A 72,089-nucleotide genomic window follows, 5' to 3' on the forward strand; every position below is an offset into this window, starting at 1 on the left:
TATGTGCAAACGTGTTCCCATAACATACTGTAAGCCTTTCCTGACCTCTGCCTGTAGTTACATAGTTACCTTGGCTGAAGAGAGACACGTGTCCATCAAGTTCAGCCTTCCTCACATTTGTTTTTTGCTGTTGATCCAAAAGTAGTGTGTCTTTCTCTGTCTAACTCTTTTCCGGTCTCTGTCAATTCCTGCTTTCTGTCACTATCCTCTGCTCCTGACTCCTAAGCGCCAGTTTACACAGCACAGAACACAGTGATGAGTAACTGTTTCACAGGATTTCTTTGAGTATCATAATGTTACATATGCTGCTATTTTATTAGCTAAGAATTGACCATTACATGCTTTCCATGAGGTCAGCCACTTATATGAAGTTTAATTGAATCTCAGAAATTGTGATTCACTATCTATCAAGAATGGGCATTCGCAACTTTTTTTTATGCAGAAAATATTATATTTCACTCTAAATAAGAAAATTCTAATCTAAAGAAACTTTTATCAGTGCAGTTAACAAAGAATGCAGTGACTTCATTTTGAAGGATAATTTCCCATTTATGTATACAGCTCAATTTGCTGCTGTGTATCTAGGATTGATCTTCATGGGAGTATGAGTGCACAGCACCGTGAATAGGAGGGGTAGTCGTCCCCTAACCTAAACTCTGGTATCAACTTCCAAACATAGACAGCATCTCTTGTCTCATACTTTCCTGTCAACAGAAAAGCTCGTTCAGTCTGTCCCTAAGGAGCTTTTGTTGCCATAGAAACTGAATTAACCATAAAAAGCACTTTGCAAATGAAATTGAATTCCTTGCACACAGTCATCCGCACACTGCCATCTCGTACAAATCCCATGCCAGGTCCTTCCGAGCTTCCAAAAGGCAAACAGCTTGTAAAGGAAAATATCCCAATCTGTGCACATTCAAAACAGATGCAACCATGCTCAGACGAGGAGCACAAAGCGTAGGGATGGTGTCTTTGTCATGTGCATCGACAACATGAGAAGCTTGGTCATGAAATGGTTACCAATGCATGACACTGTTGCCACTTAAACAAGCAGCACATCCCATTATACAAAAGCAAAAACACACTGTATTCGCTGTGTCTTGGTCATTGCTAGGCAGCTTCTACGCCCTAGAAAGAAAGCTGCTTCTGATCGTAGAGTGAGTGCACAGATTGGGTAGCATGGATTAAAAGGGGTCCTTTCACTCCTATCACATACAAAGCAGACACAGGGAGAATGCTGAATTCAAGTAGGGTCCCCAGACCTTTTTCGCCTATCTATTCCTGTATCTAGGTCACTAGCAAATACAAGCATCATGGATCTTTCGTTTATGGCAGCTCAGGTAAGAAATCTTTGCTATTTGCTATTTTTCATGTTTTATATCAGACCTTCTTCCTGCGATACTTATTGCTGAATTGAATTGTGCTGGCAAAAATGTATCTGAGAAATCAACAAGTTTGTCTAAACCGTCACTGTCTAATTTCCCCTGGGTCACGTCTTCTTGTGATTTACGATACGGTTTGAAGAATGGTGAAATCTCCACTTTTACATTTCAAAACACATTTTCTACAAAAAATAATTATTGATATATTTTGGAAATTGCGATGGAAATTCTGTCTTCTTCTTGTCATTTTATAATTACTCACTCCTCCAAATTGTTGACCCTCGATTCATCTTTTTTGTAGCTACGTACCTTCTCTAAAACATAGGAGGGAAGCAGTCCATCAGGCGTTGTGACCTCACTTATATAAACAGAGACAACACCCTCCTCATGTTCCTCCATTAGACAAATATGCTACTTATATGTTCGAATTTAGGTAGGAAGAATCTTAATGGGATAAAAACATTTTAACTATTGTATATGTTTTGTTACCTGAAGAATGTTATTTTAAATTTGTTGTTGATGTATATATACCTGAATGCTTCTAATCTTTTAGTGACCTCTTTCCAGTAACTGATTGGGTATGAAGTTACAGATAAAGAAAACATATATATATAAAAAAAAAAATATATCATAAGGCAAAATATTTTTCTTTGCAAACAAAATATGTTTTACATATGTAATTTTGTTTATCCCCCATCCCACTTTTCTGCAGGGAACTTTACAGCCAGGTAATTTTAGGTCATCGTTTCATTTGTAATTTAAGTAATTTTAATTCTTTGATTTATATACTTATTGGCTGTATTGATTCTATATGGAATAGGTGTAATTTTTCTTGATTATTAAGATATGTTAAAAAAACAAACACACACAAAAAAAACATACAGTGAATACTGGAGTATTAACTTATAGGCTGCCCAGCATATAATGTAATGATCTAGTTTATATTTGCCTAATTAAATATGTAAATCTCATTTATTATTATTTGACAACCTGTAAGAATATGGGCTTGCCCATGGAGACAACCCAGAGCATTCTTCTGTAAAAAATATGCAGACAAAAACAATAAACACCATTTTTGAAAGTGCTGAAAATCAGAGATAATTGTTACTGTATTCACAGTGAGAGAATGCCTCGCCAACAATGTTGTTCTGTAACTACTCATAAACTGGGCCAGCTAGATGTCTAACCACAAATGTATTTTTATTGTAATGCAATTAAGATGCATGAAACAAGGTCTAAAGAGGAAATGCAATTCATTAAATGCACCTATCAAAATCTACCTGCACCATAGTACTCACTGAAACTTTACTGAATTGCTGGCAAATGTATTAATTCAAAGATATACTTCATCTATACTGCACCTCAACATAACATAGGTACATGTGTGGCATCCTGTACATATAATACTGGCAAATTGTAGAATGGCATTACTTTATTGGGGCCACCAGTAGATATAGCGGTCTGTACTCTGCATTTGTGTCCTATAGAGGCATAGTAGTAAAGGCTAATAATAGATGAATAGATAGATACATAGATAGATAGATAGATAGATAGATACATAGATAGATAGATAGATTGATAGATAGAACTATATATGGGGTGAAGTACAGGCAAACACTATGCCTACAAAATTAACTGTCTGACAATAAAACAATTAGACCAGTGCAGAAGAAGCTCCACACTGTAGTCCCAACAGTAAATTACAACAAACAAAAAACGAACAAGAGTCCTGCGCATCCAGTATAAGTGTGCACACCCAGGTGCTACCGCAGTTTATTTGAGGACAAAATCCAAAGAGCAAACATTTCGGGCAACAGCCCAGGACATTAGCATTGAGAAAGGGCTGTTGCCCGGAACGTTTGCGGTTTGGATTTTGTCCTTAAATAAACTGCGGTAGCACCTGGGTGTGCACACTTATACTGGATGCCCAGGGCTCTTGTTCGTTTAGATCGATAGATAGATCTGGACATTTTTATGAAAGGTGTCTAATGAATGCGCAGAAATGTGACAGATATTGAGCTATAAATCTAGCCATTCAGCCTTGTATTCTCACCATTGTATTCAGGAAAAATATTATTCATGATAAATTGGACCATGGCCCAAGGAGGTTACAATTTAACAATGTATAAGTGAGTAGAAGAGTGGGCATTAGTACCTGAGAGTCATGTACTGGTTGTGATTTATGTGCTTCATATTTTTTGTAGTAGATTACAGGGTCATTTTGGACCCTAAAGCACTTTAAAGGGACACAATAGCCACCAGAACAACTACAGCTTATTGTATTTGTTCTGGTGAGTAGAATCATTCCCTTCAGGGTTTTTGCAGTAAATACAGTTTTTTACATTACAGCCTAGGGATACCTCCAGTGGCCTCAGATGGCTGCTAGAGGTGCTTCCTGGGGCAGTGATGCACATTGTGACTCACATTCAGTGTCTTCACTCTCTGCATGCAGACACTGACGTTTGCTCATAAAGATTACTGTATTTATCGGCGTATAACACGCACCTCATTTTCAGAAGGAAATTCCAGGAAATTTCTACCCCTCCCATAGTATTCCCCCCCCTCATCCCATAGTGTCCCCCCCCTTTCCATAGTATTCTCCACCCCCTCCCATAGTATTCTCCCCCCCTCCCATAGTATTCTCCCCCCTCCCATAGTATTCTCCCCCCTCCCATAGTATTCTCCCCCCCATAGTATTCTCCCCCCCTCATCCATAGTATTCTTCCCCCTCCTCCCATAGTATTGTTCACCCCCTCCCATAGTGTTCCCCCCCCTTTCCATAGTATTCTCCCCCCCCCTCCCATAGTGTCCCCTAGTGCACTTTCCCTCTTGTCCCATAATTACTTACCTGTCTTGAAGCGTGGGCCGGCTTCACAGCGCGCACCGCGGTACTGGAACTTAAATTTCAGGTTCCAGTTTCCGGCGGGACTGAAAGGAAGTGTGCACACAATAGTGTGCACACTTCCTTTCAGTCCCGCCGGAAACTGGAACCTGAAATTTAAGTTCCAGTACCGGCGGGACTGAAAGGAAGTGTGCACACAATAGTGTGCACACTTCCTTTCAGTCCCGCCGGAAACCGGAACCTGAAATTTAAGTTCCAGTACCGGAGGGGACTGAAAGGAAGTGTGCACAGTATAGTGTGCACACTTCCTTTCAGTCCCGCCGGAAACCGGAACCTGACATTTAAGTTCCAGTACCGCGGTGCGCGCTGAACACCGGCCCACGCTTCAAGACAGGTAAGTAAATATGGGATATCGGTGTACAACACGCACCCATCCTTTCCCCCCTATTTTCAGGGAGAAAAAGTGCGTGTTATACGCCGATAAATACGGTAATTGATTCAATGAATCTCTGTGAGGAGATGCTGATTGGCCAGGGCTGTATTTGGCTTGTGCTGGCAGGCCCCTTATCTGCCTCTGTGACAGTCTCAGCCAATCCTATGGGAAACCATTGTTATTTGCTCAGAGGATGACTTCTGAGGATATCAGCCAAGCAAGCAGATCAGAGGCAGATCCAGCAGCTGCAGACTTGAATAATATTTAGGGGGGGGGGTGGTAGGGAGGAAGGGCAGGGGGTACAGATGGTGGTTTTAACCCTATAGGGTCAGGAATACATGTTTATGTTCCTGTCCTTATAGTGTTCTTTTAACTTACTGAAAAGCTTTATGTGTGAAGAGTGTTTCCTCTTTTTTCATTTTACAAAACATACAGGTTTTAATAGAAAGTTACACTTTTAGAAATTAACCTGGTTACACCCCATGGCTGTCAAGGAAACAACTGGTTCAGTTACTTTTTGGTTTGGTTAAATCAGTGGAGCTAAACTCGAGAGGTAGCAATTGTTCAGAGGACCAACCTTGCAAAGAGTTCTCATTCAGCTGTATTAGACAGATCCTGAAAGTCTGGGCTGGTTAGACTGGGATGGCTTGCGAAGGCAGTTTTTGCAAACTGTTTTTAGATATACCTGCAATAAAAATAATCATAATCATATGCATGCATGTTTTCATTTGGGATATGTCTACTAAACATTGATTTTTATTTTATTTTATTTTGTATTTGGGCGGTGAGTGCTCCTTTTAAGTGCAATAAAATAGTTTTTCATGGTATTATAGTGCCCTGCCCTATTACTTGTATATCACATATACCCATGACAAAGTCCACCAGTGATGGTGAATGACATAAGATGAAGTTGAAGACAGTTAAGGAAATTATGAAGGGTTATCCAATATTTATTGACATGACAGTGGCTACTGATGGACACAATCACAATCTCATAGTTATCATAATATTACTTTCTATAATCAATTTCATTGGCAAAAATGGGAACAATATCTTATATTAAACAAGTTTCATAAATCACTATTTTCCCAAAAAAGAAATTCGCCTAATTTTAATGGGACCATTGAAAACCTTACAATATTAGCACCTTAAAAGACTTGAAAATGCCATAAAAACTGCCCGTTCACGATGACTCACACCTATGAGGACGGGGAGGGCCGGTACGTGGTCCTTTCGGGCACACTTCACTCCAATACTTACCACCTCGTAAATGTATATGCCCCCAATGCTTCCAATAGGGAATTCTGGACTGAATTAGAGACCCTGATTATGGGCCTCCCTAGGGGACTTCTGATACTGGGGGGTGACTTGAATGCCACGCCATGCCCAGCACTAGATAGGGGGGGGGGGGGCTTTGTTTGCCTAGGTCCCAGAATAGGGGAGGTCAGGACAAACTCTTGCACACATTTCTCCAACGCACGGGCCTACTTGACCCGTGGAGGCTCCAACACCCAAGCGTGCGGGATTACACCTTCCATTCGGCAGTGCATACAACGTACTCCCGTATAGATATGTTCCTGGTCAACCCTTTAGCCATGTCGTGGATCACAACCTCTAACATAAACCTCATATCATGGTCTGACCATGCTGACATTGCCATAACCGTCAAACTACCAGGCCCACACGCCCCATGGAAATGGAGGTTAAATGCCACATTACTCAGACACCCCCAAACCAAAGAGACAATACTTACAGAGCTCACACGTTATTTCCAGGAAAATGATACCCCAGACATCTCCCCCACTACACTATGGGCGGCCCATAAACCAGTAATCAGGGGTTTGCTAATTAAGACGGCCACACACTTAAAAAAATAGAAACTTGGGAAGTTAGCGGACTTACAAGGCCTCTTACGCAGGGCCGAACTGAAAAACAAACAGGGAGCCACCCCGCACACGATTAGAGAATTAACAGACATCAGGCGCCAACTCCGAGAGCTTATGCTTGATGATGTTAGCAGAGACATGGTCCGCACTAGGCGTTTTTTCTACGAAAAAGCAAATAAAATGGACACATTATTAGCGCGAGCCCTTAGACCTAAGCGCACGACGTCTAGTATCACAGTCATTAAAGACACGCAGGGACGTATCCTCAACAGCCCTAAGGACATTAGCGAAGAATTCACCAAATTTTACGCCCAAGTGTACAACCACTCCCCAGCCCTTACCTTTGAGAACAGAACACACATAGCTCAAATTACAGAATTTCTGCGGAAAGCCAACCTACCACTCCTACCGACGCATGACACCGCGCCCTTAGGAGCGCCGATAGAAAATGATGAAATAGACAGGGCAATTACAGCCCTTAAAGGAGGGAAGGCCCCAGGCCCAGATGGGTTCGACGGCTCCTACTATAAAACCTTCAGGGAGCTATTAGTCCCCCGCCTAGCTGCGATGTACAAGACCTGGACGGAAGACGACCAGCCCAACGCCGACCTAGCCACAGCAGATATTGTCCTGATCCCCAAGCCCGATAGAGATGCCACGAATGTGGCAAACTACCGCCCCATCTCCCTCATCAATTTTGACCTTAAAGTCTATGCGAAGATCTTGGCGACTAGACTTAACCTCGTTCTCCCCAAACTGGTCCACACGGACCAAGTGGGGTTTGTCCCCAACAGACAACTCTATGGTAACACTAGACGGGCGGTGGACATAATGTGGTGGGCGGGCAAGACGCGAGCGCCTTCTCTGGTCCTTTCCCTGGATGCAGAGAAGGCGTTCGACAGGATTCAATGGCCCTATATGTTTGCCCTACTAGAGGCAATGCACCTCTTTCATCACGGCGACAAAGGCACTTTACACCTCCCCGAGAGCGCAAATATCAATCCCAGGGGTCCACTCGCCCCCCTTCGAATTGAGAAATGGCACCCGTCAAGGCTGCCCCCTCTCCCCCCTCCTCTTTATCTTAGCCCTGGAGCCCCTATTACACCTCATACGCACAAACCCGGAGGTTCGGGGAGTGCGGGTGGCCACCAAAGAATTTAAAATATCGGCTTATGCCGACGACATCTTGCTCACTGTCACAAGCCCTCGAACCACCATCCCCCACGTACTAGGGATCCTAGACAGTTATCACCAGGTATCTGGATACAAAATCAATATTGACAAATCCGTCGGCATGCCGATAGGGCTGACCGAGGCGGATATTCAATGGCTGCAGCAGACGACAGCCCTGAAGATTAGCACACAACCCATTAAATACCTGGGGGTTAGGCTAACGCCAACTTACGAGGACCTGTATAAGGAAAATCACCAGAGGATGATCGCGGCGCTACGGCGGGATTTGGATAGATGGCATGATAGGCCCATCTCATGGCTGGGTAGGCTGCATGCCGTAAAAATGAATCTCCTCCCACGCCTCCCTTTCATCTTCCAGGCATTGCCGGTCGCCGTGACTAAATCTGACCTTACACCCCTACAAACCGCAATAGACAACTTCATCTGGGCGGGAAAGAGACACAGAGTAGCACGACACACACTATACACCCCGAAGAGCAGGGGGGGACTGGGGCTCCCACACCTCCACCTATACTACTTGGCAGCCCACTTAGCGCAAATTATAGAATGGCACTCACCACCTGACACACATCGATGGGTTGACCTAGAAACGCACCTCATGAGGACTGATCTCCCCCAGTTCTGGATGTGGGTCCCGAAGCCCGACCGCCCGGAAATCCGCACCTCCTGCCCCGCCATCCTTAACTCGATTCGGATCTGGAATGCAACCGCACACAAATATGCACTTACGCACTCTGTCTCGCCATTGACACCCTATCTCCGCAACAAAGCGTTTCCACCAGGTATGACCCCTAGAGACTTTCGAGGCCTTGAGAATACGGGAGTACAGCGCTACTGTCATTTGTTCCATGACGGTTCCTTTCACACCTTTGACAACCTCAAAACGAGGGCCCCACTAACCAATAAAGACTATTTCCGCTATCTCCAACTCAGGGACTTTGCCAAGAAACCTGAAATAGCGATAGCGGCCAAGGCAAAGCCCACATTCTATGAGGCGTTATGTATGTCTGACGGACCACGTGACGGCCTCATCACCCGCCTCTACGAGCAATTAAGTGCACCCACCAAAGACTCCCACACACCCTCCTATATACTACAATGGGAGACTGAACTCCAACAAACCCTTGACAGTGGGGACTGGCAAGATATTTGGGAGGCAGCGGCCAAATCCTCAATCTGTGTCATTCACCAGGAACAGTGCTATAAAACACTGATGAGGTGGTACACCACCCCAGTGAAGCTACACAGAATGGGGAAAACACCCTCAGATGTCTGCTGGAGAGGCTGTGGAGCCAAGGGTACTTACCTCCACATGTGGTGAATGTGCCCTAAGGCTTCCCTATACTGGGAACAAGTAACTAAACTCCTGACTGACGTACTCCACCAACCGATTAGACCGGACCCCTGGACGTGTCTCCTAGCCAAACCCATTGACAATCTCCCACCCAGGGAACAGAAGCTAGTAAACAAAATCAACTTGGCGGCCAGACGCGCTTTGGCGCAAACGTGGCTCCAGGTAGACACGCCACCACTGGACAGAGTTATAGGTAACATCAAGGAAGCATTCCTCATGGACAAGCTCACTGCTCAGGTGAGAGACACATACACGCAATTTCTCAGGGTCTGGGAACCATGGGAGGCATACACAGACCCGTGAGCCTACACTCCACATCCCCGCACGGGGACGGAGACTACCCCCCCTTTTTCTCTTTTCCTGCTGGCCCCTGCCGTCTCCCGACAGGGCCCCCCCCCCTTCTTCCCTTCCCCCTCCTCCCCCCCCCCCATCCGGGGCCACTGCCCCCTCCCTTATTGGTAGGTCTCGGCCTGTAGGCCGTACCGGCTGCAACACCCGACAGAAGTACCCCACCGAGGAAGAGGTTGACCGAACTGACATGCACGGGGTAACTGAGTGCATAAGCAGGCTGAGCCGGGGGCTCAAGGGCCATGGTTGAGGCCCTAGTAAGAACCTCACTACCAACTAGCGCGGCCCCTTACTTTGCCTGGAGTTGAATAGGAGGAGACTGGCACAGGCATCTTCCTGGCCCCCTTCCCTCTCCTCCGCATTTCAGGTTAGGTGTTTCAACTTCTCCACACAGTTTTGCAGTTTTTAAAGTATTAAAATCTAACAGTGACCGTACAGTATGTTGCAGTGAACACTGGAAACACCACAGAAACTCTATGTACCATGAGGTCGGTGGAATACGTCATAACTGAATCCATATGCAGCGCAGGGGTGTGGGAATGGAGCAGCGGGCTTCCGCACAGGCCCTCACGGGGCTGCCGACCGGGAGGCCTTCGGGTGTCACGGCCGACACAGCCGTCCCCCCCCTTTTGACACACAGAGCGAACCAAGTATGCACCCGTAACTATGATAGAATGAGCCTGTTCAACTGTGTACACGTTTTGGCTTCTGCGTAAGCCATGTTGCAAAATACCTGACAACCTGTATTCTTTTTGTTCCTTTGCTACTAGGGGCTTCTGCGTAAGCCGTGTCACTGTAACGTCTAATGATCGTTTTTCTGCAGGTCACGACCAAAAATAAAGAATTAAAAAAAAAAAAAAAGACTTGAAAATGGTTTGTTAAAGAATAACCAATTCACCTAAATAACATATAAGCAAAATTAACGCCACAATTCAAACACCTTCACTAAATTGATGATGTGTACAAGCGACTTGAACCAAAAGCTCCTTCTTAATTAGTCATGCCAATTAAAGGACACAACCAAATAATTTTTAATTAAAACACAATGCAGCAGGGGCCTGGGCCTGGCAGCCGTTCAAGTAGAACACAGCATGACTGAGCCAATGGAGGAAACCTCTATCACTCGGCCCACTATCTGAGGGGGTCCTACATACACAGTTTGTGTGCCCTGTGGAACTCACCTTGACTCACAGCGCCTGAAGTGGTCAGATATGTGAGCAAAATGCATCGGCTTGGATAACAGCCATCGGCTTGGATAACAGCCATGGGCTGGAGGAGCAATACATCAGAAGACCTCCCCTACTCAAAGAGCAGCAGTGGGACTTGACTTTTCCTTGTGAGCACTATGCTGGAACTAGGGGTGGGATGGATAGCTGGAGATGTAAAGAAGTCTTAAAATCATTGTGCAGCGCTTATGGCATTCTGTGTCTTTGCAAGCGCTATGATATTATCAGTAGGCTAAAGTTTTATAGTGATTTTGTGAGTCTCTCTATATGTCCCGGTTGGTTGTCCCCACATTGCCGCCCAGTGGTTTCACTAAAAGCCTTTGTTCTAGTTCAATCCTATGTTATTAAATTGTACCACATATTATATGCCTTAGCTATCTTATTGCCAAATCATATTTGTTCTTACTGCATATTGTATGTTATGGAACAAGCTATAACAAATATATGTATGCTACATTACTTGAATAAAAATTCCCACATTGAAATTTTATAAATATATACCATATATATTCTGTGTTAATACTGTGATTATGGCTGTACTTACTTGTGCACTAAAAAGGAATTAGCAAAATAAAATACAATGCAGACAAATGAAAGACTTCATAATTACACATATGTATAGAAACTCACAAATCCATTCTTAACACGCTAAAGCAGTGATGGCGAACCTTTTTGAGCCCGAGTGCCCAAACCGCAATACATGCCAACTTTTTTCCCCTCAAAGTGCCAACACGGCAATTAAATCTGAATACTGAGATTTAAGTTTAGAAAAAACAACTCGTACAGTTGTCCAAACTAGTTAACATCTTTTGTTTTAAAAGAAGAACACAACAGAGAGTTTAACCCCTTAAGGACTGAGCCGAATGTACAAGTTGTGAACAAAACAAAACGTAAACAAAACCTGGCATTTGCGCTATATGTCTGTCCAACCGTAATTCACCTCTTTCATATTAAATGCTTTCCTTATTATATATCATTTTCAGGGGAAACAGGGCTTTCATTTAATATCAAATATTTAGCTATGAAACATAATTTAATCTGAAAACAATGGGAGAAAATAAGAATTTTTTTTTTTTTTTTTTAGTTCTACATGACATTTTAACTGTCAATGTCATAATACTGTTTGCTTTTACTGCAATAAAATACACAAATACACATATTTGTATTCAGCAAAGTCTCACGTGTAAAACAGCACCCCCTATGTACAGGTTTTATGGTGTTTTGGGAAGTTACAGGGTCAAATATTACATAAATATATGTGTAGAATGAATATATGTATATATATATATACATATGTGTATATATACGTATATATATATATATATAATTTTTTAAAATATTTTTATTTATATATAGGTATATATATAGTGATATATACGTATATATTTATGTATATAGATATATATTATTACGTTCTACGTGTATTTTGATATAAATATATATATATTAATATCACAATACAGTTAGAACGAAATAACACACATCTATATATTTTTTAATTATTTATTTTTTATTATTTTTTTAATTTTGTTTTTTTACGTATTTACATATTTATTTTTTTATATTATATATAAATATATATATATAACAATAATTATATATATATATATATATATATATATATTTAATCAGTATCAGGGGCGGACTGAGAACCCTCAGGGCCCCCGGGCAAAATAAATCAAGGGCCCCCTTACAGGCCCCACCTATACTCCGCAGCAAGCGCCACCCATGTCCCGCCTCCATGCACCGCCTCCAGCCACACCCTACACAATCTTTAGACACAAGGAACAAAAGTGCAATAATCCCTTCAAGGCCCCAGTAGAGACTACAATTGAGGGCTAATGGGCCATGGAGGGGGGTCTTTCTAGCAGAGGCTATCTCAGTGTCCTTTAGAGAGTGTGTTAGAAAGAATCCCCTCCAGGCCCTATTAGAGACTACAATGGAGTCTAATAGGCTTGGAAGGGGGTCTTTCTAACAGAAGCCATCTCAGTGTCCCTGCTGGAAACAGTCGCCTCCAGGCCCCAGTAGAGACTACAATTGAGGGCTAATGGGCCATGGAGGGGGGGGGGAGCATTCTAGCAGAGGCTATCTCAGTGTCCTTTAGAGAGTGTGTTAGAAAGAATTTCCTCCAGGTCCCATTAGAGACTACAATGGAGTCTAATGGGGCCTGGAGGGGGGTCTCCAACACTCTGGTTCCTATTCACAATATAGCAACACAACATAGCTCGCTGATACCTAGGCCAAGTTGGCTCCTCTTACCTTAATTACTGTTGCTGGCTGGCAGTCTGTGGGCTTGCTGGAAGGCTGTGGGCTTACTGGCTGCGACTGGCAGGCTGTGGGCTTGCTGGCTGTGGCTTGCTGGCTGTGGCTTGCTGGCTGGCAGGCTGTGGCTTGCTGGCTGCGGTTGGCAGGCTGTGGGCTTGCTGGCTGTAAGCCTAACTGGTGGCCTGTGGGCTGGCTGGCTACTGGTCAGCCTGTGGGCTGGCTGGCTGGCTGGCCGGCCTGTGGGCTGGCTGGCTTGCTGGCTACTGGGGCACTTGTAGATTATTTAAAGAAATAATCCATGCACAATAACCACTACTGCTCTGTGTAGTCGTTATGGTGCCAGGAGGGCCGGGCCCCCCTCCCAGAGTAAGTAGTCAAACCGTTTAAGAACAGTTTGACAACTTACCTGGGGTCTGCTGGGATATGAGGCTGTAGTAGGGTATAGGAGCAGTGGTGCAATGTGTAAGGGGTGCAGTGTGTGTGAAAGGTTCAGTGTGTGTGAGTGGGTGTAGTGTGTGAATGTGTAGGGTGTGTGGGGCAATGTGTGTATGAGGGGGCTGTGTATGTGTGTGGCAATGTTAGTATGGGGGGCTGTGTGTGTATGGGTGGGCAGTGTATGTGTGTGTGAGGCAATGTGTGTAAATGTGTATGGTGTGTGTGGGGGCAGTGTGTGTGTGTATGGGGGGCAGTGTGTGAATGTGTATGGTGTGTGGGGGCAGTGTGTTTATGGGGCTAGAGTTCACTCTCACCACTGCGACCACTAGGAATCCCTGGTGGTCACAGTGTTGAGAGTGAACTCTAGCCCGTAGCTCCAGGGCTAGAGTTTACTCTCGCAAGAGCCGTAACGTTGCCGTGGTAACCGCGGCAACGATCTGTGCTCGTGCAAGAAGGACCCAGAGGAGCTGCAGGCTAAACTCCCGGGTCCTCTCTTCCTCCCTCCCCTGCCGGCTGCCCGCACGGTGCCTGCGGACAGGGGAGGGGGCAATTGCCCTCCTCTTACTCCCCCCTCCCCCTCTTCTTACCCCCCTCCCCCTCTTCTTACTCACTCTCTTCTTACCCCCTTCTTACTCTCCCCCTCTTCTTACTCCCCCTCCCCCTCTTCTTACTCCCCCTCCCTCTCTTCTTACCCACCCTCCCTCTCTTCTTACCCCTCCCTCTCTCTTCTTACCCCCCTCCCTCTCTATTTTTACCCCCCCTCCCTCTCTTTTTACCCCCTCCCTCTCTCTTTTTACCCCCTTCCCTCTCTCTTTTTACCCCCCCTCCCTCTTTACCCCCTTCCCTCTCTCTTTTTACACCCCCTCTCTCTTTTTACACCCCCCCTCCCACTCTCTTTTTAACCCCCCTCCCACTCTCTTTTTATCCCCCCCTCCCACTCTCTTTTTAACCCCCCCTCCCACTCTCTTTTTAACCCCCCCTCCCACTCTTTTTAACCCCCCTCCCACTCTCTTTTTAATCCCCCCCACTCTCTTTTAACCCCCCACCCCACTCTCTTTTTAACCACCCCACCCCACTCGTTTTAACCCCCCACTCTTTTTAACCCCCCCTCCCACTCTCTTTTTAACCCCCCCACTCTCTTTTTAACACCCCCCACTCTCTTTTTAACCCCCCCACTCTCTTTTTAACCCCCCCACCCCACTCTTTTTAACCCCCCCCTCCCACTCTCTTTTTAACCCCCCCTCCCACTCTCTTTTTAACCCCCCCACCCCACTCTCTTTTTAACCCCCCCACTCTCTTTTTAACCCCCCCACTCTTTTTTTAACCCCCCCACTCTCTTTTTAACCCCCCCTTTTTAAACCCGCCCCCACTCTCTTTTTAACACCCCCCCCCCTCCCACTCTCTTTTTACCCCCTCCCCTGTAGCGTGGCCGAGCTGCTGTGCGGTCCGCGGTGCCCGGCCGGAGTGATAGGAAGGTGCACACTGAGTGTGCACCTTCCTGTCAGTCCGGCCGGGTACAGGAAACAGAAACTCCTGTTCCGCGCGGAACAGAAGTTTCTGTTTCCTGTACCCGGCCGGACTGACAGGAAGGTGCACACTGAGCACCTTCCTATCACTCCGGCCGGGCACCGCGGACCGCACAGCTACAGCGGAGGGGAGGTGAGAAGCTGCAGCCGCCTGAGGCTCTTAAGAGAGCGCTCAGGCGGCTGCAGCATTTAAAGGGGCGGCCGGGCCCATGTCCGAAGTGCCCGACCGGTCAGTCCGCCCCTGATCAGTATCAGTCTACGTGTAATTTGATATTAATATATATATATATAATTACATATATATATTAATAGTAAAATACACCTAGACGGTGTATGTGTGTGTGTGTATATGTGTATATATATACTTAGATCATACATATATAATATATATATATATATATGATCTAAGTATATATATATTTTTTTTTTTACACTTATTTAATATATTTAATTTCCAGCCAGCAGGGGGACTAACTGTCATTACAGTTAGTCCCCCTGCTGGCATTGCTGCAGCCAGCTATCCCGGCCATGTGATTGTGAGGTCCTCGCAAGGACCTCACTCTCACATGGCCCAGGGGGGCTGAAGAGGACAGAGGTGCCGCGGGGGGCTCCCTGGGAGTCCCCCCAACCGCGATCGCCGGCGACCGGGTAAGTAAAAAAAAACGGAGGGCGTACAATTACGCCCGGCGGCGTTTAGAGCCGCTTAAAAAAGGACGTAATTGTACGCCCTCCGGTCTTAAGGGGTTAATGATACAAATTTTAAATAATGATATAAATAGATAAAATTACGCTTATATTTATTAGTATCTCCAACAAATGCAATGCATACACACAGCTGAACACATTCACACACCGACTGCTTAATACATACACACACAGACAGACTGCTAAATACACACACAGTCCGCTAAATACACACACACACACACAAACATACACACAGTCCGCTGAATACACAAACACACAGTCCGCTGAATACACACACACTGCTGAATACATACATACAGTCAGCTGAATACACACACATATACTGCATTGAGGGGTGCAGTGTATGTGTTTGTGTGTAAGGGTTGCTGTGTGTGTGAGGGGTGCTGTGTGTGAGAGGGGTACTGTGTGTGGGGGGTAGGGGTGCTGTGTGGGGGGGGGCAGGGGTGCTGTGTTGGGGGAGGTAGGGGTGCTGTGTTGGTGGGGGTTTAAGATACATACATTTTTTTTAAAGCATTTTGAATCTGTATCCCCCCCCCTCCCTTCTTCTTACCTTTGGTGAAGGGAAGGGGGGGGGGACACAGCCATCCCTGGTGGTCCGGTGGTGGTAAGTATGTAGGACAGGAGGACAGGTCCTGCAGATCTCCTGTCCTCCTGCGCGATGCTGTGTGGCAGTGGGGGTTTATCCTGGTCCCCATTGGAGAGAATCCGTTTCCTTTATATGAAACATTCTGAGAATTAATACTTGATTGAACCAGAGGCCACATTTCCAAAATGACTGCCGTAGCCAAGCCGACCTGCCAGCATCCATCTGCTTTTCAACCCTCATCAAGGGAAACACTTCTACAAGATTTTAATAACATATGCACTAGATTTTGGGCATCTTTGGACTAGTGGGCTATCCAGAATGGTTCGCATCTGACCCGGACCATTAGCTCCAAGCAACTTTACAAATTCACCACATCCAGGGCTTTCCCTCCTGACTCCCACTTACCTTGGCCATGGGCCTTTCAGAGAAGATACCACGTGTAGTATAATGTGTTTATTTATGGTTTTATTATTTAATGGAAAGCAACAACATATACCACAGTGCTGTACAATAGGTTGCCGGTCTAATGAATCACAGAGTCTTTGAGATCAGGTGCCTGTGCGTTGTTTACCTAGCGAAGAGATGTCAGTAGGTTGTACTATGGGAAGTAGGCCGGCCAGGGAAGGTAGAAAAGCCTGACACTCATGTGAATAATACTTTGGTATGTACTACCTATCTAGAGATTGTTGCAGACAACATACCCCCCTTCATGGCAATGGTGTTCCTTGATGGCAGTGGCCTTTTCCAACAGGATAATGCACCCTGCCACACTGCAAAATTGTTCAGGAATGGTTTAAGGGAACATAACAGAGAGTTCACGGTGTTGCCTTGGCCTCCAAATTCCCCAGATCTCAAAACAATTGAGCATCTGTGGGGTGTGCTGGAAGAACAAATTGGAGCATTTCGTAACATGCAGGACTTAAAGGATCTGCTGCTAATGTCTTGCCAGTGCCAGATAGCACAGGACACGTTCAGAGGTTTTGCGGAGTCCATGCCTAAACGAATCAGAGCTGTTTTGGCAGCATGAGGGGGTCCCTTAGGACATAAGGCAGGTGGTTTTAATGTTGTGGCTGATCTGCAATATTCTTTAATATGAGTGTTAGGAGTAGAGTGTTAGACATTGCCAACAGTAAGGCAGTAATAAATTTTTACGTATAATCAATTTTTTACACAATTCATTTGGTAACCAGATCAAACCAGTCTAACCCCTTGTCTACCTGATTTTAACAAACTGCAAGATTCTAGTAGGTTTCTCAGTCGGACACATCATTCATTTGCAGAGTACTCAATTCAGTAACCAGATCAGACACGGTTTAAGTAGGTTCACAGTTAGACACATCTAGCTTTTTCTGGGGCAAGCCACTAGGTCAATCTAGTTAATATATATATATATCTGTGTCCAAATAGTAAGGAGGGCTATAAGAGGGCATTTTGGCAGGGCCTTTCTCTCTCAGGGCTCTGTGAGTGAGTAGAGGCCAGATTGTCTTCAGTGGAACCAGATTATCACCAGGAGCTGAATTTTTACAGAAGTGTCACCAGTGCCCAGAGGGAACCTTATTGTCAGGAGCCTGCAGTTAGTTTGAATGAACTGATGTGAGCTGAATTACTGGTAATAAATATTGCAAGTGAACAAAATCTACAGTTTTTGTATGATCTGTCCTGGGCATTTTTCTGAATAAAAGTTGCTCTCTGTGAGAATTGATTCATGGTGAGAAAAGAAGACAGAAGGACAGTATAATTACGATCACTGTTATTATAACTATTTTTGTACAACACTGTGTGCATTGCTCACACTCGAATAGGGTTCCCGATGGTCGTCAGTACGGACAAGCTGCAGAATCGTCCCGGAATCCTGGTTTGGGTGCCAGGGGTCACCGGACCAGTGAGCAACTAGTGCATGCTCATGTTCAGGCCTTGGGCTACTGGCAGGCTTTATTTCTCACAAGATTATGTTTCATCTGTATTCCAGGGACTCTACCTGCTAGTGTCTTTCCCGGCATAGACTGATTACATCAGGTTAACTGTAGCCAGGGCCGGTGCAAGGATTTTTAGTTACACAGGCGAAGATGTATGTGTGTCTCGTAGGCCCCCCTTTTGAATTTCTTACACTCTTTAGCGTATTTTATCCCCCCTTTATTATGTCTTAAAGGTGTCTTCATCTGTGTGTCTCTTATAACCCTCAGCTCCTTTGTGTGTCTCTTTCTTTCCCCCAAACACCATTATGTGGCTCTCTCCCCTCAGCCAGTTTTTTGTCCCTCCACCCCAGGGTCCATTGTGTGTCTTTTTCCTCCCATGCCACATAGACATAGATATATAGCAACACACAACCATACAGGCATACATAATTATTCAGCCACACAGTCACAGAGATATGCAGGCACACAACAAACACAGTCATACAGGCACACAGTCATACAATCTACACATAAAGGTACAATGTCATACAAAGTCATAGAGACACACAAAGAGACATTCACACATTACACACTGCCATATACACATACAGACACAGTCATGCAAAGACATACATATCCAGGGGCGGATCCAGAACCTAATCTTGGGAAGGGCACTGGTAGTGGGTTGTAGTGGCTGTAGTTAGTTGAAAAGTTAGGGGCTGTAGTGGGGTGACAGGGGCTGTAGTGGGGGGTATGGGCTGTAATTGGGGGGTTAGGAAATGTAGTGGGGGGATAGGGGCTGAAGTAGGTTGATGGCTGCAATTGGGGGAGAGGGGCTGTAGTTGGAGGTAAGGATTGTAGTGGGAGGTAAGGACTGTAGTAAGGAAATAGGGGTTGTGGTGGAGGTATGGGGTGTAAAAGTGGGGTTAGGGCTGAACGTGGGGGGATAGAGGCTGTAGGTGGAGTGATGTGTAGTCAAGGAGTTAGAGCTATGGTGGAGGGCACAGGGGTTGTGGTGTTGGGCACAAAGGCTGTGGTGCAGGGACAGGGGCTGTGGTGCGGGGGACAGGTGTTGAGAGAGGGCACAGGGGCTGTGGTGGGGGACACAGGAGCTGAGAGAGGGGACGGGCTGTAGAGGTGGCACAGGTGCTGTAGAGGGGGTGGGGGCATAGCTGCTGTAGAGAGGTGAACGTGGGCTATAGGGGGGCACATGGGCTGTGGTGGGGGCATAGAGGTTTTGGTGGGGCGTACAGGGGCTGAGAGGGGGCATAGAAGCTTTGGTGGGGGGGCACGAGAGCTGCAAGAGGGGGTGTGGTGGGGGGACAGGGACTGAAAGAGGGGGGGCAGGGGCTGTGGTGGTGGGCATAGGGGCTGATTGAGCGGGGACAGGGGCTGAGTGAGGGGGCACAGGAGCTGAGAGAGAGGACATGGGCTGTGGGGGTGGGGTGGGACAGGGGTTGAGATAGGGGGCACATGGGCATTGGTGGGGGCCCAGGGGCTGAGAGGGGGCACATGGGCATTGGTGGGGGACTCAGTGGCTGTGGTGGGGAGCACAGGGCCTGAGAGAGAGAACAGGGGCTGTGGGGAGGGCATATGTGCTGTAGAGGGGTACACAATAGGGAGACAGGGGCTGCTGTAATAAAAATGGATTTAAAACAAAAAAAAACTAAGTGTATTCCTTACCTTGGGCCAAGGAGGAGTAGAACAGGAGCTGGAGGCAGCATACAGCAGCCTGGGAAGTCGGCCAGCCTATTCTGATGATGCCAGGAATAGGGGGTGTGACTTACACTGCTCTTCTCCCAGACTCCCCAGCGAGAAGAGCAGTGGAAGTCATGCCCCCTCACCCTGACATCATAAGGAGGGGCTGGCTGACTCCACTGGCTGCTGGCAGCAGGGAGAGAGAGGTAAGTTAAAAAAATCAGAGTCCCCAGTCAGAGGCAAGGGATTCTGATTTTTGTGCCCCCCTGCTCTTGCGCCCTAAGGCAGCCGCCTGTGCCGCCTAATGGACGGGCCGGCCCTGACTGTAGCCATATTTCTGTGCATGTTTTATTTTCTTTAACATTTTATTTTGAGAGGCCTTTTCATGCAGTTCCTGCTAATGCTGACATGACTGATCTTCCTGTGCATTTGTAATTTTGCATACACATGCTTGTCATTACCCAATACCATCTAGTGGCGCATGTCATATACTGCTATGTCTTATATTCTATGTGCCCACCTTAATTCAACGTTTATTTGTGACATATGCAGCATAGATTAAGCTTGGCTAAAATTATATATTGCTCACCTAGTACGCCAGTGATCCAACTCTTGATTTTGATGCTACACCTTTGTACAAAACTATACGCTTTTAAATCTTTACAAAAATATAAGATACACTACGGCTACACTAGCACTTGTGTGTTATACAATTTCATGTCTTCTTTATTTAAGTTTAATAAGGAAGACATCAAATCATGTGTGGCACATGTCAGCACAGTTAAAGAGCGGATTGACGTGTGAGCATTAAAAAGAAACAAGCTATCGGAGTGTAAGTAATAATTGAAAGTAATCTTTCACCACAGGAGGTAAACTAGAAGATTTAAACTGCAAGGTAAACAGATACTAGCTACCTACCGGAAGAAAACGAGGGAATAGCAATTTAATAGTAAAGAGAGGTGAAGAATCAAAATAAGTCAGAAAAAAAATCAAATAAGAGAAAGAAGGAGAAAGACAGAGAATAATGTGGGGAAAGAATGGTTAAGGACAATAAACTTCACTATAGAAGGAAAAACAGAGAGACTAATGTGGGAGTGAAAAAGGTTTGGAGCAATAAACCCCACCAAAGAAGGAGAAAGAGACATAGTAGTGTGGGGAAAGAATAAGGTTTAGCTCAATAAACCCAACTATAGAAAACTTAGATATCCCCTTCCAAAGAAAAATACGACCAGGTCAGTGCCAATGTCCTTTCAAATAATGTTGGAGTAATCAGAGAATTGTGAAAGAACTGCTATTCAATTAACACTGCATTAGGCAAGAGAGAACTCCGTAGGATAGCATTGCCTCAATGCTAAAGTGCATGCGCGGTGAGCGCCGCAAGTACAAAGGGGAAAGCCTAATGCATGTGCAACACTCACTGCATATGCACTTTAGTTTCCCTCATCGGCTGACATCGGCGGAGGCGGAGCACAACCCAGCACCGAAGGACATCGGCACTGGAATCTAGTAAGGGAATAAAGAGTTATTTAACCTTTTACATTGCTGGGGGGAGCTGCGGTAGCTGAGGAACACCTTAGTCTTTGTTTTCCTAACCCTAAAGTGTTCCTTTAAAGACACAAGCTATTTTTTCCATTTTGTTGCTGTTTGTGTTTAACTGCAATTTGAATTATTATAGCAGGTTGCTAATTGGCACTAACCCACAAAGGCCTACCATTAAAGAAGACATGCCAGGGTATTTCAAAAGGCAAATTTTTTACCTTCGCATGGGATAATTTTTTCCGCTAGTTTGAACCATATTGTCAGGATGTTGAGACCCAACATGGAGAGTGTATACTGGTTTGCAATAAATAAGGTATATTGGTCCTTATGGAGGTTGGCCTTTAAGTAAGTAAACCAAGAATAGTCAGGAACAAGTCAGACAAAGGGAAACCATAATTCAGAAATCGCGAATGATAAAACCCCACTCAGGGATTACATGAAGGAGAATAGTCAATGAAAGTCTAGATCAGAACCAGAAATATGTAATACAGAAATATAACTCACTCTATAACGAGGAACTATAAAGAACCCAATAAGACATAGAGCCAAGCCCGAACAAAATATTTATAGTGTGACTCCTTAATTACCGTATATACTCGAGTATAAGCCGACCCGAATATAAGCCGAGGCCCCTAATTTTACCCCAAAAAACTGGGAAAACTTATTGACTCGAGTATAAGACTAGGGTGGGAAATGCAGCAGCTACTGGTAAATTTCTAAATAAAATTAGATCCTAAAAAAATTATATTAATTGAATATTTATTTACAGTGTGTGTATATAATGAATGCAGTGTGTGCGTATGAATGCAGTGTGTGCGTATGAGTGCAGTGTGTGTATGAATGCAGTGTGTGTGTATGAGTGCAGTGTGAGTGCAGTGTGTGTGTGTATGAGTGCAGTGTGTGTGTGTATATATTAATTGAATATGTATTTCCAGTGTGTGTATATAATGAATGCAGTGTGCGTGTATGAGTGCAGTGTGCGTGTATGAGTGCAGTGTGTGTGTGTGTATATATTAATTGAATATTTATTTCCAGTGTGTGTATATAATGAATGCAGTGTGTGTGTATGAGTGCAGTGCGTGTATGAGTGCAGTGTGCGTGTATGAGTGCAGTGTGCGTGTATGAGTGCAGTGTGCGTGTATGAGTGCAGTGTGTGTGTGTATGAGTGCAGTGTGTGTGTATGAGTGCAGTGTGTGTGTGAGTGCAGTGTGTGTATATGAATGAAGTGTGAGTGTGTGTGATGCAGTGTGTGTTTGTGTATGTGTTGGTGGGGGTGGGCATTTTGATATATTATTAATTATTTTATTAATTATTTTATTTTTTATTTTTAATATTATTATATATTTTTTTATTATTATTATTTATTATTTAATGGAATTATTATAATTTTTTTTTTATTATATTTTTTTTTCGTCCCCCCTCCCCTGCTTGATACATAGCAGGGAGGGGGCTCCTTCCCTGGTGGTCCAGTGTCATTGGCAGTTCAGTGGGGGGAGAGGGGGGCTGGCAGAGCTGTACTTACCTGTCCTGCAGCTCCTGTCAGCTCTCTCCTCCTCCGCGCGGTCTGTGCAGCTACCTCTGTCAGCTCCCAGTGTAAGTCTCGCGAGAGCCGCGGCTCTCGCGAGACTTACACTGGGAGCTGACCGAGGTGCTGAACGGACGGCGCGGAGGAGGAGAGAGCTGACAGGAGCTGCAGGACAGGTAAGTACAGCTCTGCCAGCCCCCCTCTCCCCCGGTTTGTATTATGGCAATGCAAATTGCCATAATACAGACTCTGACTCGAGTATAAGCCGAGTTGTGGTTTTTCAGCACAAAAAATGTGCTGAAAAACTCGGCTTATACTCGAGTACCGTGTTTCCCCGAAAATAGGACCTACCCCGAAAATAAGCCCTAGCCGAATTTTCGGGGTGGGCTGCAATATAAGCCCTACCCCGAAAATAAGACCTAGGCAGGGCCGGCACCTGCCGGCCCTTTAAATGCCTCAGCCGCCTGAGCGCTCTATAGAGAGCGCTCAGACGGCTGCCGCACTGCCTCACCTCCCCTTCCCTGTAGCGTCGCCGAGCTCCTCTCCAGTCCGCGACCTGCCCGGACTGACAGGAAGTGCACACTGAGTGTGCACTTCCAGGTCAGTCCGGCCGGGTCGCAGACCGGAGAGGAGCTCGGCCACGCTACAGGGGAGGTGAGGAGAAGATGGAGGAGGGGGGATGGGGAGTATTACAGGGAGGGAGGGGGAGTATTACAAGGAGGGGGGAGTATTACAGGGAGGGAGGGGGGAGAGCATTACAGGGAGGGAGGGAGGGGGGATAATATTACAGGGAGGGAGGAGAATATTACAGGGAGGGAGGGGGTGTGTATTACAGGGAGGGGGGGGAGTATTACAGGGAGGGAGGGGGGAGTATTACAAGGGGGGAGAGTATTACAGGGAGGGAGGATAATATTACAGGGAGGGGGGAGAATATTACAGGGAGGGAGGGGGGAGAATATTACAGGGAGGGAGGGGGAGTATTACAGGGAGGGAGGGGGCAGTATTACAGGGAGGGGGTGGGGAGTATTACAGGGAGGGAGGGGGGAGTATTACAAGGAGGGAGGGGGGAGTATTACAGGGAGGGAGGGGGCGTATTACAGGGAGGGAGGGAGGGGAGAATATTACAGGGAGGGGGAGGTGAGGGTCTCTGGGGGGGTTACACAGCGCGGACACCGGTTAACAGACTGGCTCTAAGCCCTACCCTGAAAATAAGCCCTAGTGTGTTTTTTGTGATTAAAATTAATATAAGACCCGGTCTTATTTTCGGAGAAACACGGTATATACGGTAAGTAGCAATGCTCCCAAAAGGTGCAGGGATGCCCAAATTGAAGTTGTGTGACGTAATTTGTGTCATGACTTTGGCATACAAGCAGCACGTCATAAAATGAGGCAAAGTGTCACGGGTGGTGGTACGTAGACCGGGACCCCTGAGTGCCTGATGATGATGATGGGAGTCTCAGCATAGGAATGGACATTCAGGGCCTGGTGCAGGGTAACCACATGCCCCCTGGTGTTGAGCACCAGCGTTTGTGTGGCCACATACCAGGACCCTGATTCAGCTTCTACGGATCCTAAGTGCTTGAGGATATGCAGTCTTCCCAGGAACTGGATAGGGAGGTTCTGCAGCAGAAATGTATGCAGTACTAGAAACAAGGCAAGACTAGAACAGGCACCAAACAAGATAACAAGACAAGACTAGAAGAACCCAGAACTGGAGCAGGACAGAAAGCAGAACCCAGAACATGTACACAAGACATTAGGGAAACATGAACAGGGCAGGACAGGACTGTACATGAAATGGGAATACAAGACAAAATAAAACAAGACAAGAGATACAAGGCAAAACAAGAGGAGACATAACTAAGTACTATATATGTAAAACATTGGACATTTCGACATACATACATTGCCAAGATGTATGCAGCCCACCATGCACCAAAGTACTCCAATTACGGTGGGTCCTAACTGCTTAGATATGCATGACCAAATAAACAATAATAAAACACACACAGTACTTACCTGCAAAGAAAGGAGCAGAGCTAATGAAACCACTGCCTGCAGGACCAGACTGAAACAAAAAAGGATTAAATGACAAAGGAAAGGGCGTGGCAACAAAAAACAAACATTTAAAGAAAACCAGGAGACTGGGAATTCCAGGAACGGATTAAAGGAATGAACCCAAAAAAACAAGCATAAAGAAAACCAGAAAAACTAAACAAGAATTGTCAAAAGAGTACTGGATATCAGAAGTCAAGGCCACACATCTCCACAGAACAGGATGTGACACAAAGTAGCAGCCAACGTTTAGAACTATGGAGAAATTGTCAGAGACCTGAGAGAGGTTATAGATGTATATAAGACCTCAGAGGGGCTTGGCTGAAACCAGGGAACTCATAACACAAGTGTAGAAGTAATAAGTATTTTTGTCTGACCTTTCTGACACACACTTAGATTTTACTGTATCTTTTACCTTATGTGTGCTACGGCAGTATAATGCTTCATATGTTGCTCAGCTTTGTTGTCTGAAAGAGCAACACCCCCGTGTGTATGTTTGCCAGGTATATATGCAAATGTTGAAGGTGCTAATTTGAGACACAGCCATTTCAGTTTTTTTTTTCAAACTTTGAATTTTTAAGCTGAATCCATGTCCGGTTTTGGAGCATTTTAGCTGGTTGCTAATTCAAACTACCCACAACTGCCTACAATTTCTAGTAGATACCCTGGATACATGCGGATGTTGGAAGGGAAAGTTTCAGACACACTAATTTCATTTTTTTTCCAAAAGTTGATGCTTTGCCTAGGTCTCATTTTAGAGTATTTAAGCAGCTTGTGATTGCAAATTACCACTCAAAGGACGCATCTATTAAGTATCTATTAAGTATAAGTAGCTAACTAAATCCCAATGTAAACATAGTAACTCCTGAGAGTAAAAAAAAAAAAAGAAGGGTAGAATAAATCAGTGCCCTTTGAGGTGTTTAATTTGCTAAGTTTTCAAAGCATCAATAACTCCTCATCAGTAGGATTGTGATCATTAAAGCATGAATATTTAACATAACTTCCTTTTATATAGATACGATAATGGTAAAATTGTTGTCAAAAAGTGTTAAAATGGTGGAACTCAGATCGCATCAACATCATTAATGGCTCATCAGCAGCAATATTAACATGTCACTAAATATTGGATATGAGATTGTTTTACAGTAAGAATACATGAACATATTCTTGTTTCTGAGCATTCCCACAGAAATAGGACCTGGAGATTAATTTTGTGCCGAACTACAGTTCGACAAAATTTGGGCCATTTGACTCATTAATCAAATTCCGAGCTGAGGTGTATCGGAATCACAAACCACCTGAAACATGAAATGCCAAGCATTTTTGGTTCAGTATCATGGGTCTGGATTCATCCCACAGTGCCAAAAAAAAAAGAGATGATTGATTTAGACAAACAAAGAAAATAAGAAAATAATTGATGGCTATGTTGATTTTATTGACAGATCAAGCAAAAGCAGTAAATAAATAAATATATAGTTATATATTATATACTTAAATGGACACTATAGTCGCCAGAACCACTACAGCATAATTTAGTGGTTCTGGTATCTATAGCCTCTTCCTGCAGGCTTTTCAATGTAAACACTGTCTTTTGAGAGAAAAGGCACTAGTTACATTGCTGGCTAGTAACACCTCTAGTGGCCTCACTCAGACGGCCACTAGAGGTGCTTCCTATCTCAGTGCTGTACAGTGTGCAGCACCTACATTCAGAGTCTCCACATTCTGCATGGAGGTGCTGAACATGCTCCATAGAGAGACAGTGATTCAGTCCGCGCAACGTGGTGTTTTGTCGCACATGCACAATAGCCTTCCAATGATTCCCTAGGGGAAAGAATTCGATTGAATAGGATCGTCAAAATTGATGATCAAAGCCAAGGAGGTGAAGCCAGACAGGGCCTGTCGTGGCATGGGAGAAAAGGTGAGCAAAATTACATTTTCAGCATGACTGCATCAGGGTCACCTAAACAGCCAAACCAGCACTATACTGTCAGGAATACATGTTTTTGTTCGTGACACTATAGTGTTCCTTTAATAAATATATAATATATCAATATAGGGTTTTTTTTTTTACTGCTCCTCCTGATTTCTCCTCTATTGGTTACTTTTTATTAATTGTGAACCAAATGGTGGGAAAAATGTTCCCACCATTGTGCTTCAAAATATATGCATAACATTATATTCTGTATATGTTTTGTATCACACTGATTGGCCCGTTTTCGGGGTCTATTTTGTTCTTCTGATTTGGTTTCCGAAATTCTCCTTAACTGAACCGACATTCAACCAAAATTCCATTTTATTATAGAATTTTATATTTAACATGAAATATTTTCATTTGACATTATTAAAGCCCAAGGGGATGTATTTCCTCTTTAAATTTGTATGGAATATTTATTACTGGAAATACAATCCATTTGCTCTCAGCAACGTCCATGTTGGTAAGGATTATTGAAAAATAGGCCTCCTTATTTTTAGTGCAAACGGAAAGGATGCAGAAGTCATGCTAATTTGTAGCTTTCTTGACCGAGGGACATCCATGAAATCAGTGACAGATGTGTGGCCTTAATGCTAAAATCAGCTATGCATACCATAGTTGGTGAAAATGTCAACCTTTCATCTAAAATCAAACTACATGAATTTTGGATGAATGGGTTCATTAATAAGTGATTATACAACTTACCATAAAAGCAAATGGCAAACATTGATACTACAGGCGCTGTAAATAATTCCCTGCCACATTGCCAGGAACTGAATTAGCTTCTAATGCAGTGACTGTCCTTCCCGGTTTCTGACAAAATGCATTAATTTTTAATAAGCAACTCTCATTCTTAGAAAGAAAAAAGCCACTGACCCAACCAGAGGTATACTGATTAATGTGACGGCCATAAAACAGCACTTATGGGCAAGAGGAACAGTCATCAAATAGTCGTCTGGTGAAGCTAAACTTGAGAGTACTTCAATTCCCATACTGCTTGTGGCAAGTTTGTCCTAATAACAGATTTATGAAGGGAGAGTGAAAGCCCTATTTTCATGACCATTCCCCTTTAACTATATCACAAAATCCAGTAAACGTGTAACAGCATTAAGATGCTCCTGAAGTGCTCTACTCTATAACACACTGAAGGGTTCACTTGTATGCTGGCATACAAACGTGACTATGATGTGATAAACAATCCTGCTAGTTTATGTTTGATAAAGGTCTCTATTAGCTTCCCTAAGAATCAATGATGGACCATGCATGGTTTTGCCCTTTAAGGAATTACATTCTGAAATGCAATGTTGTGCATATATAATATAGTCCTTTAACCCCTTAAGGACCAAACTTCTGGAATAAAAGGGAATCATGACATGTCGCACATGTCATGTGTCCTTAAGGGGTTAAAGAGCTTCCATTGCTCGATACTAAGGAGATGCCATGCTAGCCTTTAGTCACTTGGAACAGATAGGTATAAAATAAAGAATGTGATTATTCAATAAGCTGAAGTTTCAGATTGTCAGGGGTCCGCGGGCGGCTATGAGGGGAGGCTGCACGCAACTTGCAGCACTCACCCTCAGTCCATCGCCGCCCGCGGTCTCTCCTCCTCCTACCTGTCGGCAAGCGGCGTCTCCCCTCCGCCGCTCGCATCCTCCACGCCTCCCAGCGGCAGCATGTATAACGCTGCACGCTGGAAGGTCCTTAATTTATGCAAACGCCGGGGTCACGTGAGTGACCCGGCGTTAAAGCAACAGTACCACAATCACAGTGGGAGGCGTAAATATCTCCCACGTGTGATTGTTAATTCTGATTGGAAGTTATCAAATCAGAATTAAACCTAGGGTATTTATACTTACCTTTCCTGTCTCTCAGTGCCCTGTTGTGGTCTTGTGATACCTGTAGTGCAATTTTCTCGTGTTGCTCTCTGGTTACCGATTGTTTTGCTCGTTGTTCCAATTATCCTGTCTTCTCCTCTCCTTTGACCTCGGCTTGTTTCTCGTTCTCCTGTTTTCTGGCTCCCTTTAGTTGGCTTGTCTCCTGACCATTCTTAGTGTGCTTAGCCCGGCCATTCTAACGACCGGTATAGCACCCTTCCTCTCTGTGACCTGTTAGCGTGTTTGGTTCCCAGAATCGTGACACAGATTCTGTGGTCAGAAATTCTTGGGAAAAGTACATTGTGATCCAGAGCTAAAGAACAACCCGCAGCAGGGTTCTTCTGCTCTGTCATCACTCAATCTGCAGCATCAGCATCTATGCCACTGGAATCTATGTCAAAGATTGATTGACATGTGAGGATTGGCCAAAATGTTTAAAGTACATCAATTAAAATCTAGAAAAAGGCAAAGATTAAACCTGAATGTAATGATTTTAGAACATAGGCCATGTATGTGTCACGGTGCCGCGGGATTCTGTTGGCGTGGCCGCACAGAAACACAGCGGTCACGCCGACAGAAATAATAAATACTTACCTTTCCCCACCTCCTATAGAATGTAAGCTCGTTTGAGCAGGGTCCTCTTCAACCTATTGTTCCTGTAAGTTTATTTGTAACTGTCCTATTTATAGTTAAATCCCCCTCTCATAATATTGTAAAGCGCTACGGAATCTGTTGGCGCTATATAAATGGCAATAATAAATAAATAAATAAATACCCACGGCACACCACTACCCGACCTCCCTCCGTTCAGGTCCCCAGCGTGTGCAGCGTTCCTAGAGACGCCGACCACTGCGGTTCTAGTTTTAATGGGGATATAGCCTTTGCCCACATTAAAGATGGCACTTACGTGCGTGCGACATCACGTTATAGACGTGCACGCACGTTTTTGGGGTCAGATGCCACATACAGCCAATTACAGCTTTAGGAGAGTTATTTAAGCCCATATTGCCTTTTGATCAGTGCCTTGTCGTGGTTTCCTTTTCCTGTTTTTTTACTTCTGGTATCCTTGACTTTTGGCTTTCCCTCATCGTTGTGTCTCATTCTGTATCCCTGACCTTGGCAAGTATTTTGACTATTCTTGGGTACGTTAAGTCCGGCCATTCTAAGGTCCGGTTAGACGTTATCCTTAGTCCTAGGTGTGGTACTATTTCTGTGGGCTGGAGCAACCAGTAATCCTGACAGTATGTCCCTTTAATTCTGTCAATGTAAAGTATAGTCATTGCAGAGACATGGCAGTGCTTACATCTGTCTAAGACTTGCTGTAGGCATACTTCCTCATAACGGCCTTTAAAAACTTAATAAAATAATATTCCACAAAATCCATATGACTACTTGCAAAAATATATACAATGGTCATACATATAGATTGTAGCAAATTAAATTATAGATACAGGTTTTGTTTTACTTAAGGACTTGCTGTTCTCTGTGAAGGAACCAACACCCTGATAATAGTGGAACTGATCTTCCCACATGAAACCTTTTAAATTTCTACAGTCATTAATAATATTGTTTTTCCTTAATGACATCTGGTTTAACTGTATGTTAACCAAAAACAAATAGATTTACATCCTTTAATCCCTCTTCTGCTGGAGGGATAATCTGTTACAACCTGATTTTTATCCAATTAACCCATATCCTGCATGCCTTTTATATAAATTACATCATAACAATATCCCAGAGTTCTCTTCCAGCCATCTGTTTATAGACTACTTTTCTTAAACTACGTTTCTCAGAATTTTCTGTAACCCAGCTGTTGGAAGTATCTTTCCCAGAACTATCTGCCAGCCAATGGAATTATCTGCCAACAGCTGCTGTTTGCTCCATTTCTTGGAATTCACTCCATGCGTGCACTGTGTCTGCGCAGGGCAAGTTGACCAAATATCCCTTCTGCACACCTTTTTTTTCCTGACCCAAGACTTACCTGTAGAGAAGAATCTCTGCTGAAATCAGAACACATGAGGACAAAAATAAGCATTACCACTTTTACTTTTACTAATACTTCAACAGAAATTGGAGCAAAATAATTGACAACTAATTCAATTAGCCTATGAATGTAAATGTACGGTACTGTATGAATGAAACAGTGCTACAGTTTCATAAAGGTTACAGTCACTGAATCCTGATACTGTTTGAAAACCAAGTCAAAATATCTACATATGGAGGTTGTACACTGTAATCTATAAACAGGAGATGGAAAGTGTCCAATGTTTGATATCCATCTGTTTGAAATATACTCAAGGAAAAATGAATGTTATAGAATCAAATAAAAACCGAAGCTGTCACTCAGAGATAACTCTTGCACATTATTCTCGGATTCAAAAAACAATGCTTACACTTCGCCAAAAGTTTCAATTGTGTCCTTGGCAAACAAATCTACAGACACTTACAGTCTGAATTAGAAAATGTCACAAATATCTCATTTTATGCACAAGTAGAGTGTTATGTCAATGAGAAAAGCTACAGGGCTTTTTGAGGCTTTGTTTTTCTTCACTTGTACAAAAGAGCCAGCTAATAAAGACCAAGGTATTACAATACTTTTAAAATTATTGATTCAACAAAAAGGGGGCTCTATGCCCATGAAGGATAAGCTTCCTGGCTAGACCACTGCAGTGCAGGGCCACTTCTTATTCTGACAGCATAAGCTGATCACAATCATACAATGAGCTAGCCCAGCACCAACAGGCTTAAAGGAACACTATAGGGACAGGAACACAAATATGTATTCCTGACCCTGTAGTGTTAAAAACACTATTAATCCCCCGCCCCTTGTCCCTCCCTTGCCCTATACATATAGTAAAATTGTACCTTTATTCCAGTCTGCTGGTACTGGCTCTGCCTCTGATCTGCCTCCTTGGCTGACATCATCAGCAGTCGTGATCTCAGCCAATTGCAATACTTTCCCATAGGAAACCATTGGATTGGCTGAGATTGTCAATGAGGCAGATCAGGGTCAGAGCCAGCACAAGTCAAACATGGCCAATCAGCATCTCCTCATAGAGATACACTGAATAAATGCATCTCTATGAGGAAAGTTCAGTGTCTCCATGCAGAGGATGGACACACTGAATGACAGTGCTGCACACTGTGCTGCAATGCCCCAGGAAGCACCTCTAGTAGCTATCTGAGGAGTAGCCAGAGGAGGTGTCCCTAGGCTGTAATGTAAACACTGCCTTTTCTCTGACAAGACAGTGTTTACTGCAACACACAGGGACTGACTATACTTAGCAGAACAAATACATTAAGCTGTAGTTGTTTTGGTGACTATAGTGTCCCTTTAACTCAGGCTAACAGCTTTCGGTTCCTGGCAGACCCCAAGTAAGAAGTCAAAGCATTCTAAAACGGGTTGCCACAGCACTCCTGGCACCATAACCACTTCATTGCGCTGTAGTGCTTATGGTGATTGAAATGTTCCTTTGAAAAAATGAATCAAAACTGTCAAATGGCAAAAAATTGAATTATTGTTAATTATTTAAAACCCAATGTAAAGTGTACATATCACAAGCCTGATTGTAGTAAATGTCAGCAAAACAGAGCCCTACTCTGTTGTTATTTGCCACCCACTTTATTTGACTCAAGGGATAACGGTAATATTTTTAATAAATCCCTCCAAACGAACACCATTCAAAACACAAAAATCTTCCCCAGTTTGATCTGTCATTGCAATTTTTCTGGATCTAATTTTAATGAGTGGAATGAGGGTTATAACTTTGGTTACTATTGATATTCTGTATTGTTTTGGTGAATTTTTATTTTTCCTGTGCCGAGACGTTTGGTTGAAAAAATGTTCTGTATTATAGTTCTGACTGCTATAATGGAAAACTATCCTGTGTTCTAGAGCAGAGGTCCCCAACTTTGTCCTCATGGACCACCAACAGTCCAGGTTTTGCCAGTATCTCCATTTGAATAAAAAGGGGAAATACATAAATCCTGGAGGGTAGGTGGTCCATGAGGGCCGGGTTGTGGACCACTGTTCTAGAGCAGGCTAGTGGTTCCAGTGATGCATTTTTCATGACTGCTTGAACTTCTAAACTGCTTTATGAAAGCCACAAGCCATGTTTTATCCTAAACTAGACTGCCCTTTCGCACCTTGATGAAGATTAGATTGTGAGACATTAGAGCAAAACACTGTCTACATGACAAAATGTAACAACGTTTTTCTCTACCGTTTTACACAAAACCTGATTCTTCTGCTTAACAGCTAACTGGATAATAAATTAGAAGCACAATTATCATCTCTATTATGCACTTAGGGCTCATTCTCAGTTACAATAGCAACCACAGCGAACGTGCTGTGGTTGCTATGGGTGGAGAGCAAAGATGCTTCATGTGGGAGGTCTCTTCTGCTCTGAACTTCTCGGCCCTGAGTGTCTACCAAGGAATTGAGAGTCAGATGGGAGAAAAAATATGTTTAAATGTTTTTTTCTCCAAATCTATACATTTGCTAGCAAAACTGCTAGCACAATGTATAGATAAAGTTGTAAGCTCTTTTAAAAGAGCTAAATTTAATTATAGCATGACAGGTTCTCTTTCAGCAATACCAACCAGTAGATGTTTCCTTGGACCATCCCTTCTGTTAATATTTTTATGATACTCAATGTCTGTCTCAATTATTACGGACGAAAAACTATACAGACTATAACCACTATATGATATCAAAATAGAAAACCTACTAAATACTGTACCCACAAGCAAAAAATTTTTAAAACATATATAAAACATACAAAGTGTAAGAATTCAAATCATACAAAGTTACACCTTCAAAATGAGAAAAACAAAACTAAAATACAACCTTATTCCACACAAGATATAATAACAAAGGATACCTAGAAAAATAAACTGAACATCTGCTAGACCAAGGGTTGTGGGAAAAACTCAACAAGAACAAGATGTATTATTGGCTCATCACCCCTAGAAAGGGTATATGTAGATGTAGGTTCTTTACTCTTGAATATGGGTCTTCATAGACATGTAATAAACATAAAGAGAATATAGTGCAGATTGAATGTACAAAATGTATTATGGTTAAAATTTCACTTACAAGATAGTCAGAAATACGGGAATATCTCCACTCCGAATGTGATCCCAAACGTAAGGGAGAGAATTTCATAAAATAGTAGCCAAACAATAAAATAAAAACACAACAAAGAACACAAAAATCAAATAAAACGTCCCAAGGGGTTAAGTAGTCTTTTCCAACGCGTTTCATCCTATTAACTTCCTCAGTTGGCCCCTAATTGGTATCGCAGTAGGTGATTTCATTCTGAGTCGGCACCCTCCCCACCCCCCACAAAAGCGCAGTTTTACATTTTACAAGGCCACTTAAAATCACCTATCTTGGGAGGGCGGAGCCTGACCATCGAGTGGAGCAGATGTGCGGTGCTTGGGCTCCTGCATGTTAGGCCAAATTGAGGGTTTTAGCCGGCTTTCCACATGGTGGAACTGAATTCCCATATTTGTTTGCTTAGATAGGTGATTTTAAATAGCCTTGTAACATTTAAACTTTGGTTTTGTGTGTGCGCTGTTCCTTTAAATGTATTTTATATACATTTTGATCTTTACAGAAGTACCGTTTCTTAGAAATGCATGTTCTGAGTGTGCCCCCAATTCACATTTTTTTTTTACCTCCATGCACTATAACAACTTCATTCTGGTTTAGTTGTTATGGTGCACAGAGTGTTCCTTCAAGGTGTCATTTTAGTCAGACAATGACAGATAGTAACTCTTTACAATTTAGTATGAAAAGCAGGTATTACTTAGTGTTCCCTACTATTCTTTATTGGAGACATGAAACATTTACGTAATTACGATTAAATCGTTAAAAATTAAGTTTTGCAACATGGAAATGGACAGTAATTTCTAAAGATAGCAACAGCCATTTTAACAATTACAGACTTGCCAATAAATTATTGCAACAAGCATAGAAACAAGCTCTTACTGGGCAGCAGCCTCAAATGTGTTAATTTATGGAATATTACACAATTTTAAGCAGGGTTCCGAGAACAGAACAGTAAGCTCATCTTTCCTAAATTAAATGTTATTGTGATCCACCAGCAAACGCATGGACATTGAGTGCATAATGTTTTGTGCATGAAAATAAATCTAAATTACAATGAATTTCTGTGGCTCAAAACATTTTTAAATTAATAAATACCACTCACTAACTGATAATGCCGCACTAAATGACAAAACATTCAAAAGCACAGATTACGTAAAATGGCTCCTAGTTCTAAATACAGCTACTAGTGTCATTCTAAAATCATGTGGATGCCCAGAGGCAGAGCTTATCTGGTAATTTTTAACATTGGCATGTTTTCATATCATAACCAACTTGCACAACCTTCAATGACCTTGAATTAGCATGTAGCAAGCCGCATGTCTAACAGCCCAAGAGGAGTGCTTAGGATTCTGCTTCTGCTAAAAGAGAACCAGATACATCAAAATAAAATTAATTAGTATGTAGACTGACATTTATTTTTTTCAAGCAATAAAATGAGGTATTCCTGGGTAAACTGATCAAAGTGCTAGAGGGCCTAGCAGTATGTAATTTATCATGAGAAAGCCTGTGCATATTATATGTCCATATCTATTTATGCTGTCTTATGATAAATAATTCTTGTCATTCTCCCGCTCCAATATTCAAGCAACTTTGCATATGAAAGAGAGATTATGTGATATAATGCATCCATCAGAACAGGGGTGTCTAAACTCACCCTTTAAATGTTGTTGGTGACAGATAATTGTAGATTATGCTAGCTTTAGTGTACCTATAATCTTAATTTTATTAATGACAGGAGGCGAGTATTTGCTTAAGTCTCTCTTTACTAGAACTTCACAGCAGCACAGAAAAAACAACCAATCAGAAAAAAGTTAGGTACTATAAAACTCCCCTCCCCATGCATCATTCCCTCTTTCAAGCTGCGACAAAACAGAATAAAAGGCAGAGAACATCATGGGGAAGAAACGAAGTCCTAGATACGATGAATATAACGATATCCACCATCCGAGAGTAACCGTCAAACTAGATAGTGTTGATGGACTGTAAACTGAAACGAGAGAAAAACAGAATCGAACAGGTTGATTATCCAATTAAATGTACTCAGAATAAACATGTAGGTACCCAATATAGCAACCAAAATTAACCTTAATATGTAGATATCCCAACCGTACTTATGAAAAAAACACAGACATAATGAACAAGCGACAGGAATCAGAGACAACAAACAGAGTTGCATACGTACCTGATAATCTAAACTATAACATTAAACAAGGGAGGGACAAGAATGGGTGGGAAATACTCGCCTCCTGTCATTAATAAAATTAAGATTATAGGTACACTAAAGCTAGCATAATCTACAATTTTATAACATGACAGGAGGCTTCGTATTTGCTGTTTCAACGCTCAATTCACCAATCCAACGCTGTTTGTGTCGCTGGTATCTATTGCAGGAAATATCAGAGTAATCCTAATTGGACATTCCAAGTTCGATAATTGACAGTAGACGGATAAAAGAAAATGCCAGCCGACGAAGCATCTCAATTACGGAAAAAAGTACCATCCGCTGGTAAATCCATTGTATGTGGTTGCGACTTGTTTCCTAGCAGCCGGTCCATGAGCTGGCAAGCTGACCTATCAGCCACCTTCCTGTAGTTTTAATATCAAAGGTCAAGTTCGGACTTGGGGACGCGAGAAGAAACTGTCACCGTCCCAACTCATGATCCGTAAGGCGGTTTCTCCGATCGTGCCAGGGATATTCGGCGATGCGGTCTTGCAGGTAGATCTCCAATTTCAAGGAATGCGCCCAAGTCCACTACCAAAATCGTATTAGAAACCGAGGAGGAACTTTCGTTCCTTCCTGTCCTACCCGGTGATATGTCTCATCCGAGAATAATATCATAATGCAGGCAAGAGCGTGGCCAAACTAGCCGTATTCTAAGTGATTCTAAGATTCCAAATGGACTGAGTAAAACCTTGGGCGCAGTAGAGAAAGACTCCAAAGGACGTCCATTCAGGGTTCCGAACTGAACTTGTGTGGAAGGACGGTGGTCGACTATACTGGGGATAGCGAATCCCGGAAACCTTCAAAGGAAGGGAAAAGCCAACCGGAACGCAGATTTCCATCCAGCAATGCCCTCGTCAAAGAGTGAAAGATGTCTGTAGGAGTCGGGGTACACCAGGTACCTCCGTAAAGTCTCATAGATCCCCTCGACAGTAGTTGAAAAAAAAAAGGGGGGTAGCGCGAATCCAAAAACAGACGGCTCCCGTGAGGGATGAATAGAGTATAGACGAAGGGTCCTCCATCTCCGAACCATGTTCACCAGGTATGCGCTCCGATTTTATCCCAAGATCGTAAAGACCGGAGAAGTCAAGACAAACGAGGATTCCTGATTTACCATATGACCCATACGTACGGTTTTACCTTCAGACCGGGCAATAGTCCTTCCTTAATGTTGTTACCCGAGCAAGGCGGTGCCTGTTTGCTCCATGAAGGTCTCCGTATCTCCCGACATCTTGACATGGGGGAAACTTTCTGCTCAGTTTGCTAGTAATGGTCTGGATATCTAAAACAGAAAGCAAACTCTGTATTATATGGTGCCGAATATGCCAAAAACCTGCACTCTCAAAATACCGGAGGACCATCCGTTAGTGTACCATCTCCAGGAGTGTGTGTAAATAAATGGGAGACTCCCCCCGTTATACCTCTGAGTATTTCTCGTGTGTTTTACAGCAGCCCGGATCCAGTAGATCCATCACGGGAGATAGAATAGAGGGATCTAGTCCAAACATGTAATACTTGCATGACCAGGCAGTCCTCTAGGACGAAGCCAGTAGCGTGGATGGCAGCTCTAATTGAATTCCGGAGGGACGCCCCTCTATGTAGTCATCAATGTCTTGCACAGGCACAAGCCTGTGTGATGAACAAATGGCCGGTACTGTAGAGCGTCGAGTGCATGAAAGAGCCGCGCTCTCTACTACTGTGATCGCATACCGTGAGAGCGTCCGGGTGCTAGCCTGAGCGGGCCGCACCCATTAGTAACCAAAAGCAGAGTCTACATCCGAGACCGGTTCTCTCTATGAGAATGGGTCCACCCAACTTGTACTTTGTATCCAGCCCAGTATCTGGTTGATGACGAGTGAGGGACTGCGCCCTCTAATAACAAATCAGTATCCGGTTCCGTATGAGAGGATACGCCCACTGCTCCTGAAAATAAATATACTCGGATCGAGGTGATGGAGGGCCGCACCCTCCTGTGGTGCAAACTAGAGTCCCTAGAGATTCAGGGTGACCAAAACCGTAGGGCGCACCAATTACAAATGTCAGCATAAGGCTGAGGGCAATCTGGGAAACAAGGAATGGAAAACTATCAACCGACTATCCGGATCCCGTGCGCGCGCGCACGGGGTCCTGGTAGGCTGTTGGTAGTCCGAGGAAAGCTGGAGACGTTCTCCGCAATCCACGAGTGCCCGGGAGGTCGGAGGAGACCAAGTCAGGCCTCACGACGACCCGAGCGAATAGGAAAAGGAAGTCATGAAAAAAACAAAACAAAACAAAAAAGCAACAATAAACGAAGATAAGAGAAAATACACCCATTCTATCTCGGATAGAATGTAAACAGCAGGCCGGAAGGTAAGAAAAGTAAATCCCACTGGACAGGGCCAGGAGCTAACCTAACGCAGGAAAAAACTACCGAACATATAGGGACTCCGGGAGGCATATACAGAGTAGATGGTAAAGACAAGGGAAAAACACAGCTTTCTCCTGAAGGAGTCTGAATACCGGTCCCTGCCGGTGCGAAGTTCTCCTTGGAGACGTGCAGTCGCCGGTTTGGAGTAAACCGTGGATGTGTCCGGGGTCTTCATAAGAAACTTTGCCCTTCAGGCATGAGGTTTAGGGCCTTCACCCTTCCCGCCATATTCAGATGGCCGTATACTGGTGTCCTCTCGAACACTATGGCAATGGTGTTTGCCCGGACACCTGCCTATCTCTATGTCACTGGTGTGCACTGGGTTTTCCTCAGTGATATTACCCCAGGCCTGCGGCCAAAAGGGGTTCAGTACCAATAGCGTAGGCCCGTCCTTAGGGCATAGTCTCAGCAGGTCAAACGAATGGACACAGAAAGGTTAGCCAAGCAAATAGTCACAGGCATAGCCGGCCATCCAAGTAGGCACCGACATAGCAGGCTATCCAATGGGGCACAGACATAGCAGGCCATTTTATTGGGCACATGTATTGCAGGCCAATCTTATGGGCACAGACATAGCAGGCCAATCTTATGGGCACAGACATAGCAGGCCAATCTTATGGGCACAGACATAGCAGGCCAATCTTATGGGCACAGACACAGCAGGCCAATCTTATGGGCACAGACACAGCAGGCCAATCTTATGGGCACAGACACAGCAGGCCAATCTTATGGGCACAGACACAGCAGGCCAATCTTATGGGCACAGACACAGCAGGCCAATCTTATGGGCACAGACACAGCAGGCCAATCTTATGGGCACAGACATAGCAGGCCGTTCTTATGGGCACAGACATAGCAGGCCAATCAATGGGGCACAGACATTGCAGGGCATACCCCAGTGTTGTATTCCGACAATAGCAGGGGGTCAATCTGTGTAGAGCCCCCTATATGTGTAATGAAAACCAGGGAACCTAGGGTGAAATAACTCCAATATGCAAACCCCCCTAGGCAGAGGTAATGTGTCTACAGATATACAGGAAACTGTTAGACCTTAATGCTTGTGGCCAAAAATAAGGATATCCTGTTGCAGGAAAACTCAGAAGTACAGGGTGTATTGCCTACAGGCTGATCTCCAGCCCTTGAAGAAATATAGAAGTAAAAATATATAATATATATGTTTGATCACATAATTGCTATATGTCTCTATATGGATATGCACCCTGAGCAGGGTGGGAGGTGGTCCTCCCAGACTGCCAGCGAATTAGGTTGGGGTCTGAATACACCCTGCCTATAGATGGGGGAGGAGAAAGCCCCTCCACAGACCTCCGCCAAGAACGGTACTGGCGGGGAAGGAGCTGCGCGTGGGCACACCCCCTGCACACACGCCGTCCGCGGGCGGAGGCGGCCGCAGTGAAGCCTCTACGTAGAGGAAACGATCCGACCACCGGGTACTCGCGCTCACTCGCGAGTACCCCTGCGACCGCGTAGAACACACAGGACCCACGTGGTCCGCGGCGGAGACGGCTGTCGCGAAGCAGCCATGTGGGAAAGAAGATCCGGTCGCCGGGTACTCGTGCTCACTCGCGAGTACCCCTGCGACCGGGTAAAACACACGGGACCCACGGGGGGGGGGGGACGGCTGCAGCGAAGCAGCCACGTGGGAAAGAAGATCCGGCAGCCGGGTGGTCGTGCTCACTCGCGAGCATACCGGCAGCTGGAAAAAACACACTGGGCTGGCGGAGATTAACTCCGCGGTCCCAGATCTCGGGGGACAGAGGAGGCAAATGCTTTGGAGGTAGAAGCAGCGATGATCCGAAGTACAGACACCGAAGAAAAATCGCACAAGGCCTATAACCTACTGCATTTACAGGAAAAAAATCCCATAAGCACAAAACACACTGCATTATAAAAAATAAAATGCCACAAGGCCTATAACCTACTGCATTTACAGGAAAAAATCCCATAAGCACAAAACACACTGCATTATAAAAATAAAATGCCACAAGGCCTATAACCTACTGCATTTACAGGAAAAAATCCCATAAGCACAAAACACACTGCATTATAAAAAATAAAATGCCACAAGGCCTATAACCTACTGCATTTACAGGAAAAAATCCCATAAGCACAAAACACACTGCATTATAAAAAATAAAATGCCACAAGGCCTATAACCTACTGCATTTACAGGAAAAAATCCCATAAGCACAAAACACACTGCATTATAAAAATAAAATGCCACAAGGCCTATAACCTACTGCATTTACAGGAAAAAATCCCATAAGCACAAAACACACTGCATTATAAAAAATAAAATGCCACAAGGCCTATAACCTACTGCATTTACAGGAAAAAATCCCATAAGCACAAAACACACTGCATTATAAAAAATAAAATGCCACAAAGCCTATAACCTACTGCATTTACAGGAAAAAATCCCATAAGCACAAAACACACTGCATTATAAAAAATAAAATGCCACAAGGCCTATAACCTACTGCATTTACAGGAAAAAATCCCATAAGCACAAAACACACTGCATTATAAAAAATAAAATGCCACAAGGCCTATAACCTACTGCATTTACAGGAAAAAATCCCATAAGCACAAAACACACTGCATTATAAAAAATAAAACGCCACAAGGCCTATAACCTACTGCATTTACAGGAAAAAATCCCATAAGCACAAAACACACTGCATTATAAAAAATAAAATGCCACAAGGATAAAACACTGTATATAAAAATAAAATGCCATAAGGATAAAACATACTGCATTATAAAAATAAAATGCCACAAGGCCTATAACCTACTGCATTTACAGGAAAAAATCCCATAAGCACAAAACACACTGCATTATAAAAAATAAAATGCCACAAGGATAAAACACTGTATATAAAAATAAAATGCCATAATGATAAAACATACTGCATTATAAAATAAAATGCCATAAGGATAAAACATACTGCATTATAAACATAGAATGCCATAAGGATAAAAATATTGCATTTACATGAATACAATCCCACATGGATAGAACATACTGCATAATAAGAATAGAATCCCACAAGGATATAACATACTGCATATAAGAATAAAATCCCCTAAGGATTACAACAATACTGCATTTATAAGGCTAAAAGACTGAATATAAGCAATAAAAACCCAAAGCCACCCACTATAAGCAGGAGGCAGTGGTACTCTGACCTGTACTGACTGCAGAGCAGCAAAGAAAGAGGAAATGATGCATGGGGAGGGGAGTTTTATAGTACCTAACTTTTTTCTGATTGGTTGTTTTTTCTGTGCTGCTGTGGAGTTCTAGTAAAGAGAGACTTAAGCAAATACGAAGCCTCCTGTCATGTTATAAAATTGTGCAAGTTGCAGCCCAATACCACGTAGATAATTGCAGAACTTCCCTTTGCAGGAGTTCCAACCGATGTCCAGTGAGCTGCAATGATAATTGGAAGAAGTCCACAGGCGAGATCAAATGATCTTTGGCTGGCCCCTGCAGGACCAGTGCTTCTCAAGTGCTGGCCAAGAGAGGGCGTTCCAAAGTCGGTGGAGAGATCAAAGATCTACCTCATCAGCCTCGCTACCATAATGCTGGAGGGAAGGAGGGAGCAAATTAACTTGGTTTCCACCTGATGCAGATCAAGTTTTCTGCTCCTTTTACTGTATGACAGCATTGCTGCGGGTCACCACATCATCTGATACTTTCCCTGGCACCGGTCAGAAGGAAAAGTCTCTCCAAGGTAATCAACAGGGAGGAGAAAATAAACTTTAGCGTTTATTTTTTTGTTTTTTATTATTTTTGTTTTTATTATTTATCAGCCCCCATCCCCCGTTACAGTCTTTATCCCCCAACACTACAGCAACTATTTCCCTCAAATATTACCATCCCATCACCCGACATTCTAGAACACTTATCTCCCTTATACTTTACAGCCACAATCCCCCTTATACAACAATCCCTATCTGCTCCATACACAATAGCTAATATGCACCTAATACACTACAGCCCTTATCTCCACACATACAACATCCACTATCCCCCCACACTCTACAGCCCTTATTACCCATATACTACAGCCTCAATCTCCCCATACACTACAGCTCCTACACCTATTTCGGGAAACTGCAATGTTTTCATGGCAGGGATAAGTACTCCTCTAGTGGCTGTCAGTACAGGGCTGATAGGGATTTGTATTCCTAAAGTTCAGTATGTCTATATGGCACTCACAAGCGAGGAAACTATGTCTGTCCTCCTTCCCGACCCCACTATTGCCATTAGTGTACAACACTGACTTTGAACCGGGGATAAGACCAGGTAACCTTCGCTGTGTCCTTCCACAAGAAATACCCAGAATCCGAGACATTACTGCGAATGGGAAAACCCTTCCCCTGCAGACGCTCACAGGCACACCCACCCCCACCTTCATGACTGACTTTAGATACACCCAAATTAAGAACTATGTCACCGCAATATCACATCGCCCTGATATCTATAGAGACCTCACACCATTTGAACAAGTATGTCAGGAACCGAATCCATATACTTGATGATACAACAACAGCAGAGACTCCCCCTTTCATGTCCAAATGGGAAACCGCCATCGGGGAAACACTCACGGAGAACCAATGGCACAAGATCTGCGACTTGGTGCACCACTGCGCAATTTCTAGTAAAACCAAGGAAGCGGTCTATAAGGATCTCATGCAATGGTACCTGACACCAGAACGCCTGCAGAGAATCCTTCTTACACATATGGTGGGAATGCCCGATCATAGTACCGTTCTGGGGAAAAATAGCCTCCATAGTGGCCCTGTTCACAGATAACGCGCCACCCTTCCGGCCAGCCCCCTACCTTCTGCACCACACGACATCCCCCACATCCCGCTACAAACGCTCCCTGACCATTCGCATCCTTAACGTCTCAAAACATATAATACCCTTGTACTGGAAAAAGGACACGGCCCCAACGCTGACCCTTTGGTATAACAAAATGGAAGAGTTACGGGTCATGGAGGAGCTGTGGTACGCAGCCCAAGACCAAGCACAGACGCACACGGACATATGGGCACCCTGGCTGGTGCGTGCGGGCACGGAGGAGTTCCGGACCAGGAATCGGGGGGAAGTTGGGGCCCGGGGGGGGGGGGGAGGCTTGCCGCAGCTGATGGTCCCCAGTACGAGCCACCGGGAGGCGGGTTAGATGATCCGCACCCGTTTTCATACCACATTCTCCCCTTACATTGCCTCTCATTCCCACTTCACCTTCTTCCCTCTCATCCTCTTCTTTGCGGGGCCTGTGCCCTGGGGCTCAGGTCTTGGTCTTTCAACCTTTTGGTAGATAGCTCCCTGATACTGTGGAAATTAGGGAGCTATCTACTAAGCGGCTGCAAGATGCAGCCATGATCGGATCGGAATTTAATTCATTCTAATGAAATTTTGAACCGAACAAAGTCCCGAATTTCGTCCTAACACAAATGGACAAACTGCTCAAATTCGGTTAGGACGAAATTCGGTAGTTTTGCCGGCGTTTGGAATAAGGAAAGGAGGCATCGCAAGAACATGGAGGAAAGGTGAGAATTGGGGGGAAATTTCTCTGACCACAGGAAACGGAGCACACTTTGCTCCTCCGCTGGTCATAGATGGTCAAGCGTAGGAAACTTCCATAAGACAAAGTAGTCCTACTTTGTCTTATGTTTTAAAGAAAACTAGAGCAGACAGGAAGAAATGAAAAACAGATCCTGACAGAGGGAGCGATTAAAGAAAGGTAAGTTCGGCATGACAGTGCCGCTTTAAGTGTTTTGCATGCAATCCTAAGGTGATATATGCCAGTTTTTGTCAATATCAACTTTTGAGATGGTTATTGTCACTGCTTGGCCTCCCTTTTGGCTATTAGGCCACTGTAGGTAGAAAAACCTGAAGAAGTGAGTTCACAGGGGTTTATATCTTAAAGGATCACTATAGGGTCAGGAACACAAACATGTATTCCTGACACTATAGTGTTAAAACCACCATCTAGCCCCCCTGGGCCCCTCATGCCTCCCTAAAAATTGCTAAGTCTTACTTTTATTCAAGCCTGAAGCTGTAGATCTGCATGCTGTTTGACTCAGAATAGTCATTAGTCAAAACCTGTCTGTTGACATCATCAGAAGTGGTGGCCTGATCCAATCACAATGCTTCCCCATAGGATTGGCTGAGACTGACAAGAAGGCAGATCAGGGGCAGAGCCAGCATGATTCAAACACAGCCCTGGCCAATCAGCATCTGCTCATAGAGATGAATTGAATCAATGAATCTCTATGAGGAAAGTTCAGTGTCTGCATGCAGAGGGAGGAGACACTACATGTTTAGATGCATTTTAGGTAGCCATGACCCAGGAAGGATCTCTAACAGCCATCTGAGGAGTGGCCAGTGACGTTATCACTAGGCTTTGCTGTAAACACTGTCTTTTCTCTGAAAAGACAGTGTTTACAGCAAAAAGCTTGAAGGGAATGATTCTACTCACCAGAACAAATTCAATAAGCTGTAGTTGTTCTGGTGACTATAGTGTCCCTTTAAATAATCATAGCTCCACACAAGGCAGTTCCTTCCATAAAGATATCAGTTTCTATGGTATTGACCACAAAAATGAGCAGTGTTTTACAATATGATTGCTATCTGTGAGTGCATCTGTCGTGAGCAGGTTTCTTAGGAAACAGGATTATGGAAGGTGAAACAAAATGCATAGTTACTGTTCTTTAATAATAAAACAAAGATTTATGTAGCCATGTATGAAACGGGAAACGCAAGGAAAGTGAAGAGATTATTTAAAACTTGATCATGGCAATCTGTCTTTACTTGTGCAGCAGATGTGGATCGAGGGGACATGCAAGTAAGAGTCATAGACGCAAATCAGTAAAGCAAGGTGAAGCGTTCCTAAAAATAGGAAAATATATGTTAACCCTTGCCTCACTGTACATTTTTTCCTCCAATTTGAGGCGATATCATTAGGTTGATTTGATTGTGTCCGTCTACAATGTGATTTGATTAATGGGGCAATGATAGAAATCACAGACCATTTATAGACCTTTTACTGTGTGAGCTAGAGCAAGTACGCCTGGCGATCACTCTCCCCCTGTTCATTTACTGTGCAAGCTCTGGGGAGGGAAAACCAGACACTCCTTATAAATCATGTATTATTACTCATTACTCTGCAGAACAACAACAGGAGCTACCACTGGTAAAAATGTTTCCTGTCTCCTCGCACTTAATCACAGGGACTCTGGAACCCTCACTAATAACCTGATAGGTGGAGGAGAAACTGTCACTTAAAGGGACGGTGCAATATTTCATAGATGATTGTATGTATTCCCAATGCAGATGCACAATATTTTTTTTTTTTAACATTTTGATATCTATTGACTAATATGTTCGATATTATTTAATTGACAAAATTCCGATAGTGGCCATGGAACATCCCATTTGGTTTACAGCTTTTTTCAGTAAATGTTTGAATGATTTATGTTGTGCATGTGAGTTTATACTACAGTGTGACTTATTTTAAATGGTCCACACCCCACATAAATGTTTGTCCGGGTCTATTTATGCCCCCTCGAAATGGCAGACCGCACACCGTTTAACAATAACTTTGTTTTTATGACAGCAATGAATGTACCTGTAATGTTTGAATAAAGCCGAGCTTGAGAATTAAATCTGGACCTAATTCTTGTCCTATTTCAAACACTACATCGGCACAATATCTCCAAGTAGATCATCAATTGCCTTCAATATTCTACGCATAAAAATGCCATCAAAACAGCAATACAATAAACAAAATGTGTGTTTACCTAAGTAACTAATCTTTAAACTGTGATATATGATCAACAGCATCAGTTAAATAAGCCATGTGGGTAATCTACGAAAACAGCAGCTATGGATAATAGTTTCTGACTTTGGTCACTCTACAAAGTATTTGACCAGTACATTTTTTACTACCCCTTACTGTTTGATGGTTTATATTAAATAATAAGTATTTTAATCACAATGAACAATAAATTGGAGAATAGTGTATCTGACACTGGGAGAGAACAGCATGTGCCTGTACTACATAGCAGCCAGAGGGTATATGAAGATGAGAGGCACGAGTAAAAAGACCAAAGGGTCAAAAAACAAAAAAGAATTTATTGTATACTAAATAGTATAATTAAAATAAATGACAACAATAACCCAAACGTGCAAAAACAAAAGGTGCTGAATCAAAAAAAATCGCTAAAAACAGAACAGCTACAATGTAATAAAACTTGAATGGACTCCAATGTCTTGAATGATATAGAGGTAGTGAGCTACAGCACACGTCTGTGCTGTTGGGGAAGACCTTTAGCTAGTGGTAGCCATAATAATAGGAGAGTGATAGAAATGTAAGAGGATGGTCTAAGTGCAGAGAGTATGATAACGGATAGCTCAAAGAACTGACTGCGCTAGTGTAATAAGAGTCCGCAGCTCCTGACATGTATGAGATGTATAATGCCTAATGATGATAACTCAGATCTACATGTATAATAAAGGAGCCTGCAAACGTACAATTGCTGTATGCTGATGAGAGTCAAGGCCAATATAACAAAGAGTGCTGCAATAATAATACTGGCGGATCTTAAACTGTGCCGCTAGTAATAAAAGATCTAGTGGCATACAGTAATACAAGTACACAGCCGTGACAAAATATAACTGATAGAGGCTACATTAACTAATTAGCTGAGATACTAGGTAATTGGTTCAAGGAGCTGTCAGTGGTAAATTAAAAATAATAAAAAATATATATGGAGATCTCAGGTACAGGTATACCAATAGAGCCTGTAAGCATAGGAATTCTCTATACTGTTGAGAATTCCAGTGCTCTATAATAATAAAATAGCCGGTCAAAATCTGTGCCTGCTGATTATAAATAATCACATTTGTGCTATAATAATGATAGAAATAGCTGAAAAAGAAGGAGTAGCACAGATAGGACAGGGCTAAAATAGTTAACAGGTATCAAAAGGTATAAAGGTGGCAAAGTGGAGACTATGGTGCTGTGAGAAGAGCAACACGCTAGTAATTAGCCTCTATGCCTACAAAAAAAAGGGGGGGGGGGAAGGGAGGAAAGTAACAGGTCTCTGCTGTCTGGATAGTTGTAACGAAAATGTGGAAAAATACTATGAATAGCAAGCTGCACTATCGCTATTACACTCAGCTAGTGGTTCTCTCAATTAGATTGATTCTCATTGTAGTTTGTTGTTTGTTTTTCGTCTCTCTTTTTTTCATACCCTATTAATAGCTACCATACTACTTTGTTACATAAGCATCTCTTGTTATTAATATATTTACATTTGATCACTAACACAAGTTTTACTCTTTTCCTCTCTATATCTCATGTTTAACTTTACATCTGGTTTGTTACCCTCAAGGGGTTAATCTCAGTTCTTCCTTGCGGCTCGGTAAGCGCCGTATCCACCTTCCTATGACGTCACCATATTTTAGCCAATCATTAGCTACTTACCTGGTCCAATCAACATCGACCTCGTCCTTTTTAAACTCGGCATTCCTCACAGTCCGGTTCCCCTCTGACGAGCTAAGCGGGCAAAACGCACACGTCAGGGGATTCACACATGCCGTCCTTCTATTAGAATGTTAACAGCTACTCTAATCGTCTTGTTCTTTATTTAGCTTCTCCTTGAGCCAGGTTAGACCTAGGTGCCCTTGAAGCTTTTTTTTTGTTTTGTTTATGTGGTTTGAGAGTTTCTCAGAAAATGTAGTTCAAGGTTCATCATCATCACTAGTATATACACATTCTGAGTCTTTGTACTCTTTTTGCTTCAGGCATTTTGCTAGGAACATAGTGGAATCTACACTTGAAGCTGGGAATCCAGACCCTGCGTGGCCTAAGATCAAACAGAATGTTTACTATATCTGATAATTAATTATTAACTTCGATCATAAATTATATTAATATTTTTCAGACCGCATAAAAACAGCCTTCTCTGACAGCAAAATAACAATGTTTGGCTAATCAAAAGTGCCCTGAAATAGCATAAAGCTGTTTAACCCCTTAAGGACAAAAAGGGCAAAAGCTATACTTTTCTAAGCATTATAATTGGAATTAAGTGGCTTATGTGGAAGTGGATGAGTTTAGGCTACGATTAGCCAAAATGGCTGTGGAGACAAACTAGTACAGCGCTACGGAATGCGATGGCGCTCTATAAATAATAAAATAATAACAAAAATAATACTAATTAGGGGATTTTTCTAAATTCTAAACTCTAGTGAATTGAAACCATAAAGACAAAATACAGACTAAATTAACCAAGCTGAACATCTTTCCATATTAACTATTTATTTTTTCTAAAATTTTTCATTTTTGAAGTGCAGTGATACAGCATGAGAATTTCAATACAGTAGAACGTCAGTAAAAGATAGACAAATATTGCTTATAGAACAACAGCTGACTTACTTTTAAAATTGTATATGTCATCAAGAGTACAGTTCTAACCGGTTATGACAGGAGGGTCAGTGCTATACAATAAAACTGTGGAAACTAACATGAGCCAGATTAACTATTTTTGTCTACATTTTATTATTAAGGTTTTATTTGGCTACAATTTAATGTTTAGCAAATAAACCAAATCACGCTACGTGTGTTCACCGACACACTGATGTGTTGAACGTTGTGGAACATACTGAATGTTTTGAGCTACATTTATAAGAACTATATTTATGAAGACCTGATACTAAATATGAGAAGCATGTATATGGTTTCTTCGAGTAATTAATTTAACAAGCATTTTATCACTGCACAAAACATTTTACTGTGAATCTCGGTGGCAATATCTTCCTGCACAAGTGGTTGTTAAACCTGATTTATTTTGTATGATTTATATTTTACATAAAAAAAAAAGTTAAAACATGTTTACATGCTTTACAGACAGTAAAGCATTTAAGGCTCCAAAGATGCTTTATCTTTTATAAGAATATATGTGTAAATTAAAGTAAAACATTAAATATAAAAAAATATCTATTTTAAAACATATTTAATATACATTTAAATGTACAATTTTATCTTGTGAATAAATATCTAGTTTATGTTAAAATATTTTCTGTTTCATGCACACCCAGAATGTTAGAGTGCTCTTTAATTCTAAGGGTGGATTTAAAGGTTTCTCCAGGGACTATGAACACTTCAGTGATTTGAGGTGGTCATGTTGCCTGGAGTCTGTATGTGCTGTGTTTGGAAGTGAAAGGCTGCATATAAGCAGTTCTACCCCTTTGCTGCTGGAGGGGTAACTCCACCTCCGGCAGCGTCATGGGTTGTTACCAACCAGCCCAGGTTTGTTCAGGGCTGGCTAATGTCATCTCTGTGCAGATGCACAAATACTCATTTATTGGCTGACCTTTTTAGCCAAAACAATGAATGGCAGGATCAACATCCGACATCTGCAGCTCTGCAGAACCTGGATGTCGTAAACTCTGCTTCACAGAAGACCAGGGGCACAGTGGGACCAAATAAGAGAGCAAACAGTTGTAACTTTCTAAGGCTAAGCCTTTGCTTTTATTAAAGGAACACTGATACAATACAACGATACAAACAAACATGTATTTCTGTTACTATAGCTGTAATATAACTATGTAGCCCCTCATCCCATCTGTCTCTACTGTAAAGGGGAGTTTATATTGGTATACCCCCCCAGCCCTTTATATTTGTATTCCACCAACCTCTTCATTAATAAATTCACTTTTTTTCTAATCTACAAAACATCCTTTATAACTATATATAGAACTATATATCTTCACAAGCATAAAACAACCGAGCGACTGCTGAATCCACTATAAATGTATCTATATATTTTGCTACGTGTATGCAAAGCAAATGTATATACTAGCAGATATTTTAAAAATTGAATATGCGATTCATGTCTGGCTTTACAGAACTAACAGACTGCAAGATTCAAGTTCCAGGCATATTCTGTATCCTGTCCCAAAAGCATAGAATTACTAGTACTAGTATATATTATTTATAGATCATCAAAATATTCCATACCTTTGGACAATATCGGTCATCCTCGAACTGATAGCATTGGAACATTTGAAGGAACACTATAGTGTTAGGAATACAAAACTGTATTCCTATCATTTATTTTATTATCAATTTCTTTGTGTGAATATTTTTATAACAGAAATTTGGTGGTTGTTTATTACAATTATTTATATAGAGCCAACGTGTTCCACAGCGCTGTACAATAGGTAAACAAGACAAACACTAAAAATTGTAATCTTATTGTGCACACACAATCTAGAGAGAGTTTTAAACTTGGTGTTTGTATTTGTCACGGGAGATGGGACTCCTCATACGTGTTCCCTTCATTATACTTTGTATCGTCTAATGTTTCCCTGCATTCAAATGAAATTGTTCTCTTCTGTTCGGTTACCGAACAGATTCTGTTCGCAAATCATGTGTAGGCTTGATTGGAAGATTGTGCTTGTCCCATTCTAAATATGATAAAATGAGGCTTGAGTATTAATTTGTGGATAGGTATTAATGTCTCTTTTGGATGTGATATTGGAATACAAGGCTTTTTCATATCAAAGGACTCCTTATCTAAGAGGGAATCAAGACATATGGCAAAATAGAGAGTTAGTTACTGAAACCAGACTTCCAGGCCACTTACGTGTGACTTCTCACACCTTAAAGAGTAGCTCTGCTGGGGTCCCAGCTTCAAAGCGGAATTTAGGTTGTACGCTCTGACCTCCGATACAATCAAATTAACCCCTTTTGAAATTGACAATACTACCTTTACCAGGCAGCCAGTTCATATATGCATGAACATAACTTTTATTTTACCAAACCGATCTGTGCGCTTTGTGGATATGTTGTGCGCTCAGATTGGGACAATTTGGGAATATAATTTTTGTGGGGTTCCGATGCTGTAGTCATGTATTTTTGTGATATGTAACAATTGTATGTAAGTTTTCCTATTTGAGAGATAATTGGATTCGCTTAAATGGAGCTCAATTATCTTTTAAACACAATGCCTTGTGGAAGGAAACCCCAGTGATTTTGTATTAGAAACCCCATGCTAGGGGCACTGCATAAAAAGAGTGTAGCCTAATAAAGTTCAGATTGCTGCTTTTACCCAATACGACTGGTTGTGTCCATTATATCAGGGACACTCTACACAAAGGGAGTACTTTCACTATATTCAGCACCTCTGGAATTAGGACTAGTGGAGGATTGAAGGACTAACAGCAATAGACTTACGAACCCGTGACAGTATTTACTTTCGAAGATATTATACAATAGCGGATATTTTGTACTATTTTCTCTGAGTTATACTAGTATTATATTATAATAATGTCTTTCTATTGGTTTTCACAGCTTCCAGTTATGGGAGGAGCCTTCATGGACTCACCCAATGAGGACTTTGGAACAGAATATTCTTTATTTAATTCTTCTGGCAACGTACATGCTGCTGCCTCTGCCCAGAGCCAGCCAGAGGAACCGTCTCGCTCCTCAAATGACGCCATATTGCTTTGGATTGCTATTATAGCTACAATTGGGAACATTGTGGTTGTGGGAGTTGTATATGCCTTCACTTTCTAAGAGGACTGAAACCACAGGCGTCTGTCTCTGTGAGAGAAGACAAAGTATTTTTTATTAATGTACAGAAGATGTTAAATATTTAAGTGCTGTCAGATCTTAAAAACAAAAAAGACTATTAATCATTTAGTTAAAAAGAAGTAAATTTTCATTGTACAGAGTAAACAAGTTGAAGTGCTTTGTGACCAAATGAGCCATAGCGTAAGTCTTTCTGGCTTGTGTAGGTTATGGAACGGAGCTGTAGGTTAAATAATGAAGAATGTGTGTGGGAAAAAAAAGGAGAGGCCAGAAATTTTCACTAACGCACATGTATACGGCTAAATAAGTGTGGTTTTTACTGTTGACCTTATTTGCTGTTGTCATCATTTTTTAGATGTATGGTCTGTTATTGCAAAAAAAAAAAAAAAAAAATAAGTACGAAACCTATTGAAATTATGCAAATCTCCTATTTGATATTCTCTGAGGGATTTTCATTAGCTGGCTCTCCAGCTGTACGCTACAGGAAAACAAAAAAAAACAAAAGCAAAAACAAACATGTGTCATGGTCTAATTAACTGATTATCTGAGAAATATAACTGTGTAAACAGAGGGTAAACAAATTGCTACTTATCACTAGGCCTTTCGATGCCAGTGGGCACACAATCCAACATGCCAACATTCCCTTTCAGTGCTTGAAGGGTTAATGGAATTTAATTAGTTCTGTGCAGACCTGTAGATTTTTCTAAGGGCTGTTTAAAAAAAAAAAAACACACACACACACACACACAAACAAACCAGGAAACATTGTTCATTTTTATATATTCTTTAATATTTCTGTAGTGTGCTTTAAAAAAACTGAAACAATATTTATGTTTTGTCAACAGAAGTGCTAAGGAATAATAATGTGATTGTAAACATGATAATTTGCATCATAAATGTTTTAGTTAAACAATTTTTTATTTGTTTGTGTCTTCAAACAGGAAAGTAAGCATGTGTGGTTTCTGAGAGGATAGCTTGGATTGAAATTGGTTTATTTATTTATTTTTTACTAATGTACCCAAACAATAGAGGCCATTCCCAAGGGAGGAGACAGTATTAGAATCCAAGTGCTTTTTTTGGTTCCTCAATATCTGCACAGCGGCTAACAGATGTTTTGGTAGCCGAACTAGACATCATTCTAAAGAGGAGCTATTTCTACGTGAGTAAATGGCCATTTCATTTCCGTGCACTTACGTTGTAATTTAGTATAGAACAGGGGCGGCCAAAAGGTAAACCCCCTTCTTTAAAATGCTTTGTGTCACTATACTCTTTATATAGTAATTTGAGACTGAAAAAATGATAGCAGCGACAGATAGCCAGGAGTTAGATGAGTAATATTACAGGATTTTATTCAATAGCAGATCATATTTTCGAATTTCATATTGTAAGGTGACATCATCCTTGAAATTATCCCACATAATGGGCATATAATGTACACAACACCTCTATGTAGTCTGGGGGCTCTAACGTGAGCAGAACCAGAACCAGGAAACACATGTCACATCTGTCCAAGATTAGCAGTAGTTACACTTTGAGTGTCATCTGCTACCATTTTACTGGTGGGAGCTAACGTAACGGCTGATTGGGATTGCAACTCCCACTAATCTCAGGCAGCAGCAGGACAAGTATACAAGCCATTTTTTTTTTTTTATATGCAGTAACCGGAACAAAATATATTCAGCATACAATTATATATAGAGAAACAAAAGATATACATTATAATAAAATATCTGCTCATAATCTGAGGCTCTAATTATGGAGTAATGTAATTTGTTAAGACAAAGTTTTTAATGCAATATTAATCACAAGACTATATGACAGAATGTTAATCTATTTTTATATCAAATTATGCAAATAGAGTAACATTGGTGTATTGGCATTTATATATGTTAAGGGTTATAATTAGGACTAGATCTCACAGCCTCTTCTGTACTCTGGAATCTTATCAATTTTGGTTAAAGTTCAAACTGAAACCCAGATTTCATGTGAAATTATTTGAGATGAACACTTACTAGAGTTTACCCTTTAACAATTTTGTATTGCAAATTCATTGACCACTAGACTCGTGCACAGTGGATAAATGTGTTTCGGCTGAATCACTTGCGCCAAAAATATTTTTCGAAGATATCAGAATTCCAGGCATATAAGCATTCAGCTTGGCCAAATTTTGTTAACAAAAAAGATCTGGAAAAACTAATCAGATGAACCAAAAGGCTGCGAAAACCGGCCGATCAGTGTAATGCAAAATAAATACATAATAAACATAATATTATATATAGTTTGCAGTACACTGATAGGCACGTTTGCCACCATTTTAGTTCACAGATAACTAAAAAAAAAAAAAAAAAACTATATTTTTAATATATTTATTATTTATTACTGTTTTTCTTCCCTAAAATCTAAATTCTTAGTGGCTGTATGCTACTAATCAATCATCTTTTTTTCTATCAAGTCTTTTTTTTGGGTGCCATGGGCAGAATTTATAAGCAAATATCAAACTAACATACTCGGCCATTGCGCATATCCTTTGAGCTAAAATGTAGCCAAATTACGAATCACCCAAAAAGAATAATCACCCAAATTTGGACAAATTGCAGTTCGTAATGAAACGACTCTTTAATGCAATATCACAGCATACAATCTAAATCATATTTATTTATTTTTCTTTACAAGGTTTCTTCACTATACAAGAAATTTTGGAAATTTGCAACTTTGGTCATTTTAGGCAAACATAGCATAATCTTTTTCCCAAAACATTTCCACTTCAGCAATTTTGACCTAAATTTTTGAATTCTCCAAAAATAGAATTTATTAGAATAAAGCCAAAAGTCATGATGAGTTGTTAGTATTTCATAAATATATGTCCACAGCTGGGCTTTAAGCAAGTGACATATAAAACTGTGTTTTAATATAATTTCAATGAGAAAATGCAGAACACTAAAGCAAATTAATCTAGCAGAAGGCAGCATGGCAGAGTATCGGGAAACATCTGTTTCAGAGGAATCATTTCCCTTTCATTAGGGGGAAACAGTGAAAAATAAACATGTCATGGGTTCGAAATAAGCAGCTATATACTGTAAAACACATACTGCACACCTTATTGGTTTACTAGGGGCAAAATATAATAATAATTAAAAAAAAAAGAATTGTAGCGGTCAATTACATTAAAATGGATTTACTTTAACAATAGTCTCATTAAAGACTTGTTTTTCATGTAAACCTGCCTTGTTTAATGAGATTAGCAGCCTGCATTTCATCCCCCTATGTCATGGTTTGTTAAGTACACAATAGTTACTGACCTTCCCATCTGTGTACATAAGCTGTTAGTACCCACAGAAGATGTATATTTCACACACAACCCATTACGCATATCCACATGCTGTTTATGGCAGCAAATCACTATTGATAATTTTGTTTAAATAGGTAGCATTAAAGTTAACAGAAATATATGAGGCATAACTAGTAGATAAACAGGTCAAACCACAGTTATGAATATAAATTGCTTAAAATTTTAAATGATGCAAATGAATAAAACCTTTACAGATACATTGGGGGGAGACGTTTTAGATAAATGTGCAGTATGTGTTTAAAGTAGAGGCAGGGAAGCAGAAATGAGCTTTGTCACATAAAAGTCAAATACTCTGCTTATGTATATTTGTAGAGAATTGATAACATTTCGGAGCCCGCAGCTTCCCAAAAGTGCCACTTTAATGTAAAACACATTGTCTTTATGTTGGGATAATTACTACATATAATAGGTAATACTTATTTAGCACCATAGAGGGGTTTGAGGTCCGTAGTGTGCTCAGAGCTACTCCAAGCTGCTAGAATGCAGACGTGATGTTTCACTTACAAAGGCGGCTGTACAGAGTTAGAAAAGGGAAAAATTAAAGTCCTTCTGCAAAGATGCAAGTCGGAATGGGGCTCTAGCAGTCAAATTTTTTTTTCTGCTCACTGCGACCTGGCACAGGAATGCTAAATAGCAAATTCCATGAAAAACTTGCATATACATTATTGAAAGAGAAAATATTTAAAAGCCACACTTTACAGCCCAGACCCAGAAGAGATTAACCAAATTGCCACCTAAATTCTCTACGTGGACTTCAGGGTGCAAAAAAATAAATGTTTATGTTGCAAACTTCCTTTCTAAGTCAGCAAAGGGACATTTTCTAATCCACAGAGTTAAAGGAACACTATAGTGCAGCTGTATTCCTAACACTCGAATGTCCATCTCCCCCTGTGGCCCCCCTGGCAGCAATGAATAGGTTACTAAACCTTTAATTCACTTAACTGATCCCTGCGCCAGGATCCCACTGCACTGGCACCTTCTCTGCCTCCTTCAATGTCAGTGCAAGGGGGAACTTAATAAAACCATGCTTCCCTCTGGGGATTTGCAAGACGCTAAACGTCCAAGAGGACAAGACCAATATTTATATACACAGTGAATACAAAGGGGCATAATGTCACATGTAAACTCATTAATCCCTTGACCATTGGGAACCTCGTATGTGGTTTCTCATTCCAGTGCTGAAAAGATGATAGTGTCACGATTCCGGGAACCAAACACGCTAACACACACACAGAGAAAAGGTGCAGTACCAGACCTTAGAGTGGCCGGGCTGAGCACACAAAGAATAGTCAGGATACAAGCAGAGTAAGGGGAACCAGAAGACGGGATAACGAGAGACAAGCCGAGGTCAAAGGGTAGGAGAAAGTCACAAAGTCAGTATAACAAGCCAGGGAGTACATAACCAGAGAGTAACATAAGTTCAGTAGAAATACTAGCAAGCAAAGACCACAACAGGGCACTGAGAGACAGGAAAGGTAAGTATTTAAATCCTGTGGTTAATTCTGATTGGATAACTTCCAATCAGAATTAACAACCACACGTGGGGGATATCTATACCCCCCACTGTGATTATTGTGCTGTAGCTTTAACGCCGGGTCACATGAGTGACCCAGGCGTTCAGATATACGTGCCGGCTCCCAGCGTGCAGCGTTATACATGCTGCCGCTGGGAGGAGGGGAGGAGGATGCGAGCGGCGTGTCAAGAGGAGAGGACGCCGCTCGCTGACAGGTGAGGGGCGGAGCCCTGACAGTTAGCACTTTTTGGTGTCTTAGAAAACACGATTTTCAGTTTTGTTGTTTGTTTTTTTTGGTGGAATCTCCATAAATCCTCTTTTTTCCCCAGCAGACTTTGTTCTGTCAAAACTTGCCTTTCGCTTAACCTCTTTCATGAATAAAAATGTAAAAAAAAAAAAAAATACACCAAAATAGTGCATTAGTGTACTTTTTAAACTCCACTAACAGATCCATTGCGATTTTAAGATTAGGATTAGTTTAGCATTGTAAAACAGTCAAATTTCATTTATTTTATTTTATCCCCTATTTGATATAAGCATTTGTAAACCAGGCTTAAAACCGTCGTTTTTGTTTTTGCTTTGATTCATCTTCTCTTTCTTCCACAAAAAGAAAAAGTAACACATTATGTAATCCCTAATTGCTATACATTTTCAGAAACTACACAAATTTAAAATTTGGCAATGTTTCACTATTAACTATTTATATCACTCTGGATGTTTTGATAATAACAGCAGAAAAGGTTGATATAAAAAAAAAAAAGATAAAAAAAATAATTCCTCATATATATATATTGCCCTTTTCAGCCTCCATTATTAATCCTGATTACTAAAACAGGCCATTTCTGCATTTGTTTATAAAAGTTTATAGATCTTGACATAAAACCTGGTGAACCATCAATGACGCTGAAGCGAGCACATCTCCATCATTCCAACATTACTTTGTGACAGCACTGGTACCATTATGGGATTGGTAAAAAAAAGGGCGCTATAGCTTATTCTAAGCACTCAAGATCACAAATGTGTTGAAGAAGAGTTAAGGACAGTACAGAATAATCAGACACTGTGAATTCTAAACTTTGAAAGGACCTGAACACACTTTTCTAACAAATCAATGGCAAAATATTCCATGAATTTGAAACTGTGATGTCACACTAGCTGGAAGATAGGAAACATTATCGATTGGATCTACTATTTTTTTATGTTTTCACCTGTAGAGTACTTGCATTCAAATAGCTAGATCATACTAGAAAAATAGGAACATGTCTAGACTGCAACCCCACTGATATAATTTAGAGATACTGTACGAAATCAGGCGTTATTATTCATTGCCATCTAGGAGAAATTCTGCTAATAAAGTCAAAAACTGCAGATTCCAACCTAGTAATTTTGGTTTAAAGTTTTTTTTTTTTTTCCCAGACGGTGCTGCTTTAACTGTAGGAGCTCAAACAAGCAGCAAGTCATAAGCGGAACACTGTATAGAGCTGCTTCATAAAGGAAGGCTGCTTAGGGGGTGAAAAGGACCAGGCACAATATGTACAGACACTGCAGCAGCTCTGCTCTGCTTAGAAAACCACACAGGGCAAAGGTTGATGACATCATTGCTTTGTGCAGGGAATTAAGCAGGAGCCTAATTGGTTGGGTTCTGACCAAAGGTGTATGACTATGGCTGAGGGATCTAGTGTTCTGTGGAAGTTGGGGACAGATTTTCATGATTTTCAGGTATTTTTTTACTTAAAAATCTTTTCATTACCTGCTGCAAGGAGTCTTCTAATAAAAATTATTCTGAGGACAGTTGTCCTTTAATAAACATATAACTAACCGCATTCTTTAACTAGACAGAAATCCTCAAGAGACCCTAATTGAAAAGTGGCAATCCCATCGATCTTCAGGTAAGAAACTCATTGTTGCATGCATTTCACATGCAGTAATCATAAAGTAGGCTATAAAAATCATACATAGGGCTCCTATATATTGCTATATTCGTTTTCACAAGAAGATTTCTGCTTCCTGTGCTGCTAAATGACTCAGAAACAGATTGTGGAATATACGGTACTTGTGCCAGTAAATGAGAATATAAAACAAACTAATCACATTAAACAACAGCTTACAATTCATTATGTCACCTGATCTTACAATGTTCTAATATAATCCATAATTGCACAATAGTTAAGACTGGTTAATATTATAAAAAAAAAAAACTGCGTCTTCCAACCTGATAACAGGTTTATGGAACACAACACTAGACAACATCATATTCACTCTAACATCCATACAATTCAGGGTCCACTTCCAGGTCTTTAAACACAAGAAACAACATGGAAACAAGTCAAGCAGTCTTTTCACACAGAACTACTACGAATCTAAAAAAATCTGTAAATTAAAGCCATGCCTGTTCTAGGTTTAATATACAACCTTGTAACTAACTACACTACACTTTTCATATATTGCAGTTCATACTTTATAAACAAGAAAAAAAAAATGATGGTAGAATACTTCCACGGTCAGCCACAAACAATGATTCACGGAGAGTTAAAATTGCATTTATATTTCAAATGTCTGCATGGAGGGACATTCATGAGACAGACTGCATTATCATTGTAGAACAGGATTTATTATTTAACATGCTGTCATTTCCTGTCGCAGAAGTTGAAGTGCGTGCATGAAGAAGCCATACCCAAGAAAGGAGAACAGGTGTCTATAGAGATACATGTATTATGAATAACAGTGTGGGCGAGACAGACGCACGTCAGTGCTGGTGACCTGACCAGGCAGAATGTAGATGACACAAAACAAAATATTCTGCTCCAGTGATCTCGCCGTGTGCTAACTGAGCACATTATCTTTATCACCCACTTCAGGAGACAAAATCATTGCCACCCGAATAACTCCCTCCGGCTCATTCCTAATATTGTTTAGAATCATTTAATATAATCAGTGAGGAGGGTCAGCCGGCATTTGATTTGCAAAAAGTATGCTAAAACGTTTGTTTTTGTTTTATAATTTTTCAATACGGAAATACATTACAGGGTGAAAGGGAAATATGAAATAAAAATACTTAAAAAGGTCAAATAACAAACATAGGAATGACAGAACAGAGAACTGGGCAGAGCCACCCTTTCCACAACAAGTGAAAAATGTATTGTAATTATTTTTCTTATTTTCTGCTACAATAACAACTATATTTAAACAATATAACCTGCAATTTCCCTTTTACTCAGTAAAACAAGGCTCCCATGTTGAAGAAAAGGACAAAGTCTGGAACTAGCTCCCTACAGTACATGGACATGAAAATAAAATTTTGTTTCAATTCCTGTAGTCATTAAAATGTTGTTTTTTTTTCCTTGACTGCTTCTTTCAAGCCATATATATATATTATTTGACCAATTGCTTTTGTGTGTATAGCTCTAAAAAAAAGGCCCAGAACCCAGAGAAATTGACTTTATGGCCAGGGAGCAAATTTTTTTTTTTTAACAAAACTCTTTATCTATTTGGTTCTTTAATGAACAGGGGACAGGTGACTTTGCAGTAAGAGATCATGTTAGTTTACCAATGAAATCAGAGTTTGTCTGCTAACAAGATTTCAGAGCATTAAGGGACACTAGCTTTCCATAATGCACAGTTCTTTTCTTTGTTGTACCAGAATGTAAAACGTGATTTTTGGTTTTCTAAATCACATTTTCAATAAAAGCTTTGAAAATCACTTGACAATAAAGGAAGGCGGGGGGCAGTGTCTTATTGTGACTGACAACCATCGGATGAGTCAAAGTTGTCAATCTTGTTCTTACACATAAAATTGTAATTTTGTGTTCTCTTAGTCTCGCTAAGCACCAGATGTTTAATAAGAAGGATTGCGCTTTGTCCTTGCGTATATTTAAGAGCAGATGTAGCTTATTGGTGCATGAACTCTCTTGAACCGACTGCGTAGCAGAGAGCATTGATGTGGAAATACACCAGAAGACTATCTGATGCAAAGAAAATAATTTTACTGTGATTCAGTCAATGCACTCGCTGTGCTGAAATGCCAGAATGAATGCACCTGGTTTTATAAATGAGTTTTTATCAGGTGTCATATTGCATGCTGTATAGAGGAGGTCCTACTAATTTAACTAGACAGGTTTGGAACAATATCAACCCATAGGTTACACATTAAGTATTTGCACAAGGTTTAAATTTTTTCCACTTTGGTTGAGGTTATCATACTACGATATCGCAAAAACCTTAAATCTGATCTGCTATGTCTCTGTTTTTAACATGACATACCATTATTTATCAAGGTCTGGGTATATGTTTTTATTTATTTTTGTTTCTTAATTTGTTCCCAGTTGTTTTAAATGAAGAATTATATGTAATGATAATAATGGGATCTCATTATTATAGTTGCTTTATGTAACCTATGGACTTACAAAGAGGAACAGTACAAACACAGAACAATAAACATATTTACATATTTTGCCAACAAAAAAAGAAGAAATATTTAGTAGAGAAAAAACAAATAGTAGAAAATACTTACAAATAATATATTTATGAATTAAGTCTTGATTCTAAGTGGTGGTGTCTAGTTTTTAAAATTACTTTAGGCAACTGTAGGGACGATTTAGTATTATAGGCATCTTGGCCTCTCTTGACAACCAAGGGTGACTCTTAAAAACAAAATAAAACAATTTATTTTTTGATCAGTACTACAAATAATTATTTTCACATACAGCAAATGTTAGTTAGAATTTTACCATGTCCCACTGACTTTTTAATGCCGTTTCACACCCCAGAGCAAAATATAGTGAAAAACTGAGTAGCACCGGGAGGGGAGATACAAGGGGAAGAGCTTGCAGCAGGGAAAAAAGTGTGGGGAATGGTAACAAATACTTCCCCTAATCTCTGCCCTGCCTCACTCAATTAGAATTAAAAAGGAAGCTTGTTAAATATTTAGCTGTTTATATATACTAGACAGGTTTGGAACAGTATCAACTCAGAGGTTACACATTCAGTATAGCAGAAGGTTCCAATTGATATCATAAAATCCTTTAATCAGATCTGCATACATGTTATAACATTATTTATCAAGGGGGGGGGGGAGAGCTGGCCGCTAACTGAGCAGGACACAGGTTGAGAGAGCTCCTCAGCCTCACTGACTTTTTAAGCCTAAAAAGGTAAACTCTGCCTATTAAATCTTGAAAACACAGGCTTACATCTACCTGGGAGAGCCTGGGTAACCTCTTGGCTTGAAAACCTGATGCCAGAGCGTACCCTCAGAGACGAGGGCTTCCTGTGGCCTGCAACTGGCTTCCGGGCGAGAGATGCGGATGATCTCCCGTCCCCTATACGATTTGCCAACAGCTTGGGTCCTGTTTCCCCCCCTCTGGGCTGGTGGGGGTTATTCAGGTGCCCGCTCTTCCGCACATCAGGGTCCCTCCAGCTTGTGGCGAGCTGCCCCTAAGACAAGCACAGAGTGAAGAAAAGTGGCAAACAAGATGGCGAATGCACCCGCGCCCATGATGCAGGGCTCAGTGTCACAGATTTGCCATGCCGAATTGCCAAAGCTCCGAAGTGCCGAATTTCGGAAGTGCCGAAGTACTTCGGATTTCTGAAAAGTGGCAAATAAGTACTTCGGCACTTCCGAAATTCGGCACTTCGGAGCTTCGGCAATTCAGCATGGCATTCCGAAATCTGGCACTTCGGATATTCGGAAGCATTCGAATTTGCGAAATTCGTCCGAATTTGCATTCGGAACAAAATGAATTGCACATGTCTACTAATTAGTCTCTTCAGGTAAAAAATATGGATGACAATCAAATTATTTAAACCAACAACAGATAAAAATAAAATAACAGAAGTCCTAATCACTTACTCAAAGTAAAACTTCTGCCCAATGAGCTGAAGTGATCTGGGTGCCTATAATGTCCCTTTTATTTGTTCACAGAAATATATATATATATATATATATATATATATATATAATGTAAATGCATTGGACTAAAAAGGAAACCATGCTCAGGAAATTAATAAAAGAGCAATAATCCTACTTTACAAGGCAAATAATAAAGGACTGGCAGGGGTCTTCTCCTCCAAAACAAAAGATGCATTTTTAAAATTACTATTATATTCTCTGCAATTTGTATACCTATGCACATTCAATAAATATAGCTACCTATACAATTAGTCAGGAAAAAAAGGTTATACAAGTACACAGAAGACGTGTGTTAATGCTTGTAATTAAGCATGCTCTCTCTTTTAAACATAAGTAAACATTTTTATGAAAAATACTATTCTTTATTACAGAGTCAATTCTCTCATAAAAAGATGAAAATTTCCACAATTTGACCCTTCACCGAACTCTACAAAGATCAACACAGAAAACACAAGTGTATTTTGGACTGTGAAATCTTATGTTGAATGAATTTACTGTCCCTGAATACTTTTGGCTTCATTCCTTGAAGACAGCATGCCTTGGAAGTTTAATTTGTTTTGAGATTGTAGCATTGTTACTATTTGAACTACAGAGACCATTTATTGGTGAAATGCACCGGCGGTTCATTACATAGTTCTGTTGCCAATTACATATAAAACATTCTGTCCAACACATACTGTACTAACGCTGCCAGGTGTTCACAATTTAATTAGCTGCGTCCCTAACATAATTTCCTAAACAGAGTGACAGGTCTTGAAAAGCCTACCATGCTAAGCAAACTTTAAGCATACATAAGAATAAAAATCTTTCATGAAAAAAAATGCTATGATCCCTTTAGTGTGTTATTTATATATTGCAGTGTTCTGTGGTTCAGTTGTTATTGAAAATTACCTTATTTTTTTTTTTAAATAATTTAATTATCATTTATTCTGACATTTAAGGGTTTTTACATACATAGTTACATACCTGAAACAGGGGCGGATCCAGAGCCTGATCTCGGGAGGGGCACTTGTATATTATTTAAATAAATAATCCAGGCAGCTCAGTGTAGTGGTTATGGTGCCAGTAGTGTTTAAGAACAGTTTGACAACTTACCTGGGGTCTGCTGGGATATAGGGCATAGGAATGGTGGTATGTGCGAGGGTTGCAGTGTGTGTGAAAGATGCAGTGTGTGCATAGGCGTGCGCACGGGGTGTGCCGGGTGTGCCTGGGCACACCCTAATCCCCGCGGCACGCCTATGCATTGAGACCGGCAGGGGAGATCTCAGGATCTCCCCTGTCGGCTCATGCAGAGCCGGCGCTATCCGAGCGCCGGCTCTGCTCTCAGCCTCCCCTCACCGGCTCACAGGCAGTGAGGGAGGCAGGAGAGGACCCGGGGAGCTATTGCCAGCAGCTCCGCCGGGTTCCTCTCGCGAGATCTGAGCGTTGCCGCGGCAACGCTCAGATCTCGCATGAGTGAACTCTAGCCCTGCGGGGCTAGAGTTCACTCTCCACTGGACCACCAGGGATGGCAGCAGCAGCAGGACCCCCCCTCCCAGGCATAAGGTAAGAAGGGAGGGGGGATAACTGATCTGCCTCCACCTCCACTGGACCACCAGGGACAAGGAACAAGAATCCCCCCTCCCCACATAAAGTAAGAAGGGAGGGGGGATATTTAGTAATGTACCCCCACCTCCACCCCCCACAATCACCCACACACATACACACACACACATACACAGCACACACACACACACACACAGCACACACACACACATACACAGCACCCACAGACATACACAGCACCCACACACAGCACCCACAGACATACACAGCACCCACAGACATACACAGCACCCACAGACATACACAGCACCCACACACATACACAGCACCCACAGACATACACAGCACCCACAGACCTACACAGCACCCACAGACCTACACAGCACCCACAGACATACACATCACCTACACACATACAGCACCCACACACATACAGCACCCACAGACACACAGCACCCACACACATACAGCACCTACACACATACAGCACCCACAGACACACAGCACCCACAGACACACAGCACCCACACACATACAGCACCTACACACATACAGCACCCACAGACACACAGCACCCACAGACATACACAGCACCCACAGACATACACAGCACCCACAGACATACACAACACCCACAGACATACACAGCACCCACACACAGCACCCACAGACATACACAGCACCCACAGACATACACAGCACCCACAGACATACACAGCACCCACAGACCTACACAGCACCCACAGACCTACACAGCACCCACAGACATACACATCACCTACACACATACAGCACCCACACACATACAGCACCCACAGACACACAGCACCCACACACATACAGCACCTACACACATACAGCACCCACAGACACACAGCACCCACAGACACACAGCACCCACACACATACAGCACCTACACACATACAGCACCCACAGACACACAGCACCCACAGACACACAGCACCCACACACATACAGCACCCACACACACATACAGCACACACACAGCACCCTCACAAACACAAACAGGACCCTAACAAACACACACACACAAAACACTACCAGTACCCTCACACACAAACAGCACCCTGACACACAGTACATTCACAGCACCCTCACAAGCACGCACAAACAAACACCCTCACCCACATAGTACACTACCAGTGTTATGGTACTTTTTGGCTTGTAGCCCCAGGAAGGTCCGGCATTCCATCCCGCCGCCCCCCAATGGCCACAATTATGCCCCCATTGTTTGTCAACTACACAAACATATGGATCTTTTACATGAGGGATATCTCTATAGATATTCTGGATTTGTGTTGTAGTGAATGGGCATTCTACGATGTCACAATAATCAAAGGTATAGGTAGCCACACGGGTACATGATGAATTATACCAGAAGGTGTACCCACTAGCATCTTTAGTGATGGCTACTTGCTGGGCCTTAATTAAACTAATTAAGGAGACAATGTACCAGAGGTACATGGTTGTGCGGTATCTGCTTCCTCTGGGGCAGGAGACTTCTTGCAGTGGGAAGCGTGGATCCAATGTGGCCTGCCGGCCAATTTGACGGAAGTTGCGGTGATCAGGAGAACTTGGAATGGCCCGTCAAATCTTGGTTCCAGGGTGCTTTTCCGCACGAACTTCTTAACCAGAACCCAATCTCCGGGAAGCAGGTTATGGGTACCTGTGTTCAGATCAGGATCTGGAATTGAAGAGAAAACTTGGGCATGTATTTTGTTCAGGGCACTTGCAAGTTCAGTTACATAGTCTACTAAAACATCTGATTGAAGCTGTAACTGCTGTGGATAATAACAACCTAGCCTGGGTGCTGTCCCAAATAGAATTTCATATGGGGATAACGAGTGTTTCCCTCTAGGTGTGTGCCTAACGCTGAACAAAGCTATTGACAGACTTTCTGGCCAGGGCATTTTTGTTTCTTGTGACATTTTTAACATTCTGGCTTTTAGAGTGCCATTCATGCGCTCTACTTTACCACTACTTTGTGGGTGGTAAGGGGTGTGGAAGGCTAGGGTCACTCCCAGAGCAGTCCAAATTTCTTTAGTCACTGTTGCTGTAAAAGCTGGGCCTTGATCACTTTCAATGACTTCTGGAAGTCCAAATCTACATACAATGTCTGTGAGTAGGCGTCTTGCGGTTGTTTTTGCAGTGATATTGGCTACAGGGTAGGCTTCTGGCCAGCCTGAGAACATATCCACCATTACTAGTGCATATTCATGAGACCCACTCTTGGGCATTTGGATATGATTAATTTGAATTCTCTGGAATGGGTACATGGGTTTTGCTAGGTGCTTTGCAGGCACCTTGATTGGTCTTCCTGGATTACATTTTGCACAAATGACACAGGCCCTGCAGAAGCTGTTGATCAGGGTTGTGATTCCAGGTGCTTCATAATATTTTTGAATGAGGGCGGCCATTAGGTCTTTTGACAGATGTGCAGGCCCATGGGCCCATTGGACAACTGCTGGGTATAAGTTTCTTGGAAGGCAAAATTTAGAATTGTTGTAGTAAATTCCGTCCTTTAGGACAGCTCCTTTCTTCTTCCATTTCTGGATTTCTTCAGGGGTAATTATAGCTTGTTGTTCTCGTAGAATTCTTAGGTCGGTAGGAAGAGTTTGTAAGGTAAAGATAGGAACTTCTTTTTCTTGACCGGACACTTCTTCATCCACTTCCTGCAAATCTCTGGCTGCTTGCTTAGCAGCCTGATCGGCCAAATGGTTGCCCTTTGCTTCATCTGAATCCAATTTCCCATGTGCCTTTACTTTCAAAACGGCCACTTCTTCAGGGAGTAGGAGGGCATCCATTAGTTCCTTGATTGCAGAGCTGTGTTTGACTGGTGTACCGGCAGTGGTAAGAAATCCTCTTGTCTTCCAAATGAGGCCGAAGTCATGTGCCACACCCAGAGCATATCTTGAATCTGTATAGATGTTGGCACGCTTTCCCTTGGAAATCTTGCATGCTGAAGTCAGGGCTTGCAATTCAGCTTCTTGCGCAGACATTGCTGGCGGTAGAGGTGATGACTTGAGAACTTCCCCTGTTGTGGTTACGGCATATCCTGTATGGTATTTTCCTTCTTCATCAGCATACCTTGAACCGTCCACAAACAGAGTAAAATCCGGATCCGGTAATGGATTCTCATGCACAGTTGGTAAGTGTACTGTTTCCATTTTCATCTGTTCGAAACAGTCATGAGGAGTTTCTGGGTCATAGTCATTTGTTATAACTAGGTCTTTAAATTCTTTTTCCAGGAAATGTCGTGGCCATGCTTCAAGAAGGTCAGTTGCTGGGTATTTGGCAATGCCATTTTCCTGTAGTTGTGATTCATCCATGGTGGCCCATAATTTTGCCATGGGCCCAAGGTCATTCCATGATCTTGTCTTTAACTTGGTAACAGGAATATGTGGAATAGCAGTATCCCAATGATGGTATAGGTAATTGAGTTCTGGGGGCAGTTGGATCAGGACCATGCTGTTGCCTTCCGAGTCACAATAGAAATCTTGGGCAGTGAGCTTTACTTCAAACCAGTGGTAGAGCTCATCTTCATAGCAAGGTTCAGGAGTAATGTCTGGCTTGTACCACATGGTACAGAAGGCGTAATCTGGACCTTCACAGAGAGGTGTCTTGTCCTCGTGAAAAGTTAAATGTGGATGCATTTTCTTGATACATCCACAGAGAAGGTAAATGTAGGTTTCATCTGTGACAAACCCATAGTAGATACCCCCCTCAGGGAGTGGAAGAAGAGTGGATGGGTTAAGAACTTGACACCTTTGTATAGAAATGTTGTCAGGCAGAAGAAGATGACATTGCAGACGTAGGTGTCTAGCGGGAGACACGTGCTTGAGCTGGACTTGGTTGATAATGGCAGAGATGTCATGAGGGGCCAAAACAACCAACGGGTGGCCAAGGACCAGGTCTGAAGTTCTTTCAATAAGTTCTCTTGCAGCAAAAACAGCCCTAAGGCAGGAAGGGGTCCCTCTGGCCACAATGTCCAGTTGGCATGAAAAGTATCCAATAGGCCTTTGGCGGCCTTTTAAGTCATTAGTTTGGGTAAGAACTCCTGTAGCATGACCTAGTCTTTCAGAGACAAATAATTTGAAAGGCTTGGTATAGTCTGGTAGGCCCAAGGCAGGAGCAGAGACAATGGCACGTTTAAGAGATTTGAAATTGTCCAGAGCTTCGTTGGTCAGGCCGAATGGATCTGACTTGAGTGCATCGTAGAGAGGTTGCATAAGCAGAGAGGCCTCTGGGATCCATGCTCTGCAGTAGGAAATGAGGCCTAAGAAGGCATGAAGAGATTTTGAAGTCCTTGGGGGTTGAATGTCCAGAATTGTTCTGACTCGGTCCCGAGTGAGATGTCTGGTACCTTGAGATAGGCAATGTCCAAGGAAAATCACAGAGGGTCGACAGAATTGCAGCTTGAGAAGCGAAGCTTTACATCCTTGTTCTGCCAAATAGCAAAGCAGACTAATTGAACATTTTTCAGTAGTGGGTATATCATCTCCACAGAGCAACAAATCATCCACATACTGGAGTAAAACAACTTCTGGGTGTTCAGCTTGCCATGGGTCAAGAATAGTACACATGGCTTTGGCAAATTGACTTGGAGAATTTTGTGCCCCCTGGGGCATGACAGTCCATGTATATTGTTGCATTTCATGGGTGAAAGCGAACAGGTATTGACAGGATGGATCTAGTGGAACACTGAAAAAGGCATTAGCTAGATCAATGACTGTGAAATACTTTGCAGAAGGTGGGACGCCAGAGAGCAGGGTATGGGGGTTTGGTACAAGAGGGGTGTCCAGGACAGTGGCTTCATTGACTGCACGGAGATCCTGAACCATCCTGTACTTTACTGGCTCACCTTTTAGAGTCTTCTTCTTCACAGGAAATAATGGAGTATTACATTCTGATTTACACTCCACTAAAGCACCCTTTTCCAGGAGTGCTTTGATGTGAATAGAAATGGCTGCAGCCTGTGCTGGTTTTAGAGGATATTGTGGTTTCCTTGGTAACTTAGCTCCTGGGATAAGCTTAACCACCACAGGTGGGACATTTAGATGACCTATATCCTCTGGGCCTGAGGACCATAACTTAGCAGGCACCTGAGTTTTTAACTCATCTGGGAAATTGGACCTAGGTTCTGCTGCTTGCTCATTGGGTATATCTAATTGCAGCATCAAAGGTAAGGAGCACAGGGCTGAAGTGTCAGAAACAGATAGAGGTGTAGACATTTCTACCTGTCCATCTGGAGTGAAGGTTATAGACGCCTGCAGGCGTGAAAGGACATCAGCGCCTAACAGGTTAATTGGGCATGTGGAGGAAACTACAAAACGAGCAAGTAAGCTTGTGCCAACCCGCAGAGGGGTTGTTAGAGGACTGTGTCTCGGTTGGCCATCCACTCCAACACAGGAGACATCAATACTTGACAAGAAAGATGGGTCTGGCAGGTCTTGTTCTCTGAGAACACTTCGGGCTGCGCCTGTGTCGATAAGAAATGTGGTAGGTTGGCCTTCAATGGGTAAAGTCACTGTGGCAAGTGGCCCCCCCCCCTTATCCCCTGTAAACACTGCCATGACAGGGGTTAATGACACAGGTTTGCCAATTTCCTAATCATCATCTGGTTCCTCAACAATTGGAACCGTTTTCATGGTCTTAGGGGCCGGGGCAGGCTTGGGAAACTTTTTGGGCTCCCCTGTAGGAAACTTTTTGGGCTCCCCCGGTTCCCTTTTGGGTTCTGGACAGTCACTTCTGTAGTGTCCCTTAGCCCCACAATTAAAACATGTTACGTCCTCTAACTTGACACCCTTGGTGCCAGGGGTGATGGGGGTGGCACGGGCCACCATGAGAGGAGCTGAATTGGGTCTTCTGGGGGTTTGGGCAGATTCCAAACCTCTAGCAACTAGGAGTAACGTATCTAGGGGAACAACCTTGTATTCAGGGCGTGCAGCAATGATTCCCTTGCGTATGGAATCTTTAACACCTTGGACAAACGCACCTGATAGCATTTGTGAATGAATTTTGTCAGTGAGATCAAATCCCAAATCTGTAAACATTTGATATAATCTTGCATGAAACCTTTCCACTGATTCTCCTTTGTCTTGCACAACATCAGTAAGGCCAGCAGCTTGATCTGCAAGTTTATCCTTAGCCCAATCTCTCAATTGATTGCAAAAGGTTACTCCGGAGGGATAATCAACATCACTTGTAAGCAGATCTGTACTGAGGTGGCGGGCCATGCTGGGCCAATATGCATCCCCTGCTTTAATAGCACAAATGCTCAGTAGGTCACGCCAGGCGGCGGAATAAGTCTTTTGTATCTGAACTATCCCTCGGTAAAAAGGCATAGGCTGTTTCTCTGGGTCAGGGAGAGATTTCATTAAAGCACTAGCTTGTGTGGGGTTAAAAGCGACATATTTAGGAGGGGCCTGTTCTCCCCGACCTTGATGGCCGAAGGGATCTTCAATAGAACGGTGGGCTCTCGCAGCCTCCATTGAACCCTGGGACAGTCTGTCATCCTCTTCCTCATCTAGCTCTATTATCTGGGACCTTCTGCGTGAGGGGAGCACCTGAGGAGACAGGGCCGGGGGATAGGAGGGAGCTCCGGAGGCGGGAGTTGCCATTGGGTCATAACCTTGGGACCGGTAATCACCGGGAAGCACCGGCATCAGGGGTGCTGAATGGCTGGGGGCCGCCATATTGGAGGCGGGGAAGGAAGTTGCATTGGGGTTAAGGGAAGACGTGGCGGCCATGTTGGATGTGGGCACATCCGGGGCAGACTGAACCGGACTGGGCATGACCGGAACCTGGGGAGTGACTTGGGGAAAGGGGTATGGCCAGTGAGGATAGGGGTATGGGAAGGGGTATGGCCAGGCCATTTGGGTGGGAGTTGGGGCGGAACCTGGAGTGGGCAGTGAGGTTGGGGAGGGATTAGCAGAGGGGGTGGGAAACTGGGCTGTGGTCGGGGCGGGCGAGGGAGAGGGTGGGGAAGAGTCAGTAAAGGTGCCTGAAGGAGGAGGAGCCGGAGTGGGATCAGCAAGATTGACAGTGGCAGGAGAGGAGGGGTTAGTGAACTGGGCAGATGCAGATGGGAGGGTAGGATTATCTACGGAGACAAAGTGTGAGGAAGGAATGGCAGAAGAGATGTTAGCATTAGACTCAGAAGGTGGCTTGGGGATGGATGAGGATGATGGGAATGTTAGGGAGGGAGAAGGGGAAAAGTAGGATCCATCAGAATTTAGGACCGGGCAAACGGGAGAGGTGACGGGATGGGGATTGGGAGGATTAATCAGCTGGCAATCTCCCATTACTGACTGGATCTTTGGGATAGACATCCCCCGGGCGCCATTTTGGGGCGCTGGCTGAGGAAGAGCCCCAGCAACACAATTATTATGGTACACAAACATTTTCACACCCTTGTGAATTATTTCTTCTTCAACCCAACCTTCTTGCTGAATAGCCTTTGCTACTCTGTACCATGCTTCAGCTGTTTTTAATAAATCATAATTTGCAAGCTTGCCTTTCTTTTCCATCAACAATCTACGCCAACTTTCTGGTTGTAATCTACCACATGTCGGCACAGCTATTTTACAAACTTTTGCAATCTTTTCAACACCTTTAACCATCTCCTCACCCTCTCT

At 42.5% G+C, this 72,089-nt stretch overlaps 1 protein-coding gene across 1 annotated transcript; it reads left to right on the forward strand.

Moving 5' to 3' along the window:
- Window positions 1-830: 830 nt before the first annotated feature.
- On the forward strand, window positions 831-53,748 carry C13H14orf132 (chromosome 13 C14orf132 homolog). The gene is made up of 2 exons (XM_063440432.1): window positions 831-1,340; window positions 51,879-53,748. Exons 1-2 carry the CDS (start codon window positions 1,314-1,316, stop codon window positions 52,101-52,103), a joined length of 252 nt encoding a protein of 83 aa, XP_063296502.1. The 5' UTR covers window positions 831-1,313; the 3' UTR covers window positions 52,104-53,748.
- Window positions 53,749-72,089: the final 18,341 nt, after the last annotated feature.

The sequence above is a fragment of the Pelobates fuscus genome, chromosome 13, assembly GCF_036172605.1.
Source record: "Pelobates fuscus isolate aPelFus1 chromosome 13, aPelFus1.pri, whole genome shotgun sequence".
In the NCBI taxonomy this organism is placed as follows: Eukaryota; Metazoa; Chordata; class Amphibia; order Anura; family Pelobatidae; genus Pelobates; species Pelobates fuscus.

What these genes read in the sequence shown, in the direction of transcription:
- C13H14orf132 (XM_063440432.1), top strand. Translation starts at nt 1,314, where the DNA reads ATGGATCTTTCGTTTATGGCAGCTCAG. An exon ending in TTTCGTTTATGGCAGCTCAG is followed by an intron (nt 1,341 to 51,878) that starts GTAAGAAATCTT and finishes TGGTTTTCACAG; the next exon opens with CTTCCAGTTATGGGAGGAGC.